At 38.1% G+C, this 72,089-nt stretch overlaps 1 protein-coding gene and 1 long non-coding RNA gene across 2 annotated transcripts in view; one reads left to right on the top strand and one right to left on the bottom strand.

Moving 5' to 3' along the window:
- LOC148855663 (uncharacterized) overlaps positions 1 to 11,951 on the bottom strand; it is a 15,432-nt gene extending 3,481 nt beyond the window's left edge. Inside the window, exon 1 of the long non-coding RNA XR_016094945.1 lies at positions 10,936 to 11,951. This is a non-coding gene — a long non-coding RNA (uncharacterized LOC148855663). The remainder of the gene's footprint in view (positions 1 to 10,935) is intronic.
- A 5,442-nt stretch (positions 11,952 to 17,393) lies between these two features.
- Positions 17,394 to 56,140, top strand: NTMC2T5.2 (Calcium-dependent lipid-binding (CaLB domain) family protein). The gene is made up of 9 exons (XM_088986292.1): positions 17,394 to 19,090; positions 33,984 to 34,225; positions 42,893 to 42,911; positions 46,533 to 46,738; positions 47,283 to 47,392; positions 47,539 to 47,637; positions 53,384 to 53,837; positions 53,944 to 54,088; positions 55,826 to 56,140. The coding sequence occupies exons 1-8, from the start codon at positions 18,249 to 18,251 to the stop codon at positions 54,030 to 54,032; spliced, it is 2,061 nt and encodes a 686-aa protein (XP_088842418.1). The 5' UTR covers positions 17,394 to 18,248; the 3' UTR covers positions 54,033 to 54,088; positions 55,826 to 56,140.
- The last annotated feature ends 15,949 nt before the right edge of the window (positions 56,141 to 72,089 follow it).

Here is a 72,089-nt window from a genome sequence, read left to right as displayed (position 1 = left end):
CAACATGGAGCAGTCAGATCGCGCAACATCAATTGACACTATCTGTGGGAAGACGATCAAAAAGCCTTCCTCACAATTAGAATGCGATGTTGGATAATTTTATTGAACAGAAAAGTGCCTTATATAGGCAGTACATCTAACAACTTAGCAAATAGCTAGGTATTACAATTGGACTATTAACGTCTATGTAGACCAAGTAAAACAAATGTAGAATAAACAAACTAATAACCACTTCCTAAATATTAGGACAGAGAAAACGATAAACTTGACAACAAATAGACTTGGCCTAATGAAGACCACGTGACTCAACAATCCCTCCCTTAGAATGAAAGTTGTAAACTATCAGTTTAATGATGCAACTTATAACTTTAAGCAGGATTCTCCAAAGTGGAAACACCAAGTAATTTCCTTAGCTTCACAAATGTAACCGTCTTGAGAGATTTGGTTAGAATATCAGCAACTTGATTTTCACTTTTGCAGTAAATAAGATCAATGACCCCTTCCTTTGTGAGCTCCCTTAAGTAGTGATACTTCACATCTATATGTTTGCTTCTACCATGAAGAACATGATTTCTAGAGAGTTTGATAGCAGAGGTGCTATCACAATAGATCATTGCAGGTCCTTGTTGCTTGAAGCTGAGCTCTTCAAGTATTTTCTTCAACCAGATGGCTTGACAGGCACATGTAGTGGCAGCTACAAATTCAGCTTTGGTAGTTGATAAAGTAACAATTGACTGCTTGTTTGATGACCATGAAACAGCCCCTGATCCCAATATAAAAACATAACCAGAAGTGCTCTTCTGATCATCTAAATCTCTAGCATAATCACTTCTAGTGAACCCGATCAAATCTGACTTTTCTCCCCTTTTGTAGAACAACCCAAAATCAACAGTACCCTTTAAATATCGAACGATCCTCTTGCCAGCTAGGAGATGTAGTTCTTTTGGATTTTCCATGTATCTGCTAATAAGGCTCACAGCATGCATGATATCTGGCCTTGTTGTTGTCAAATACATCAAACTTCCTACAGTTTGTTTGTAGAAAGTTCCATCAATCTTCTTTCATTCAGGATTTTTCATAAGCTTCAACCCAACTTATGATGGTGTGGTAATAGGATTGCAATTGCCCATTTGAAACATGTTTAAAATGTCTCGCACATATTTCTGTTGACAAATAAATATTCCATCAATAGATTGCACTATTTCTAAGCCAAAGAAATAATGCATCAGTCCAAGATCAGTCATAGCAAATTCCAACATCATGGACTTCTTAAAATTTCAACCATGGCTTTATCATTTCCTGTATAAATCAAATCATCTACATATAAACATGCAATAAGCAATTTTTCCTCGTCTTCCTTTTTTGTGTAAAGAGTATGCTCATATGGAAATTTTTGGAAGCCTTCTTTATGGAAATAAGCATCTATACGACTATACCAAGCTCTAGGTGCTTGTTTTAGTCCATATAGAGCATTTTTTAATCTATAAACTTTATGTTCACTTACCAACTTTTACATAACCAAGGGGTTGTTCAATAAATACCTGCTCTTGCAAATCTCCATGTAAGAATGCCAATTTCACATCTAGTTGGTAGATTGGCCATGAGTTTTGAGCAACCAATGCAATCACTAATCTGATTGTATCATGTCTGGCAACCGGAGCAAAAACTTCTTTGTAATCCACACCAAACTCTTGTTTGTAGCCCTTGACCACCAATCGTGCCTCGTACTTGTCAATTTCACCATTATCTTTCAACTTCGTCTTATAAACCCACTTGACACCGGTTGTTTTTTACCCTTTTGGAAGAGTTGATAACTCCCAAGTGTTGTTTCTTTTTATGGATGCAATTTCATCATCCATTGCCTTTTGCCACTTTTCTTCTTTGACTGCTTCTTCAAAAATTACAAGATCACAATCTGAAAATAGAGCAAAGTGTGTAAGTGGGTCCTTGGATTGATCAATTCCAGCTACTTCATAATCAGTCATCCATGTAGGTTTTCTTCGTACACGTTGAGGCCTTTGACCTTCATCTACTTCATCTGTTGTTGCAGGTGGACTATGAACATCTAGTGGAACATTTTGATTGGTTGTTGGTTGTTGCACATTTTCAATAGACTGCTGCCTTTTCTCATCTTCACCATCAAAATCTGCTGGAATTTGTTGTGTTGAGTTGTCACTCCATAGCCAAAACTTTGCTTCATCAAAAACAACATCTCGACTGATAATGATCTTCTTAGTGTTAGGATTATACAGCTTGTAAGCCTTTGACTGATCACTAACACCAAGAAAGATGCATTTTTCTCCCTTGTCATCTAGCTTTATCCTCTTTTCATCTGGAATATGAGCACATGCAATATACCAAAAAATTCTGAAATAATCAACTGTTGGTTTTTGTCCACTCCACGCTTCCTCCGATGTCATATTTTGAACAACAAGTGTGGGGCTTCTGTTCGAAATATGAATGCTCTGATTGACTGCTTCGGGCCCAAAATTCTTTGGAATACCGCTCCTCAACAAAAGACTTCGCTCCATATTCAAAATAGTGCGATTTTTCCTCTCGCAAACTCCATTTTGTTGAGGCGTGTATGCTGCTGTAAGTTGCCTCTTGATTCCATAGATCTCACAAAAATTTTCAAATTGATGTGAGTTGTATTCCCCACCACGATTAGTGCAAAGTATTTATAGGCTACCAAAGCTTCAGATTTTTCCTGTAAAAAATGCACCCATGTTTTTCGACTAAAATCATCAATAAAGGTGATTAGGTATTTTTTACATCCATTAAACTGTGGATTTATTGGTCCGCAAAGGTCAGAATGGACCAGCTCCAAAGCTTTCTTTGCTCTCCATGATTTTCCTTGCCGAAATTGATTTCAGTGTTGTTTGCTAACAAAACATTCTTCACAAACTTGTTAAGGGCATTCAATATGAGGAAGCCGGGTGACCATATTTTTCTGTTGCAATGTCTTGAGTCCACCAAAGTTTAGATGCCCATAACGAAAATGCCATAGCCATGCCACATCTATCAATCTTGCAGATAAGCATGAATGAGCAGTATTGTGGAGATACAATGGGAACATTCGATTCACGGTCATGTTGACTTGAGCAATTAAGCCCAACTTTTCATCTCTAATTTGACAAACTCCACCTTTAATAGACACCTCATATCCTTTTTCTTGCAATTGACCGATACTTAGCAGGTTGGTTTTCAAATTTGGAACAAAAAGAACATTGGAAATTGTTTGAGTAGCACCTCCTTTGGTTTGAATAGTTACCTGTCCTTTGCCCATGACCGAGACTTTAGAGTTGTTTCCAAACTTCACATTATCTCGAAAGGATTCATCTAAGGTAGAGAATGCAGACTTGTCTCTACACATATGATTGTTGCAGCCTGTGTCTAGGTACCACAAATTCTTATTGGTCTCTTCCTTTGCATGACAAACCATCAACAATGATACTTTTCTTCCTTTTCTGCGAAGTTAGAGTTCTCACCATGTCCATAGGACAAATTAGTTCGGCATTCTGACTGATAATGCCCATATTTATGACATTTATAGCACTCAACATTAGACTTATCTGCGGATTTTGGCTTATAAGTAGTTGAATGATGGCCTCCTCTTCTTCTACTCCTTCCTTGAGGTTGATTATCCTGGTGTTGGTACTATTATTGATTTCCTTGGATCATGGTTTCCTCTACCTCTGCCTCTACCACATCCTCTATCAGCTCTACTTGGTGTAGAATGATTTTCGGTTGAGGCCTTCTATGCTTGCTCCTCTTTTTCTTGTTGATTAACTTTCTGCTCATGTACCAACAAAGATCCTTGCAGTTCATCAATTGAAAAATTATCAAGATCTTTTGATTCTTCAATTGAACAAACCACATAATTGAATTTTGGTGCCATTGAGCGTAGTATTTTCTCTACAACAGTTACGTCCTCAATCTTTTCACCATTGACACGTATCTTGTTGATAATCGTCATTGTTCTTGAGAAAAAATCAGACATGGACTCTCCTGACTTCATTTGAAGCATTTCGAACTTTGGGCAAAGTGCTTGAAGCTGTTGCCTTTTTGCCTTCATTGATCCCTGAAATTTTTTCTTCATAGAATCCCAAATCTGCTTGGACGTTTCTTTGTTGAGAATAGTCTCCAAGATTGAACGATCAATTGCTTGAAAGAGGTAGCTCTTTGCCTTCAAAACTTTAAGCTTCAATCCTTCTAGCTCTGTTTTTTGGGCATCTGTGAGTGCTCGGCCATCTTCAGGTGCTGCTACACCAGACTCTACTACATTCCAATACTCATTAGACCTCAAGAAATTTTCCATCAACATGCTCCAATGGTCATAGTGACCATCAAAACGTGGAACGACAGGTTGCACGAAACTATCGGAAGCCATCTGATACTACACAAAGGAACAGGTGAAATAGAAACAAAGCTACTGCTGTACGCACTCCTATCTCACCTACACTCTTTCCTTTTTTTTTTTACTCTTCCTCACTTTTGTCAGGTGAGGTTTTACTTTCAAAAATGGCTCCCAAAAAAAAACTCACTATTTTACTGACCAAGCTCTGATACCATTGACAAAATTGGAATGCTTGATGCTTGATAATTTTATTGAACAGAAAAGTGCCTTATATAGGCAATACATCTAACAACTTAGCAAATAGCTAGGGATTACACCTGGACTATTAACGTCTACGTAGACCAAGTAAAACAAATGTAGAATAAACAAACTAATAGCCACTTCCTAAATACTAGGACAGAGAAAACGATAAACTTGACAACAAATAGACTTGGTCTAATGATGACCACATGACTCAACAGGAGGTGGGGGTCCCTTGTACAAGGACCCCTTTCACCGACTTCGTTAGATGTTGGCCTTCATAACAAACCACAACATCAACCACGAGGGATGGCGGAGATGAATGGAAGCAAAGAGTCAGCAAGTGAACAGAGACCAGATCTGTTCCTCGCACCTAGCGCCTCACAGTCATCTCACACGCACATCCTATCATGTATTGGGAACATCTCCCGCACCTATTGGGTATTATTCACGGGAGATGTTCCCAATGCATGGTGGATGTGGCTATGAGGCGCCCATTTGTGAGAGGAGATCCCGTCACAAGTGAACAATATTGGAGGTATTTTTGGGTTAATTAGGATTTAAGAGAAATTTGTAGGAAAAAGAAAATAAAGAAAGTTTACTGGGGTATTTTGGTTTTAATGCTTTCTCCACGGGGATCGGGGTCAAAGATAAGAATTAATGTAAAACTCATGATTGGGATAGGGAGTGTGATCCCTGCTCTGAACCCACCCACTGCCAAACCCATAAATATAGTTCCAACAATTATGGTAATTATAAATGTAGTATGAAATACTTATGAAAACCCCCCCTACTGCTCTCTGCTTAATTCTCCCTCCCCCCCCTTCCCACCTCTCCCAAACTACCAAGTCATCAATCTTTAAAATTTCCTTATTTAAAACATTCATAAAATCTCTCGCTTTATCCCCTCTCTCCCTTTTTAACCTAACTTTCCAATTATTTAAGAAAAACCATCTCCTAATTCCTAAAACCTCCCCTCATTCTTTAAATATTGCTCATAATTAACTTTTTTTATACTCCTAATTATTCCCTACTTCCCCACATCTAAGACATGATTCCCTCCCTCCCTCCCTCACTCACTCTCTCTCTCTCTCTCTCCACTACTCAATCGGGTATGGTTTAGTTTTCATTAATCCAACCCGATTACGACTCGTTTACTTTGAATGGTATATTAAAATTTGTTTATAATTAATAAATTCATTTTATTTTATTATAACTCATACCAAAATTAATTAATTATTTTTTGGTTAATTAAAAATTCCCAAATAATATTACTATTTCTAATAATTAATAATTTTTATTTTATTAACATTTTTAGGACTAATTACTAATATTTTTGACAATTTACTAATAGTTTACCAACATTATTTTAACTAGTTTTAGGATTAATTACAAAATACCAAAATTAACTTAATATCTATTTTTATATCCATGCTTTATTAAGAATTACCAAAACATATTACTTTTTTTAGTAGTGATTAGACTTGTTCATGGGTCGGGCCGTGCTTTGACTCTTTATTAACAGAAAATGTTAGGCCCGAGCCCGAGCCCGAGCCCGAGCCCGGCCCGACCAACGGGCCTACAACTTGGGCCCGAGCCCGACCCTGATAAAAAGCCTGAAGCCTGACCTAATAAAAGAAATTCGAATTTTTTCCTATTCAAATAGACATTATCTATTTTAATTCAGATGTTTTTTTCCCCTATTTAAATGAACAATGGGCCTACAAGTGAATCAACAACCTTCTCAAATCAAAAAAAAATATTCAAATGGACATCACATAGCGTTTTTACTTAGGTTTAACTATAGGTCGGGTCGGGTTTACTTAGGTTTAACTATAGGTCAGGCCGGGCCAGGCTATTTTGGCAAAGCCCAAGCTCGGCTTGAATTTTATGCGGGCCGGGCTTTTTGGCCCGAGGTTAAGCCCGCGGGCCAAAAAACCTGTTCAAGCCCGTCTAGGGGTCGAGCCGGGCCGGGCCGGCCCGTCGAGCTACCCGGCCCATGAACAGGTCTAGTAGTGATATATTACCAAAATTAATTAAATACCAATAATAATTAATTGTTTTATTAATATTAAATTTTAAAAAGTAATAATTGTTTTCATGAATAATTAAATTAATTATTTTTATTACTATTTTAATATTGGGATTAATTAAAAAACTCCCAAGATTCAATTAAAAGACTATTGTTTATATGTTCATCATTAATTCAGAATTACCAAAGCGTAATACCAAAATATATTATTGTTTTTAATAATTAATGTTAGTGACATATTACCAATAAATTAATTAATTGCCAATAATAATTAATTATTTAATTAAAATTTAAATTTAAATTTAAATTTATTTTATATGAATAATTAAATTAATTATTTTATTACTTTTTTAATAATTCACAATATTAGTTTTATTAATTGATAATATTACCGAATATTACTATTAACAACAATAATATTTTTATAAAATAAGAATTATAAGATTTATTAATTCATAATTAAGAATTATTAACGATAATTATAGATTTATTCATAGTTTTTTTAAGGGACCTAGAAACTCCCTAAACCTTAACCTTAGAAGACCTTTAAGGGACCTAGAGATTTTTGAACTAACTGCTCTTTATCAGACCTTGAAGGAAGCCTACATCTCCCCCTCCCCCTTTGATACCCGAGTCTGGACTCTCCATCAAAATGGCATTTTTTCTTCTAAGTCTTTGTTCAATAGCTCAAGGCTCTGATTGCAGGTTAACTTAACTCCTCCTTCCCCTTTAAAAAGATTTGGTGTAGCCCCATGTCCCAACTAGAGTCTTTTTTTTGTATGGGAAGCTTGCCTTCAGAGATTAAATATTATTGATCTCTTGTAGAAGAAAGATTTGGGAAGACTCTCTACCTCACCTCATGTCTGCATCTTATGTCTGAATGATGGTGAATCAGCACATCACATCTTGCTTCACCACAAATTTACCCAAAACATTTGGCTTCATTTCTTGAGAGTGACAGGTTACAATTGGGTTATATTAAAGCACATTCAAGACTTCTTGCAACAATGGCGAGGAATAGCACATCCAAAACATCTTGCAACAATGCAATTTGTTTTTCATGCAGTGATGTGGGGAGTTTGGGAAAGAATCTTAAACAATGATCTCAACAGAGAGGTTCACTCTTTTCTCTTTCTTTCTCACTCTCATCATACAATCTCAAAACAAATGGTTGTTCTCAGTGATGGAAAGAAGACCCTTAACTTTGATGGAAGTGATCTTGGTAGTCTTGTTTTAACTGGCATCAAGGTTTTAAAAACCGACCCGGAAACGAAACTGTTCTGGCCATTGGTTTCTAGGTCAGCGGTTCGACCGTTCGAGACAAATGGTTTGAACGGTTTAAATATTTTAATAGGTGATATGTCATCTTACCCGTTAGATTGGAATATTAGTGTAAGATGCATATAGATATAAGAGAAATAATGTTTGACCCTTTGAGAATGAGAGAGATTTGATAAGTTATCGACGACTGAGAGAGTTTAAAAGAGAAAGAAGAGAGAGAGAAAAAAAAAAGAAGAAGAAAAAGAAGAATAAGGAGGAGGAGGTCACTTGTAGGCTGCAGTGATGACAACGGTAACAACGACGGCAATGGCGAACTACAACAACAACAGCGGTAGATATGGTGGTGAACTGTCAATGAAAGTAGATATGAGGTTTCTTTCTATCTCATATCTCACTCACTCTCTCTTTCTCGCAGATCTGTCATCTATAATGCTCTTCTATATCTCTAAATGTGAGATCTCTCAGATCTCTTTGACTATATCACACATCTCTCTCTCTCTCTCTCGCAGTAGATATCAGATCTGAGAGATCTTCTCTCTCTTTTCTTGTTCTAACTTGTTAGAAGTAATAAACTGCAAACCATTCTCTGGGTTGAACAGTTCAGTGGGCAAACCATATGGGTCAATGGTTTTTGACCAGGGACCAGGTTTGGGGTAAAATGGAACCGGTCGCCTAAACAGTTTCTGGTCTGAACGGTCCGATTGCCTGGGTCAACGACGGTTTGAAAACATTAGCTGGCATTGGAGCACAATAAGGGATGAAAGGGGCAACATATGCTGGACTTTCAGTGGTCAAATTAGATTGGATGACTCCACAAAGGCTCAGGTGATGGCTGCTCTCACTGGAATCAGAATAATAAAAATTTTGGGAATTTATAACTTAATCATTGCAGGTGACTTAGAAAATACCAGAACTTAACTATTTGGCAGAGGCTAAGGACTATCTAGATTGTTTAAATACTAGTATACTACTTTAGTTTGGATTCCAAGAGAACAAAATCAAATAGCAGATGCCTTAGCCAAGTCTGGGGTGTTTTTGGATCACTTGTGTAGTGACAAGCTTCCTCCTCTGTAATCTCTTGGGGATCCTCCCCTTTTCTTTTGAACATCTTCTCATGTACTTGTTCTTTCATTAATGAAATCTGGTTTTCTTTCAAATTCATAATTTTTTTAAATATTAATTATAAAATTTAAAAATCTTTTTAACTATTTTTGCAAATAATTAAAAATACCTTAAAATGTTATTGATTCTAGTAATTAATAATATTATTAATAACTATAAATTAAAAATAGTGCTATTAATTACTTGTAGGGACCCATGAGATGCATGAGTTTTGTTAATAGAATTTGAAGCAAAAGGAGCTAGGGTTGTAGCTTGGGTTGGGTGGGCCTAACCCAAGCCCAACCCAGCTCAACCAAAGCTTTTGCACAAGTTGGGCTTGAGTTTTTGAACTTTAAGCTGGGTTTAGGCCAAAAAAAAACTCATGGCTAACCTAAAATAAGGTTGGGCTTGGGTTGAGACCTCAGTAGTCCAAGCTTGACCCAACCCATTTGAGCTCATGCCAACATTTTATGATAAACTGGGCTATATAGCTCAATACGCCCAAGTCTAGTTCAAGATGTTAGGTTAAGCTCAAGTTAGGCCTAAGTTGGTCAGCACGGGCTTAACCTTGGGTTGTTAAACTCAGGCTTGGGTTAGTAAATTACCAGTAATTATTGTCATTCTATTTTTGTTATGTATTAGTAAACTATTAGTAAATATTGAAAATTACCAATAATTTTTCTCTTACCAACATAGTCTTAACTTGAGCTTTAACCTTACATCTTGGGTTGGACTTAGGATTGGATGTGTTGAGCTTTGTGGCCCAATTTCTAGGTGTGAGCGTCAAAAAATGGCTCACTTGCCACTTGGGCTGAAAAATGGAGTCGCCACCCATCAGATTAGGAAATGGAGGTGATGAGACCAACGAAAATAGTATCAAAATTGTTTTGGTTCAATAGTGACTCTAGTAGCCCAATGCACCACTTAAACCAGTCTGGGTAGGTCTCGAATGAGAGAGGGAAGAGGTTAGGCACCCGTCTCTTGGATCCAATAGGTGGAGCCCACATGGGATTTTGAAAATAAATATATACAAACCAAAGAGGTAAAAAAACTAACAGTTCTAAATTAATTAAAGACCTAAGTTCTATTACTAAACGAAAATAAACCTAAAGAGAAACACCAGCTGATGATCATCACCATAGAGAGAGCCTACAACTTAACCATTACTCCACATGCTGAACATATTAGAAGCAATTCCTTTAACTGGATCTGAGATAATGTAAAGAACAACAAGACAATATAGTATCAAAATAAAAATAAAAACAAAAATAAAAAGAAATATAAAAAGGAAAATAAAAGAAAAAGAAACGAAAAGATAACCTGTATTAAGACGAGAAAATAAAACAGTCATACTAATGATTTGCTATTCGTCAACTACTTCTTTGCATGAACTAAAAGATGTCTGAAGAAATGCAGAATTAAGAGCTATTTGATAAAGTGTATGGGAAACCAACTGAACTTGCTATTCGGTAGTTTGGAAATGCTAATACAGTTTGGTAAAATGCATCAGAGAAGAAGTGGTAAAATTCACTAGAGAAGAAATGGTAAAAATGCAAAGAAGAAGAAATACTAAATGTGGTTTGGCAAAATGCATCAGAGAAGATTAAAAAAAAAAAAAAAAAAAGAAGAAGAAGAGACCAACATAGAAACATAGAAATAGATTTAAACAAAGACAACACAGAGACATATTTAAAAAGTTGAATGAAGGAAATACTAATGTGGTTTGGAAAAAGTTCAACGAAGACAAGAAATGAAACACAAAAAAAAATTTAAAACTAAGATAACACACGACAGGATTAGGAAGGGTACGGGAGCTTACAATGAATCGGCTCTTCCCCTTTCTCATCCTTCGATCACAAATAGATAGAAAAAGACAAAATAAATAAACGAGAGGAAGTAAGAGAATTAATCGAGGAAGGGTAACCTGATCACGCTTATTCCTAAAACGTTGTCAAAGAATAAAAGAACTGGTTGAACTTCGGTGGGAGGGGCAATGGCTCGCTTCTGAACTTCAGAGAAACCCAAATTGTTTAGCGAAGTCAACACCAACGTTTGCACAGGTGTTCTGTCCAAACAGGAGCTTGCTCTGCAACTCCTCTTTCACTGCTTTGCCACTGGTTCGCGCGGAGAAGAGAATGAACAATGCTTCCTCTCGTAACATCATCTGGGTTTGATCTAAAGTATGTCGGCATAAGATGGATCGATGCAGTAAACGGGTGAGCTTAACGCACTTCGTAGGTGGAAATCAGAGGGGTTGAATGAGTCCCTCCTGGTGTGAACGTGTTTTAACGATTGCTGAGGCGGGCTGGACTCGTATGAAGTTCGCGGAACAGGGGAGGTCTCAGTCAGCTGTAGAAAGCTAAAAAAAAGGAGATGATGCAGACGAAGTAGGATAGACGTGATGGCGTTGGAGATGGGCTCTTCACAACTCTTGTGGAAGCTGAGATTGATTGTTGGGAAAAGGAAAGAAAAATGTCTCGCAGCTGTTCAACAGAGATGACAATGAACAGTTGCGGGAAACTTCAAGTTTAGGGAAGAAGAAGGAGAACTAGAGAGAAATGGAAAAAGAGAGAAAATCGAGAGGGAGTTCTAATTTATGAGAGAAAAAAAAGCAGCCGCCGCCTCTGGTGGTTCGAATAGGTGAAGACGATGAACAGTGGAAGAAAAATCTCTCCTCCCTCTGCTTTCTTAGGTTCGGTGGTGAGATGAGGAACAACGACCTTTCGATTAATTTATATTGAGGGGGAGAAAGGCAATAGGAAAGAGAGATTGAGAGTGAGAAAATGGCGGAAAGGGAGAGGTTTCAAATGAAGCACCGCCGCTGCTGAGAGTTGCAGCGGCGGTGGTAGGACACGGGGACAATGCCAGAAGAAAAAGAACGAAAAAGAGAAACTGGGAGAGAGAAACTGAGTCGAGAAAATCAGTCATCGCCGCTCCCCTCGTCTGATTAAATTGTAGGGCACAGGGGGTAGATTTTTGGGAATTCCAGGGGTATTTTGTAGTTTTACGATTTTGGACCTAAAATAGTTAAGGGGTGGTTGGACCGGGATTTTTGGTTCAAAGATGGGGTTTGGATCATGTCACAGAGGGTTAAAGTGGGTCTGACCGCAGAGAATGGGTTTGTGTGTGGACTAACATGATTGACCAAAATAGAATATTTTTGGATGGAAGGATTAATGAGCGTATTTTTGGCTGAAATTTTGTAAGATGGGGTTTTCCGACATTATGAGTTGATTGGAAGGGTCAGATTGACTCGAATGTGCCCGGATTGGGTAGATTTGTAAAGTGTTTGATTTAGTTAATTTGGGGGTTCGAAATAGAATCTTTGTGTGATGAAGGGGCAAATAAAAGTAGTTTTGGGTGAAACTTAATAGGATAAGGTTTTTAGACAATCTAAGTTGATTGGTAGGGTTAGATTGAGACAATTGGGCTCAGACCGAGTAGATTTGTAATCTGGTTAATCTAGAACATTGAAATGGAATCTTGGTATGATTGAGAGTAAATGAAGGTTTTTTGGGCTGAAATTTCATAAGTAGAGGTTTTTTGGTATTTTAGAGAGATTGGCATGGTTCTATTGGTTTATATGTATTTGGATCAAGTGGATATGTGTTGTGGGTGTGATAAGGGTTAAAATGGAATTTTTGTTTGATGAACGAGTGAATGGAAGAATCTTGAGTTCAAATTTCATAGGTAAGTGCTTTGGGAGGTCCTGGGTCTTATGGTTGTGTCTGATCTAATGGTTGAGGTGTAAGCAAGGGTTGATCGGGCCATCAGTTAGGTATCGGGTAAATTTAATAGTGGATCTGAGGGTTCTCAGGGTGAAATTTGGGTTTTTGTGTGTTATCAGAGAGGTTAGATGAATTTGATTGGGTGTTTGGGGAAATTGGTGGTTTTACGTGGCAAATCGAGCAAAAATCGAGTGTTGACACCAGGTAGAATATATTACTAATATATCGATATGTTTGTTGAGTTGGGTCAGGCTTGGATTAGGCCTACTCAATCTACACCTTAACTCCTTTTGCTTTAAGTTATTTTAACAAAGCCTGTGCGTTGCATGGGTCCCCACCAGTACTAATATAAAATTATGCACATGAGCTAATTTCAAAGAATGTATTAATAGGAATACTTTGGCTTAAAAAATAATAAAAGAATAGAAATTATCAAAAAAAGGCCATTACCCATTATTGATCCCAGCTATCTAGGGTGTGAGCTCAAGATTTTACCACTACAAGCAATGGCCCCATGAATAGGAATTATCTAGATCCCTTCTATATCAAATGTTCTTAAAATAACTTGTTTTATGGAGCAAAATTGGAAAGAGGCTGTATAATGAGCTTGCCATTGTTGTTTAAGTCTAATAGAGGTTGTTTCCAATATATGTTACCCATTTGATTAATGTTTATTTCCATAATTTTTTTTTTTATTAATACCGTTCTATATAAGGTTCAAAGTATCGGGCGGAAAGGGGTTGTGTTGGTGTTTTGTATCACTCTTTTTTGTTTTATTTTAAAAAATAGGGCAGAGGGATAGGTCTTAGGCCTGCCTATCCCCCGAAATAGGTAAAACTCCCAAAAGATGCATATTTGGCGTATCTACATTTTAAACCTTGATTCTATGGTTATTTTGAAGCTTTCTCACACCTATTTTCTCTGTTGCAGACTAAAAGTATATTCAACCTTCTATATATCTTAGAACCTTCTATGAATATCCAAAGAACTTTCTCACACCTTAATTATGTATATCTTAGAACCCAATGGAGCCAATGAATTTCACAGCTCAAAGTATATTCATAGAAGCTTATCTCATATTAAAATAGATAGTTCTTTGGATTTTTTTGTTTGAGATTTTATCAAGATTTTTCTTTTGAGGTATAAGTTTAAACATCATTGAAGGTTTAGATAGATTTGCGTATTATAAATTGAAAATTGTAAGAATTAATGTGATCATATGGAGTCACAAATTGGGAAAGTTCTTGCATGTTATGGTCAAGCCTAAATGCCCCCCTCCCCAAACAAAATAAATGCTTTGTAGATGATTGCATGAAGGTTTGAAGTAAGAATCTTCCAATATAATGGTGGCCACAGAGAATTTTATCACACTAAGAGGATGCAGGGGTATAGTCCAAATCTTAGACTTCATGAGGTTGAGTGTTTCTGAAAGCACATGGAGTTAGTCTGGACCCATGTTGCACCATTGGCCTTGTTTCTGACTGCCTGTTGTTAGATTTAAACATTTTGATCTACCTACTTAACAATCCAAAAAGATTTAGTGAAAACTTTTTTTTTCTTTAATACCCAAGTCCTATTGTCCTAGGCTAACATGCTTATATTTCACCTAGGACCCATTTGGTTTGTGGGAATATTAGGGGTTTGGAATTGGAATTGGAATGGGTCCTACTGTTTTGGTTGAGTGGAACCAAAGTCCCATCCCATTCTTGGTGCCCTGGTGAAATGCTATTCCAATTCTCATTATGATTCTTGCTTGAATCAATCAAACTATAAACCATTTTGATTCTGATTGCAAAGGATTTCAATTCTGATTCTGACTGCAAACTAAATGGACTTTTAGGGTTTGTTTGGTTCGTAGTCGGAATTGGAATCGGAATAGTCCATTCCCATAGTATGTTTGTTCAGACAAGAATGGGAATGGAAATTGAAATCAGTAGTAATAGGATTTCATTCCCAAGGGAGAGGCAAGGAATGACCATTCCCTCATATGGGGACATGTCATTCCAGTAGGAATGGGAATGGGGCTCTGATTCCACCCAACCAAAAGGTTGGAATCAAATAGCCCATTCTGATTCCAATTTCAGACCCCTATTCCTGTGAACCAAACATGGCCTTATATCCGCTACCAACATGATTATATGCCCCTTTTTCAGATTTTATAGTAATGTTGCAAAGAGACGCTTTGCAAACGAAGCCATATTTCTCATAATTTCTCATATTTTCTCCTATATATTTCAAGCAATGAAAACTCCTAAGGCTGCGTTTGGTTGCAGTGCAAATTTATTTGCACTAGTATAAATGCATGGGGGTGCAAATGTAAAAAAAATGCAAAATTTTGTTGAATTTTATTTTGGATTTTACTTTATTTTGATTCATGTCTTAATTTACTTTAATTGCACCGCAATCAAACAAAATAAGCTAAAATTTGAAACAAAGATAGATCAAAATTTACACTCAAATTATTTGCACTGCCATTGTTTTACATCAATGCGAATTTCAGCTATGCAACATCTTTTTGAAGGCATCAGCAATGCAACATTTACATCTTGCAGTTAAGTGACATTCTCATTTAGTCTCTACAACGGAAGATGGTGGGAAGTATGCTGGACATTGGTTATCGGAGACATTCAATGTATGGCTAAAGGCATTATTGAAATTTTCAATCCGTTAGGTTTTATTTGAAAATTTACAGTCAAGGTCGATGGATAATTTTGACTGCAAAATGGTATTTTTGAAATTTAGGGAGTGTTTGGATGGAGTACAAATACTAGAGTGCAAGACCTTGTATTTTGTATTATTTTGCATATATTTGTATTGTATATGTTTGTATTTGTACTCCTTCCAAACTGAGACTTAGAAAAATTATATAAATCACTCGGCACCACATGCCAACAGAATTTAATATCACACTAACGATGGGAGAGGATTTTGTCAATTGTCATAAAACTTTGAGATAATTTGAGAGAATATTTAAATAGTAGTATAAATTTTAATCCATTTCCTAAAACCTAAAATATTCTGATACCAATATTTATACCACAATAAGTTTAATATAGCCCTAGTAAGTCTTAAAGCTCAATTTGGAAAGAGTACAAGCACAAATTTGTAGAGTACAAAACCTTGTATTTCGTGAAAATATCAAATGAGTTATTAGTGTTCTAGGTGCCAATGATCTATGTATTTGTACTGTATATATTTTTATTTATACTCCTTCCAAACTGAGCCTTGGTAATTGAAATACCTTCAATAATGCTCTCACTACATAGATCATTGGCACATTTGTGAACACTAATCACTCATTTGATATTCTCATGAATTGTAGTAGAAATTTGCTTTTAATCTTTGGAAGGGTGGACCGGGTATTAATGGGACAGATGTCAAAAAATTCATGGAGTACTTAGGTAGTGTGCTCAACGTGTGTGTGTGCCATCACGATTGAATCTATTCCCAACACATAATCCTAATAGTCTATTTTAGTACAATGTTTTAAATACCAATCCAAAACTACTTTGCCACCGGTTTTTAGGTAAATGGTTTGACTGCTGGGTCAAAATGAATGATTCATTATAATTTTAAAAAATAATTAGGATAAAATAAAAAAAACTCCCTTAAAGTTTTTGATAATCATAAAAGCTCCCTCTTATAATTTAATTTTAATAAATATCTCCCCTGAACTTTTGAAAAATTTGACAAAAACCTCCCTTCTATCATCTTTCTAAAACCATTAGATTGATACACAAGTCTTTTTTTTTTTCAAATATCCATTATATCCTATTATAAATTATTTTATATACAAAATTATTGAAAATAGCCATGTTTTGACTCAACAAAATTGTTAGAAGATGACTGTTAAAGGGGGTTTTTGTTAAGTTAAAAACAGTTATTTTAGTAATTTTGTATGTAAAATAATTTATAAAATGGTAGAATGTGTGTTTGGAAATAAAATTGGTGTATCAGTCTAACATTTTCCGTTGGAAAGGTGATAGAAAGCAGATTTTTGTTGAATTTCTCAAAAGTTCAGGAAAGGTATTTGCCAAAATGAAACTATAGGAGAAGTTTTTATAATTGTTAGAAACTTAAAGGGAGGTTTTTGTATTTTATCCAAATAATTAAAACAAAAATTGGTCGAAAAATGATGTTCAAGTCACTGAATTGATGATTCAACTACTCGGACTCTTTGGCTCATCAATGCTGTGTTTGGTTTTCATGGAAATTTATTGAGAAAACACCATCACATCAGTAGCACATAAGCGCTGGCATTTATTGCATATGAAGCAAAATAAAACAAATTTCATCATTTATCAAATAAATGGTAAAAAATTGAAGCACTTTGTTTTTTATGCATAGAGCAATTGGAGAAAATGTCAAATTCTTGTTTCTCCCACTCGTAGAGTGTTTCTCGAAACCAAACACTGATATGGTACACTTTAATGTGTATTAATATGAAACAAAGAGTAAAAAACGTTTAAAACGAAGTCAAACGAAACAATAAACAACAGGAAATGTTTGAAGTGAAAAAATACGAATAAATGATCCATCCATAAATGCCCACGAAACCAAACACATACCAATCAAATCTAAGCCAAGCGATTCAACCGTCCGCATCAATCATGTTTCGAAAACCATGATTTGATACATCGGAGCATCTCCCTTTGTGTTTTCATAGCGAAATGTTCGGCTGCCACACTTTGTATGGACCGTGTTGTTGGTAACAGATCGGGACTCACAAAGATGGTGTGCATTCAACGACAACGGAATTCACGAAAAAGCCACGTGGGATTCGTTATTCATGTGGACTTGTAGTCGTGGAGTGAGATGGAGTGCCGACCGCCGAGCAAGAGGCAAGAGCAACCGCGTCGGCGAGTCGATTGACCCAGCGGCGGCCAGAGTCATCCACGCCACGCCCACGTCCACGTTCACGTTCTTCCAAAGAAACTTTTATCCACTTCATTTCCCATTTGAGGCTTGTAAAACGAGATGTGATCGCGTCATGGATGAATGGGACCTTCTCTCTCTGCTTCCCTCCACTCTCACCGAATCTTTTTCAGTTCACTCGCGTCTCAACGCTTAATTCTCACCTCTCTCACCCCCACCCCTTCTTTTCTATCTCCTCCATTTTCTCCCCGACTCGATTCCAAACCCCGAAAGAAAATTCAGTGGTCGCAAGAAAGAAAATCCTTTCGCTTTCAGTTCCATTTTAGAGCCGACTTTTTGGTTAAAAAGTTCGAAATCTGTTCTTTTTGACCTGCAATCTGTAAACTGGTCTCGGCTTTCCTTTTTATATGGAGATTTCAACGGTTCCCGAGTTTAATCTGGGGTGCCTTAACCCGAAGCTATCCAGATTGCGTTAGTGGCGGCTTGGGATTCTAGGTTTGTTAGCTTCTGTTGCTTCTTGGGTTCGGGAGATTACTTGCCAGTCAATCTGGCTTTGGATTCATGTTTACCTGTATACTTCGTATGATTTGCAGAGCCCCTTTTGGATTTGGGTCTCTGAGTTTCAACGGTTTAAATGATCTTGCAATCTGCTTCTGCGAGCTGGGTTGTCTCGCATCTTGTTTGGGTCTCGCCTTCCGTTTATCCTCGTAAGATTGATAGAATTGGGGTTACGAGTGGAGGTGGAAATGTAAGGAATTCCTGGTTAATTGGGTGCTGTGGGAAAAAATTATTTCTTGGAATTGTCTCCAGTAAGGTTTCTCGAAGAAGATGGATTTGTAGAGCATGTATGCTTCCTTCGACCGATGGTCGAAATCCGAATCTGAGTATTGAGTTTTGCAATTCAGCAAGGCGGGGCGCAAAAGTCTTGGTTGCTAAGCGATTTGTAGATGAATTGGACCATGGAGAACTTGCTCCGGAGCATATTCAAATGGCGTCGAGTTTTACTAGCTTCCAGGAAGATCCTATGGTCGATAAACTCAGGACTCAGCTAGGAGTAATCCACCCCATTCCCTCTCCTCCAATCAACAGGAATGTGGTGGGTCTTTTTGTCTTCTTTTTCTTTGTTGGGGTTGTCTTTGATAAGCTGTGGACATCAAGGAAGAGAAATAAACAGAGCCCTGATGCTCGGACTGGTATTTGGCCACAGGTGCCTACAAGCTTTTCTTTGTTCCTCGAGAAGGATTTACAAAGAAAAGAGTCTGTGGAATGGGTGAACATGGTTCTCGGAAAACTGTGGAAGGTGTACAGATCTGGTATTGAGAATTGGATCATTGGGTTGCTTCAGCCGGTCATTGATAATCTGAAGAAACCTGATTATGTGGAGAGGGTTGAAATAAAACAATTCTCGCTCGGGGAAGAGCCACTCTCTGTCAGGAATGTTGAGCGCAGAACGTCTCGTCGGGTTAATGATTTGCAGTAAGTTTTCTAAAGACCATCATTCAATTATGGATTTTTTCATTCTCTATTTTCTTCTTCTCTCTTCCTTTTCTTTGTTTTGTGCTTCTTCTATAACATTGTTAAGTTGAGATGCCTTCCATGTTATCTGGTTCTGAGCTACATAGATTTTCTTTATTGCTTAATGGTTTTTTCATGGGAAAATATTCTTAGTCTATATAACTAGAAGCAAGATACTACAAACTTTGGGCTCAGAAATCATGTTTTATTTTCCATCTCCTTTGGCTTATCTCTCTATTGTTCTTTATGGACATACTCACATTCATCTTGAGTTTGTCTAGAATAGTCTATTACGGCTTCAGACTTTCTCATGAGAAGGCGGGCCTCAGTTTGAGGAAAAACAAGTTATTTGAGACGTTATCTAATTGAAATGGGAGAGTTCTGCTCCTTTATTCTTTGCTCTAGGGATCTGTTTCATATTTCCCTCTTATCATTTTTGTGCACTTGTGAATTAGATCTAAGTCTGGTTGTAAGTTTTGTGAAGAGTAAGAGAAAAATTTATGAAGGGGCAAAACCTGTTGGATGTCATCCTCTCATTAACATTTATACTAATACAAGTAAATTACACATAAGCCCTCAACTAGTATAATGATTAAAGAATAAAGTAACTGATTGGCCCATTACGTGGTGGCTCTTAACACTCTCTTTCAAGCTAGGTGCAAATGTTACAAATGCCTAACTTGCACAAATTTTCTTCTAACTTGGACTGATGGTCTCCTTTTGTTATGCAATTGGCCAACTAGACATTGTTGGCAATGTTTATTGCTGCCTGATTATTACAAAATAGCTTGATAGGTAGGGCTGCAAATGGTATCTGATGTCCAAATTTGTATTTGAATTCGATCCCATTAAGGTTGATCTGAATTCTTTGGTAATAATAAGAGAAGGTTGATCTGATTGATCCATTGATAATTTAATTGAACATGGATCCACCCCTATACGCTATATACTTAAATTTTTTATGACGTATTAGTAAAATTGATTTGAATGTTGTGTTTTTACTGAATTTCATAGGTACCAGTTTCATTAAGTAATTATCAATTAATTTTGTTCATAAAATATAATATCAAAGTCATGTTTAATTAATTTTATGGATACAGTATATTATTTTGATTATTTTTAGTTTAATTTATTTATACTATTCAATATCCAATTGAAATCTGAATTTGATCCCAATCCAACATAAATCCATTGAATAAGATCCGATTTGAATTTGAGTACAAATGAATCAAATTTGGATCTACCCATATCTGATCCAATTGGATATGTTTGCACCCCTATCCATAGGGCTTTCAAATCTGATACCATAACTTTATTAGAAGAATTCTTAACCAGAGCAACTTTGAGACTCCATGTGCCACAACTCTATACTTCAACACTTGACCAAGTCACAACAGTATGGTGGAGGCAAAGAGTTATAGAAAACAAAATTAGAAAATGGGTACAGAACACTACTAGAGGACTGAATACATTATCTTTTACCTTTGCACAAAGCAATGGAATGATCAAGGTCAATGTTAGACAGTGAATCATCTGAAGAGCAAGGAGCATGGCTAGTAGAATTACCTAAACCTGAGGAGTCAGATTGTTTGGAAGTTCAATTTCTGTAGTCACCTTTTGTTTGGTGTATGCCTACAACTCTTGTCTTGACAAATTAATGGGGGAACTTAAAAGGCTTAGGGACACTAGGAGATGGAGAAGATTCAAGGATAGTAGTAGATGGAGGCTCATAAGCAAGAGAAGTGTCAGAAGTAGGAACAGGTACGGGAATAAGCAAAGGAAAGTGGCTTTGTTTCTCTTCATAGATAGTCTCTTCTTGAGGAGAGACACATAAATGAAAGAAAGGTTGGGACACAAAGAGGGTACATCCTTGGAACTTGGATACCACTTGCCAAAGGCAAGATCAAGATAGGTATACCCCTTTTGAGTGCTAAAGTATCAAGAAAAAATGCACTTTATTGCTTTGCTATGAAATTTGACTCTAGAAGGATTCACATAATGAACAAAGCACGTGCAACCAAAGACACGTAAAGGAAGACTAAAGATAGACTCATCACCATACAATAGTTGATGTGAGGACTTGAACTGGAGCACCCCGGAAGGCAGTTTTTGGATCAAATAGATTATAGTAAGAAGACATCTCCCTAAAACCAAATGGGGACATCTAAAACAGTAGCCCTTTGGAAACCTTAACACATATGTCTACTCTTTCTTTTTGTTGCACCATTTTATTGTGGTTTACACACATGAGCTCTAGTGAATTGCTCCCTTTTCTTCCAAAAATAATGTCAAAGTTGCTTTCAAAAAATTCCTTAGCATGGTTAGATCTAAATATCTTTATTTTCTTTTCAAATGAATCTCCACTAGGTGATAAAAATTATTACTAGTGATCAATGCAGAATGTTTCAGACTTCAAGTGCATGAGTATTCACCATGGAAAATCTCTGACTCCCCTCCCAAACAAGAAAATAAGTAAAGGCCAAGAGCATCATTGCTCAGAATATGCTGCCTTGTGAAGTTAAAGTTAGAGCTAATCATAGCAGAAATCTCAGAAGCTTCATTGCTTCTCTATATGTACCTTGTACTGCTCATCATCAAGTGGAATAGTGGGTTTATCCACTCAAGATCTTCTAGCTGGTCTATTTCTTCTCCACAAAGCCTAAAAGGAAGAAAAATATATCACTGCAGGCTACTCCCCCAGTCTAATATTGCCTACTTCTACACAATTGGTACACTATGGTTCTTGACCCATGAATATGTGTCAGTCATCCTATCTCATATGTCATTGGCTAGGGGTTATGGCCTAGGCCTGGGCCGGGCCTGGCATGGACCCTAGGCCTGGGCTAGGTCAGGCCCATGGTATCTAATTAAAAAAATTTAATTATTTAGAAAACTTTAAACTAAATAATGTATAATACATGAAAATAATATACACAACCCCAAGTTAGGCTGGGCTTGGCTAGGCTTTGGGTCTATGGCACAAAGAATAAGGCATGGGCCTTATTTAATCCATTGACTTGGCTTGCCTATCATTTTATAGATGAAGGCCTTCATTCCCTTTCCCAAGCAATGTGCGACCTGGAACAACACTCAGTAGTGAGTGTAGTGTGTGTCAAACTCACTACTGAGTGTTGTTCTGAGTCCCACATTGCTTGGGAAAGGAAATGGGGGCCTTCATCTATAAAAGGCGCTGCCTATGAGAACAATTCTCATATTTGAGTTGACTTGTGTATTGTCATGTGTCATATGTATATAATAAATTTTTTATATTTTATAAGTATATATAATATAATATATCCTCGTATAAAATATTATGTATAATATATATGATAATAAATATTATATTATATTGTGGGCTGGGCTGAACTAAGAATGACCACCCCTATCATTGGCCATAGATAGGAACATATAGTTCTTTCAATATGAGGTTGCATAGAGCAAACTAACTATGACTTTACTATCAAATTCTCTTACTCCTACTAGGTTAAGAGGGATCATCAGATTGGGGTTTCTTCTCTTTTTCTGTCTAAGTGAGCTCATCTCCCTACAGCCTCCAACAAGCAATTTCGTGAACTGTGACCATTCAAAGAAGTTAGTATCATCATGTTTCTTGGTAGCAGCTTGGATATTTAGGCTATCATTAACACTTAAATAATATCCAAGACTCTGCTCTTGATCACCCGCCATCTAGAATCACAAATTTTCTAGTTAATCATAATACTAATACAAGTACATAAATGTAAGCCTTCCCTCACTATGAAGAATAGAATGACTAATCTGCCCATGAAATGACACCTCTTAACATGTGCATCATTGCATTGGGAATTCTAAGCTTCTTAGTTTTATTTTGTTTCTAGAACACTAAATGTTTCCCTTACTAAACTTTTAGTTAGGGCCCTCATTTGGACATATGCAAACTTGGTCTTTGCTCATTATGTTTGACAAATTTCCTGTTTTTTTTTTTCATCAAAGAAGGCTTGCAGTTCTGATGCTGTTCCTTTTTTTTATCCCCTCAAATAAATTGACCTTTTCTAGTAATTTCACTCAAAGATATTGACATGGTAAAAGTTTTTGGACTCTTATGCATTTTTTTGATAAGTAAATATTAAATAAGAAATTTTATTAAAGAAACAAAAATAGATTACATATAAGGGTGGCAAATTGTCATCCGATTACACAGACCAACTTAAGAGTGATGAACAAATTCCACTTTACATATTTGAAAACCCAGGACCTCCCCTAATCTATTTCCGAGGTCCATCTTTTCTAGCTGTCTAAATATCTCGTAGGATCAGCACCCAGTCTGTCACAGAGCTGCCCACAGCCATATTACTTTTTTTACTCATCTCATCATCATCCAAGCCTTGTCCCAACTATATGGCGTTGGCTACATAAATCCCGTTTCACCATTCCATTCTATTAAGTGCCATATCCTTTGTGAGTAGATTCTACTTTACCATTTTAATCTTGATATTTATTGTATCATCTTTTATACTCCATATTTTTATTGTACGAAATGGTTTCTTAATGTACTGAAATATTAAATGGGAAAGTTTGTGAGAAATGGAGTGAATCTTGTCCTAGCTATTCCTTCCCTCCTGTTGTATCCTCCTTTTTATTCTTTCTATTAAAAAAAGTTTCTGTTATCTATCCAAAAAAATCTTGTCCTAGCTATTTCTAGATTATTGAACAAATATTTTGTTGGTACTTTCAAAATTTTGTTGCTTTAATTTTCATTTATCCATCTAACTGTGAATATGACTTTAAGTAGAATGGATTGGTTAAACAAGATTCATGTAGCGAACTCCATATAGTTGGGATAAGGAATGGATGATGATGGTGGTAGATTTTCATTTATCCATCTGAGTAGAAACATAGGGATAAAATGAATAGAACAAGTGCACATGATAACAGTATCAATCTAGAGTTTCTAAAGACACAAAATAAGCTCCTAGGCTTAAATAACCCTAAGGTTTATCAACTCTATTTTTGAGTTGACCAAGAATGGAAAACAGTTGGTTGACATGGATTTATCAATATTCTGATTAGTAACATAATTGAATTATTGGGTGTTATTTGGAGAACCTTGGTCCCTTCAATAATTTTTCTGATTGAAACCAACTTTGCCTATGGTTTATGATTCTGTAATGGGGCAAAGTGTTGGTTGACATAGATTCAATCATTTTTATTTCCTGATTAGTACCATGATTAAATTAGGGGCCATTACTTGGTGTAATGGTAAAATCTTGGGTTGGCAAATGCAAATGTGGGTTTAAGTCAGAGGGTGGTCAATGTGTGTGTAAAAAATGCCAAAGGTCAGGACCATACTCAGTCTACCCCTCCCAATACCCCCGGATAGCTGGGACGAACATTGGGGGTATGGCCTTTTTAGTAACATGGTTGAATTAAAGTCAAATTTAAGGGGTGTTATTTGGGGAACTTGGGCCCTTTTAGTGTGCATGGCGTAGGGGGGGTTATATTGGGACCAATGATGCCCAAATATGGATTATAGATACAGATATGGATATGGGAAACGTGGATATGACTCTCCATTTCTTAAAATGCTGGATATGAATACATGCATGAGTATACCATGTAATATTCTTATATCATGTGTTTGCATTTAGTTTTGGAAGCTAAATGTCATTTCTCAAGACTTATGTGTTACCAAATTTAATTGTGTATAATATGTGCAGATTTTTTTTAGTAAAATTTTTAAAACATACCATTTTAAAAGTGTTAATGTTATAGAATATATCTAGAAATCTCCATGCAATATCTGTATGATATCAGACTTAGGTATGCTAGGTATATATAGGCATCTAGGTATCATAGATTGGGACAATGGGGATTTCATTCAGGATGAGATGAGATCCCTATGTAATTTCTAATTAAAGGGATTATTGGCAATAAAATTATAAACCAAGAGACCAAGGACTTATAACTAGATAAAACTACTAACTAATTCGTAATTGCAGTAGCAAGAAAAAAATTTGATAGGCAGTACATGTTAGACAATTATGCCCTTAGCTCCAATCGGATTGATGTATCTTTTGACATTTATTGTAAATGAATAAAGTACATAATTGATTCATGTCATTGTGGTATGTTTTTGTGTAATACCCTTAAACTGGAAACTTATGAGAGTCGTGTTAGTTTAAAATCTTCACAGCCGTTGGATAGATCTAGGGAGATATATCCTGCCAAGGCTGCAATTGATGTGCTGCCAAGTTGGTTGGGGTGGCTTGTCTCAACTGCCATTGTGAGACCTGAGGTACATGCAGTGTGGGTTTTCATGAAACCTTGAATTAGACCAAAATTCCAGTATTGCCTTAGACCTTGGAGATAGATGGACAAAATTGGAATGTTACACCTGACCCCTAGGCTCGATTATGGTATTGCACTAAGTGTTGGATTGGGTTGTCTTTGATATGCCAATTAATGAAATCCTTAGAGGGGGTGGCTTGTCTTAACTGCCATTGTGAGACCTGAGGTACATGTAGTGTGGGTTTTCTTGAAACCCTGAACCAGACCAAAAATCCAGTATTGCCTTGGACCTTGGAGATAGATGGACAAAATTGGAATGTTACACCTGACCCCTAGACTCGATTATGGTATTGCACTAGGTGTCGGATCGAGCTGTCTTTGATATGCCAATTAGTGAGATCCTTAGAGGGGATTAAAATTTGGGTATGTTGGGGCGGTGATCATAGTGATAGGATCAACCCCTTTGTCGGACAAAGTGAATGATCTAAGATGCACTCTCTCTGATGGAAACCTAAACCGCCGGTAATTGATTTCAACCGTTGAAATTTGTTTTTGCAAAATATATTTATATAGAGATATACATATATATATATATATGTATTATGGTTTCAAAATGTTTGCAAAATGTTTTAATTCTCGGGATCCATGTGAATAGACAGTGCAACACTATTCCTTGCAGCCGAGGGAGAGGTCCTTTCTTGTCAGGCAGTGTTTGATCATTATGGCTGAAAGGTTAAGTGTAAGACCATTAAGGGTAATACCTGATGAGCTAATCTTGCATCTGCCCATAGTCCTTGGTTTTCATAAGGTGGCTGAACCCAATGACCATTTAGTGTAAATGTTGGGCCCATTAAGAGTCCATGGTGATGGACTCGGCCAGGCTTTGTAACATGTCTGCGCACTTGCTGATTTATTCTATTCATTCTTGGTCTATAATTAATTTAATTAATTAATTTTTTTTTAATTTTAGACGAAATGTATAGGGATTCGAATATGATGTAATATTAATAGAAAAGTTAGGTTTTCTATTTTTATTTCATTTGAAGATAGAAGCTGAAAGCGCAAAGGAGAGAATTTCGTAGATTCGGGTTCAACGATCTGCGATTTGCAGTTTTGGAAACTACATACTACGAACTGATCTTTGTTTTGCAGGGTAACAACCTTACGAACAACTCTCTTACTGATTCTTGATTGTCATGTATCAGTTTCTTTATTTTCAGATCATGATTCTTGAATTGGATCTTGAATTAAACATCAAACCCTAGACCCATTCGAACCAGATTGGATCAAACTGGTTGGACCGAATTTGTGGTTCGATGGGGGTATTCTCAACCCTAAAATTTCCTTCATGGGCCAAGGGATTGATGGTTAATTGCAAGATGCAATTCGGCCCACATCTTTTAAACCCAGTTTTAATTTGTTAAAACTGCTTTAGCCCAATTCAGCATAAATGCTATATGGGTCAAACTGCTTTTTGTAGTTCAGCCCATATACCTAGATAATATTAATTGGTAATGTTATGGAATTAAATGGGCTTTATGTATGGGCTTTATAGTTATTTAATTGATTAAATCAATTATGAATTCCATGCATGTGATGTGATGTGCTATGTACATGGGCTATAAGTGCTTGGCCCATGTTAATTCGATAGTGGCTCTTTCGAACACCATGGTTGAATGCACATCATTGCCATGGTGCCCTTAAGATCATTGGATGATCTCCCTTTCTCAGTGGGGCCCATTTCAGTTTCTCCCCAAGAGGAACACCTCGAAACCCTAGCCATTTGGTCCCACTTTGAATTTGGCTTTATGAAAGCCAGTGGGAGCCACTTTGGTTTGACCCAAATCAGATCTAGGGGGTTTCGTTCCCTCCATTAAATATAAGTGCATGTGATAGGGAATTTCATATGATGAATTCTCTGAAGGCCTTCCATCATTAGTATGAAGATTGACTGTATTGGTGGGTGGATATGCACCATAAAATTGGGCTATCCATCTGCTAATGCAATTGGCCGGATTGCTTCATGAGATGATAGGGGCATCATAGACTGATGTGGGAGGGGCCTATCATAAAATGGAAGACTCTCTCATGGTACCTTGGCGTTCACAAACATGATGGGTGAGCACTTACTGGATAGAAAGGTTTAACCTAAAATGGCTATGAACCTTGTCTGACAGATGCCAAAGGGAAAACTCATAAGATGAGTGGATGAGATCCTTCACAGTAGGTGGTGGGGTTTTGCAGATGAAACAGTTGACTCCATGCACCCCATGTGGTTTCCCACATTTCCAGAGACACAACTGTTTCCGTCACTAAGATTGGAGGGAATCTCAGAGATGCCCAAAATGGAAATGGAACATAGTTAAAAGCTCTTTCTATGTGATGACATGAATCAATTAGGTTGTGGACTTATAAATTTGCTTTGCCTTTACCAGAAATGGCAAACAAAAACTTCACCAAGTTGTTGGATGATAACAAACTCAAGGGCCCTAATTATGTTGACTGGTTCCGAAACCTTATGCTGGTTCTAACATTCGAGAAGTTGGACAAAATTGCTAAGAACCCTGCTCCGGATCGTCTGGGTGACAAGGCTTTTGAGGCCCGAAGAAGAGAGTATCAAGAATGGGAAGAGAAAAACTCTCTTGCCCGGTTTTATGTTCTAGCCTCTTTAGACAATTCGATACAACGACAATTCGATAAGATTGAAGTGTCCAAGGATATATTGGATAGTCTGAAGACTATGTATGAAGAGCAGAACCATTATACTCGACAAAAGGTCTTAAAATTATTTATGACTGCATAGATGACCGAGAACTAACAGGTTCATGACCATTGTCTAAAGATGATGGGTTATATCAATGAACCGGAGGCTCTCGGATCAGGGCTAGATCATGACACAAAAATTGGTGCTATCCTCAATTCCTTACCTTCGTCCTTCAATCAGTTTATCATGAATTACGACATGAATAAGCTAAACATTAGCCTTCAGGAACTTGGCAATATATTGCGAAGGGCTGGAGAACTGATTAAGAGGGATAAGCCGATATCCGTGCTTATTGAAGGTGGAAAATCGAGCAAGAAAAAGCGGAAGGCTAAAAGGAAGGCTCAGAAGAAGGGTAGCAAAACTAAAAAGCAGAAGAAAGATAAGGCATAAGATGCTTGTTACTTCTGCAAACAGACCGACCACTGGAAGAGGAATTGTCCTCAATATCTGGAGACTAAGAAGCAAGGTAATTTTGAATCTTTTATCATAGAGACCAATTTGTTGGTCTCTTCTACTTCTTAGTGTATTGACTCCGGGGCTTCAACTCATGCGTGTAACTCACTGCAGAGGTTCAAGATAAGTAGAAGACTGAGTGACTTAGAAGTGACGCTCTACTTGGGGACTTCTGCAACAGTTGCAGCTACAACCATAGGAACTGTAGAACTAGTTTTTAGAGAAGGAACAATTGTACTTAAAAATTGTCTTTTCATACATAATTTAAGAAGAAATTTGATTTCTGTCTCAAAATTGTGCATGGATGGTTGTTCTATCTTATTCAGTAATGTGATTACTATTAAACGGAATAACAAATTCCTCGCATACGGAGAACTTGAGAATAGTCTCTATGTTCTCCATCATTCTCTAGAAATAGACATTACCGAAACTACTTTGGAAATAATCCCCAAGAAGAGAACTCGTGATACAGTTAACCCCACGTGCCTGTGGCATTACCGACTTGGCCACATCAACATAGATCGTATCACAAGGTTGGTAAATGATGGTCCTTTGGATTTTCTAACTGTAGAAGATCTTCCAACTTGTGAACCTTGCCTTCAGGGTAAGATGACGAAGAGGCCATTTACCGGTAAGCCTGAAAGATCTACATGCACACTTGACCTGATACATACTGATGTATGTGGTCCCCTGAATGCTAGGACACGAAACCAACACATTTATTTTATTACATTTACTGATGATTACTCTCGGTATCGTTATGTTTACCCAATGAGACATAAGTCCAAATCCTTTGAAAAGTTAAAAGAATTCAGACAAGAAGTCGAGAAACAGTTAGGGAGAGAAATTAAAACCTTTCGATCAGATCGAGGCGGCGAATATCTCTCTGACGAATTCAGGGACTATTTAAAGGCAAATGGGATTGTATCACAAGTAGCTCCTCTTGCTACACCACAATTAAACGGTGTGTTAGAGAGGAGAAATCGGACTCTATTAGATATGGTTCGATCACTTCTCGTCCACTCAGAGTTACCTACATCCTTTTGGGGTTTTGCATTAGAGATTGCGATTTACGTGTTGAATCGGGTTCCAACTAAATCCGTTCCTAAGACTCCATATGAGTTATGGATCGGTAAGAAACCAAGTGTAAGACACTTGAAGATTTGGGGGTATCCAGCACATGTTAAAAGAACTAGTGCTAACAAATTGGAATCCAAGACTAGCTGTTGCCTATTTGTAGGTTACCCCAAAGGCTTTGTAGGTTACTTGTTCTATGATCCAAAAGAGCAAAATGTGTTTTGCAGTCGAAATGCCCACTTCCTAGAGGAAGATTACATCTTGGATAATCATCATCAGGAAGTTGTTATTGATAAGGAGAGCCCAGGGTTACTGGGAGATGTCCCACCAGCTCCTGAAAATATCCAACCTAGAAGATCTACCCGGTTTTCTAGGCCTCTAGTTTGTTACGACTATCACCAAGAAAGTTACTTGGTGGAAGCCACGACCAGTGAGGAGGGTCCCGTGATTTATTCAGAAGCTATATTGAACATAGATTCCTTGAAGTGGGTAGATGCCATGAGAGCTGAGATGGACTCAATGGAGACCAATGGAGTTTGGACTCTAGTAGATCCACCCCCTAGGTAAAGGCAATTGGTTGCAAATGATGTATAAGGGGAAGAAGGGCCCCGATGGTAAAGTTGAGACCTACAAGGCTTGTCTTGTGGTGTAAGGGTATACTCAGAAAGAGGGAATCGATTATAAGGAAACCTTTTTCGCCTGTGGCCATGCTTAAATCCATTAGGATCCTACTAGCTGTAGCAGCGTACCATGACTACGAGATTTGGCAAATGGATATCACAACCGCTCTCCTGAATGGAGATCTTATTGAAGATATCTATATGCAGCAACCACAATGTTTCATAGTTGTAGGTCAGGAACACATGTTATGTAAACTCAATTGATCCATATATGGACTTAAGCAAGCTTCTAGGAGTTGGAACATCTGGTTTGACTCTTCCGTCAAACAGTTTGACTTTGAGCAAAATTCGAATGAACCTTGTGTTTACAGGAAGACTAGTGGGGATAAGGTTATGTTCTTGGTTCTGTATGTAGATGACGTTCTACTCATTGGGAATGATGTAGGAATGCTAAATACGGTGAAAGTGTGGCTTTCACAGCAATTCTCCATGAAAGATCTTGGAGAAGCCTCCTATATATTGGGTCTTTCGACTCTATAGAGATAAGTTGAAGAGGATAATAGGATTATCTTAGTCTGTTTACATTGACAAGATTGTCAAAAGATATAGTATGGAGAGCTCCAAGAAAGAAAATGTTTCCTTCAGACATGGGGTCACTCTCTCCAAGGGTATGCCTCCCAAGACTCTCGAAGAGATTGAGGGCATGAAAGAGATTCCCTATGCTTTAGCCGTAGGGAGTATCATGTATGCCATTTTGTGCACTCGTCCTGACATTTCTTAGGTAGTGAGTGTGGTAAGCAGATACCAATCTAACCCGGGGTAGGAGCATTGGATTGCTGTGAAAAACATACTAAAATACATTCGAAGGACAAAAGAGTTTTGTCTGGTATTTGATGGTAGTTCATTATAGATCCAGGGGTATACTGATGCCGATTTCCAATCAGATCTAGATGATAGAAAGTCTACATCTAGTTATATCTTCACGATAGGATTGTGTGCTGTTAGCTGGAAAACCAGCAAACAAGGGTCCACCGTAGATTCCACAACCGAGGTCGAGTATATTGCCGCAAGTGAAGCTGCCAAGGAAGCCGTTTGAATGAAGAAGTTTATTCAGGAATTAGGAGTAGTTCCATCCAGCACATCACCCATTCCATTGTTGTGTGACAACACTAGAGCCATTGCTCAGGCTAAGGAGCCACGAGCCCACTCGAAGTCGAAGCACTCGAGAGGAAGTACCATGTACTGTGGGAGATAGTTGAAAGAGGGGATGTCCTGATTCAGAAGGTAGCATCAACGGAAAATGTAGCAGACCCATTAACTAAGCCACTAACACAGAAAGTGTTTGAGAAACACATGGAAAGTATGGGACTTCGGCTTGTACCCGATTGGACCTAAGTACAAGTGCGAGCTGTTAGACAGTTATGCCCTTTGCTCCAAAAAGATTGATGTATCTTTTTACATTTATTGTAAATGAATAAAGTACATAATTGATTCATGTCATTGTGTTATGATTCTGTGTAATACCCTTAAACTGGACACTTGTGAGAGTCATGTTAGTTTAAAATCTTCACAGCCGTTGGATAGATTTGGGGAGATATATCCTGCCATGGCTGACATTGATGTGCCGCCAAGTTGGTTTGGGGTGACATGTCTCAACTGCCAGGGTGAGACCTGAAGTACATGCAATGTGGGTTTTTTTGAAACCCTGAACCAGACCAAAATTCTAGTATTGCCTTGGACCTTGGAGATAGATGGGCAAAACTGGAATGTTACACTTGACCCCTAGACTCGATTATGGTACTGCACTAGGTGTCGGATTGGGCTGTCTTTGATATGCCAATCAGTGAGATCCTTAGAGGGGGGTCAAAACTTGGGTATGTTGGAGCAGTTTGAGAATTCATCTGAGTGGGTGATCATAGTGATAGAGTTAGCCCCTTTGTCGGACAAAGTGAATGATCGGGGATGCACTCTCTCTAATGGAAACCTAAACTACCGGTAGTTGATTTCAACCGTTGAAATTTGTTTTTGCAAAATATATTTATATAGAGATATACATATATATATATATATATATATATATATGTATATATATATATATTATGGTTTCAAAATGTTTGCAAAATGTTTTAATTCTGGGATCCATGTGAGTAGAGAGTGCAACACTGTTCCTTGTAGCCGAGGGAGAGGTCCTCTCTTGTTGGACAGTGTTTGATCATTATGGGCTGAGAGGTTAAGTGTAAGACTATTGAGGGTAATACCTGATGAGCTAATCTTGCATCTGCCCATAGTCCTTGGGTTTTCATAAGGTGGCTGGACCCAAGGACCATTTAGTGTAAATGTTGGGCCCATTAAGAGTCCATAGTGATGGACTTAGGGGTTCATTGTCTCTACAGTGAATTCGGCCTGGCCTTGTAACAGAGGCTGGGCGGAACCCATGTGGTTGATGTGTAGATCAACGTTTAGGTCCCACGCCATACAAAGAGAGCCAACTGGGTAGCAGGTTAAGAGGTTAAGTGAGCACATAAACTTAATGGGCCTAAAGCCCAATTCGAACTAAGCTTAAGTCAGTTAATTAAAAGGAGGCAAGATAGGATCTATAATCTGATTAGGATTAGTTAAAGGATAAAGGATAAGATAAGTCTTATCCATTCAAGAGTCCAGATCCAAATATCAGATTTGGATTAAGGAACTCTTTCCTAATTGGATTAGGAGGCTGATCCTGAGACGACTATAAATAAAGGGGTCGAATTCCTCTGTGAGACAACACAACAATTTGTAGAGTTCTTCCCTGTTCTTGCCGCCCTTACCTAGTTTGATCTCCACTTGAGGGAGTGATCAAGAAATTTTCTTGATATTGCTTTTTGGTAGAAGGGGCAATTTGAAGTTGTGCTCACCAGCCCTCTACTCCATTATTGCTGAAGAGCCGTCCTGCTGATCCTATTTCACCACACACTGTGTCATTTTCACTAGAAGCGGGTTTTGATTATCTCCTTGTGCGTGAACACCTTCATTGGGAGTTACTGTTACTTCGTATCAAATATATCACTCTCCTCCCTTTTGGTTTCAGATCTGGTCCGGTTTGGTTCAAAATTGGTCATTGAAAATGCAGTTTTCTAAAATAGGGAATGCGATTCCTAGATGGGAGAGAGAGAAAATTTTGAAAATTTCCCCAACCTTCCTGTAGGGTTCGACCATGCATATGATGGATCTCTCAGTACATGCTACTCTAATTATTAATTCAGTTGCTTTTTGGATTATCATTTGCAGAACTACATGCCTTTCTTAGGAGGCTGCACATATTTGGTACTTGTCCTAAAACCTATATGCATCGTAGGCTGGAGAGTGAACCATCTCCATTTGGTTTTTTATTTAGCTTGGGGATTCTTAAAGATAGAAACTTAGAAGTATCTTATGAATTCAATTGTGGCCTTATATTTTTTATTTGTGACAAAATGATGATCGCTAGTTTACACTATTTTAGTACATTATGTGATGGTTGATCTTCAAGTTGATTTGTTTCTATTTTCTGTTTAAACATTAGCATTTGTAAAGTACTGAATGCTGAAATGGATGTTGCATTTTGTATGGGATTTAATATTTTTTCTGGCACTTTTGGAACTGTTTTTTAAATCCATATTCGTTTACCTGATTTTCCCCTCCCAACATTTTCTAGGTACCAAATAGGCCTCCGTTACACTGGTGGTGCTAGAGTGCTATTGATGCTGTCATTAAAGTTTGGCATCATTCCTATAATTGTACCTGTTGGTGTTCGAGATTTTGACATTGATGGGGAACTATGGGTCAAATTGCGGTTAATACCATCAGAGCCTTGGGTTGGAGCTGTTTCATGGGCATTTGTTTCCCTTCCAAAGATAAAGTTTGAGTTGTCACCATTTCGTTTGTTCAATCTCATGGGTATGTTAGTTTCAATAATTTAACTTTTTTTGGCTCCATAGTTTCATTAGTTTAATTAGTTTGTTCCTTTAAATCTTCTTTATCTCTTTTTTTCTCTAGATATATTTGAATCTTCTTATTGTTTGATTTGAAATACTTGGAACTCAAAGAGTTACTTACATAGGCCTCTTATAGACTTCAAGGTTATATTTTATATAGTTTTTCTTTCTTTCTTTTTTTTCTTTGCACAAAGAAGTGGACCAGAAATCCTCAAGATACGATGATGACTATATGAAACTACAATTGCTTGATTTTCTCTGAACCAGTATGCAGTCCAAAATCAGCTAGCTAATATCTTTGCAAATTTGATTAATAGGTCCTGATCATTGTTTAAAGTTTCTTCTATTTCACTCCTTCCATATCCCCAATAGATTGTAAAACAAGTAATCCTCCACAATCTTTGATCTTTTGTTTCAAAAGAAATATTGGATTGATGATGTATAAAATTGACTGTGCTTGAAATGTGCAAGGAGATGGGGTTTAATAGGAAGGGGAGGTAAAAAATTGTGGTTTATATAACCTGGTCCTTCCACTTTACAAGGAAGATTGGGTGATTGTTTAAAGTTTCTTCTATTTCACTCCTTCCATATCTCCAATAGATTTTAAAGCAAGTAATCCTCCACAATATTTAATCTTTTGTTTCAAAAGAAATATTGGATTGATGATGGATAAAATTGACTGTGCTTGAAATGTGCAAGGAGATGGGGTTTAATAGGAAGGGGAGGTAAAAAATTGTGGTTTATATAACCTGGTCCTTCCACTTTACAAGGAAGACTGGGTGATTATATCCTTCACTGTTGTTTTTCCTAATGTCTGTTCATAGCACATACAGTTTGAGCTTGTGGAAAGGCATACCGCAAATTAGGGATTGGTTCTCTAAACCCGTTAGGTTCAAGCAGGGCATTGGAGATCACATCAAATTCTGGAAGGATGTGTGGTGTGGTGAGGCCACTGAAATCTGTATGTCCAGCCTTTCTGAACATTGCACAAAACCAGGAGGCAATTGTCTTTCCTATTGAAGTGGATTATATGGCTCATGTTCCTTCCAACATATCTTTTGTTATGTGGACAGCTGTTCTAGACAAGGTGCTAACTATTGACTATCTTATCAGCAAAAGCATGACAATGGTAAGTAGGGGTAGCCTGTGTGGTGATAGTGAGGAATCAATTTAAGACTTAATAGTTAATTGATACTTATAAATTGCCAGTAGGTGCTCTCTGATGAATTATCCATTTGTATATCATCATGGAAGTTGACTTGTTTCAGTGTTAAGTGGGGAAATTTTATGGAATTTGCTTCAGTTTGCATAATGGATAAGTCTAACTTTTTTAGACAACCAAAGATAAAAGGGAAGAATTCTTCTGACAGTGCAGTTTTATGGGTGGTTTGGGAAGAAAGAAACAACAAGATTTTTAAAGGAAAGAAAAGTCAAAGGAGGAATTGATTGACAGCATTACCATCAAGGTAGCACATTGGGTGAAAGTAATGGATTTATCAAGGGTTCTTAGTTGATGATATATCAAGGGTGTGGAGTGCAGTAGCGACTTCTTCAAGATCTAAACCTATAGCTCAGGAGAGTAGGGCACCTTCTACACTTCAAAGAACTAAGCTGAATTTTGATGGGAGTTCACTTGGCAATCCAGGGCCTTCAGGAGATGGAAGATTATTAGCCCTATTCTTGGGGCCAATTGGGGTGGGAGATTCACTAAGATCTGAGGTGTTGGCCCTCCTACATGGGTTGAGATTTGGCTAAACAATTGGGTCTCCATTGGATTGGAGTAGAAGAGGACTCAAGATTGCTAATAGGATGACTCAAGATTGCTAACAGAATGGATGTAGGAAGGAAATTTGGGGCTATGAGAGAAATTTTGTGGCTGACAAGGGAAATTCATGTAAATTTTAATTGGGTTTGAAGGTTAGTCAATACCTCGGCTGATGGTTTAGCTAAACAAGGGTCAACCAGGGCTGACTTCTTTTGGGCAGCATTGTAATAGTGGACTGTCATGTGGGGTTCAACATTCCTTTTGAGGTAAACTACTACTCATAATTTGACTCAGAGAAATCTCAGTAAATCCTAATCTACTCAAGTAATGACTGATTAAACTCATTAAACTACTACTGTACAAATTGAACTCTAAGGCTGGACCTTATAAACAATATGTAAAATGATCAAAATACTTTGCTGTCTAAAATGCAAATATGCTAAGATGGATGAGTGGAATAACTAGAAAAGATAGGGTCAGAATAAGTCATTCGAAGGAACCTAGGAGTAGCTCCAATAGGTGAAAAATGATAGAAAGTAGACTAAGATGGTTTGGTTACATGCATAGAAGACAATCTACAGCAACTGTAAGAAGCATAGTTTAAAATATCTGTATATTTCCTAATCTTTCCATGGTTGTTGGCATGAAATATTACTGGAATCAACATATTCTCCAATGGAAGCTACTAGTGCTATGTGGAATAAAAAGATAGTATTATACCATAAATTGGCGACAACATTTTAGAAATGTGGAATAGCAATGTTATTTTCCTCCTAATGAACATGATTACCACTTTGAGCCAGCTTGAAATTCGTCTCAAACATGATGTTAAATCTTAGGTCTTATTGAATAATAAATTATTTGGTTGATCTATCAGAATTATTTGCACTTTCTGAGTTTAAATTTTACTTGAACTCAATGCATATGTGGTTTTGATGATTTGGAGCAAGTAATAATTTAAAAGGGCCTACCTATGCATCCTTATCATTATATATTATAGCGTTCTATATTTTTGCATATTTCATAATGTTTTCACCATGTCTGTAATTTTTACCTTATTTCCGTACAATGTTTCCAAGATTTCCGACATGTCCTATATTAGGATGATTGATATTTCCATCGACATCCACATTTTAAACCTTGGTAAGAGGAAGCAATCTTTTGCAAGTTGAAGGGGCTAGAATGGCTAGGGGCAGACCAAAAAAGGACATGGGTTAAATAGTAAGAAACAATTTAAGTGCTCATAATTTAACAATGGACATGACACTAAACCAAATGGAATGATGAAACAGGATTTATGTAGCTGACCCCATATTAGCTGGACATGGATTAGATGATGATGATGACATAAAAATTCAATGATTTCCTTATTTGTTTACTTGGCTCGTGTCCCAAGATAACTAGATTTTTTTTTTGATAAAGAAAAATAACTAGAATTTAAAATTGCACATCTAGAGAAATTTAATATAGATTTGCAGCTTTTTCTACTCTTATAGGTCTCTTACTGCACTCAAGGGGAACTAACTAAAGGGGTTAATCAAGTGTCTTATGCCTAGTGGCTCGGTATATGGGGTTTTCTGACAATTCTGGTTTATTTCTTCTCTGTTGTGTTATAGTTTCAATCTGTAGGACCTGATTAGGATGATAGACAAGTGCTTCATTGTTGGGTAGCTACCCAACTCAGATTCTCTTCGAGGGAGGATAACCTCCAGAATAGGGGAAAGTGAGAGTGAAGAGAGAAAGATATCAAATCTTCTTTTGTGAATTCCGGTAATGTTGCACATTGGTTTGTGGATTGACAGCTTTTTGGAGGACGGAGACATGGAAAACTAGGTCTACTTTGGAGTCTCCTGGCAGTTCCAGCCTGTAGGCTAATGATCCTATGTGCCGTAGAATTTTGAATGGTCCATAGAACCTAGGTGCAAGCTTGTTGTAGGGGCGGGAGGCCACTGAGGCCTGTCTATATGGTTTGAGTTTTAGGTAGACAAACTTTCCTTCTTTTCTAACTCAACAAGCCTGTGCTTTGCATCTTAATAGTGCTTCATCAGTTCTTGAGCCTGTGTCATGTGAGACTTCAGTTCACGAATGATTTCATCTCGGGATGAAAGACACTCATCAACTGCTGCATTAGCTGAAGACCCCTTTTTATAGGGTAGAACTGATGGTGGATCTCTGCCGTATAATACTTTAAATGGTGTCATACCTGCTTAGACATGGAATGAGGAGTTGTACCAAAACTCTGCCCAAAGCAGCCATTATATCCATTGTTTTGGTCTGTCCCCCACAAAGCATCGTAAATATGTCCTGATGCATCTGTTGACAACTTCGGTCTGCCCATCCGTCTGAGGATGATAGCTAGTAGAGGTGTTGTGTGAAGTGCCTCGTAACTTGAAATATTCTCTCCAAAAACTGCTGAAGAAGGTTGGGTCTTTGTTGGAGACGATTGCCTTTGGTGTCCCATGTAATCTGGTGATTTCTGTAACAAATGCTTCTGCCACTGTAGCTTCTGTGTAAGGGTGTGTTAGAGGTATAAAGTGGGTGTACTTTTATAGCCGGTCAACCACCACAAGCAGAACTGATTTGCCTTTTGAAACAGGTAGGCCCACGATAAAATCCATTGAGATTTCATCCCATGCTTGATCTGGGATGCTAAAGGGTTGTAGGAGGCCGGCTGGTTGTTGGGATTCATACTTTTGTCTTTGGCAGACATCACAAGAGGTGACGTAACTCCTTACTGTTTTCTTCATGCCGCTTCAATAATAATGTGCTGCCAAACGCTTGTAGGTTTTGAATATGCCTGAATGACCCCCAATAGCTGAATCATGAAAGAGTTGTATCAATTCTGCTACGTGTGCTGATTTGAACGAGATAACCAATCGACCCTTGTAATAGAGTGTTGAGTCACACACTGAATAACCTGGGGTCAAGGCTGGATTATAGGCCCATTTGGCCCTTAATTGGGCCAGTTCTGCATCTTGAAAGACTTCAGCTTTGAACTGCTCAAGTAATAGATAACTGGGCCTGGAGACAATAGGCTGTGCCAACTCAGGTAGCCTGGATAGAGCATCGTCTACTCGATTAGTTATACCAGGTTTATATTCTATAATGTAGTCATAGCCCATGAGTTTGTAGGCCCACTGCTGCCGTTCAGGTGTGTGGAATTTCTGATCAAGCAGGAATTTCAGACTCTTGTGGTCTGTCTTGATGACGAATCAGTGGTCCAGTAGGTAAGCCTGCCACTTCTGGACTGCAAGTACAACGGCCATGACCCCCCCTTTCAACTAGTGCTATGCATCTTTATTCTTCTTAATATAAATTTTTTTTATTAAAAATAAAGAAAAATGAGATCCCCCCTTCCTCTTCTTCGTTCTTCCTCCTGACCCCCTCCTCTTAAGGAGGCTTATGCCTCCTTGTGTTCGGGAAGCTTATGTCTCTTACGTTCTGAACTACTCCTCATGCCTCTAGGTAGTGGAATGCCTCGTGTCACGTCACGCCTCCACGTTTTAAAACATTGGACCAGAATAGAGAGCAATAATCTTTCCTTCCTCGTCTCTCAATACTCCACCTATACCTGATCTTACTGGGTTTCGCATACTACTACCATCAAAGTTAAGTTTGATATAGCCTCTTTCTGGTGGATACCATTGATAACTGGAACCAGTCTTGGGAGATGAAGATTCAGCCACTTTCCAGTTTCTGAACAAATCGTCCTTGTTTGAGAAGTTGTTTCCTTATTAGAAATTTGTAGGAAACTTGCATTTGGTCAAAAAGTGAAAGTTCTAAATTTTTTGGGGGGTTTAGCAGTTTTGAAGTTATTCTAACTATAAGGTTTGAATTGCAGAGAAGGATTAGGAGTCTTTAGATTCTACATAAGGTTCATAATATTCTGTAAAGGGGAATGACAAGATTGAGAATAAAATTATGCCTTTTTGTTTATTTCGGATCTGCTAAAGTTTTTTTCTTCTTTAGTTGGATTCTGTTGAATGCCTTGTATTAAGTTTGAAGTGATTCTATATTTGATTAGGGAAGAGAGGTTGACTCCAATCTTCTGCTTTTGATTCTCTATTTTTTCATTATTAATGTGATCATCCTAAGGCCATGTTACACTACGTAGTATCAGAGCTTATAGCCTGTTACTAATTATATTGTTACAAAATTACTGATGTTATGGGGTAGACTTATTGGTGAATTTGGAGAAGAGTTGGATGGCCCTATTGTTTGTCTAATCAAAGTTATTACAGAAGCACCTCAAGAGGAGTTAAAAGAGGATTGGTGTCATACACCAGCTTTCACACTAAGTCAATACTTATAAAAAGTACAATGAGATTGGTTATTCATGGAGGCAGTAGTGCAAACCTGCATTCTCAACTTATAGTGGATTGTTTCCAGCTTATCGCACAATGTCTTTGTCCCATGGATTGACAGAACTATGATTGTGGTAACTCAATACCATTATCATCATCATCATCCAAGCCATATATCCCAATCATATGGGGTCAGCTACATGAATCCTATTCGCCATTCAATTCTGTTTAATGCTACTCGAGTAACTCAATGTGCTTTAGGAAATTTCTCTTATGGTACTTGTGATTCTCTTTGGAAGAAAATCATGGAATCTCTCCTGCTTCTTAGCAGAGGTTTGTCCCCAAAGGTGGGTAATGGTCTTAGGCTGGGTTTCTGCAAGGACGACTGGTGCAGTAGCAGGCCCTTAGCAGATTTATTCCTCCAGCTGTTTCAAATTGCTGAGAATCAGAATGGGTTAGTGGCTGATTGTTATGAAGTAAGGGATGACACCATCTCCTGCAGCCCTTCCTTTAGAAGACCCTTTCATGATTGGGAAGTTGATTGAGTTTCAGAGCTGTTGGAGTTGCTGTCTAGGCAATCCCTAGATCTGTTGGCAGATGACACTTGGATCTGGAGCTGCAGTGCCAATGGGCTGTTTTCTGTTAAGTCCTTTGCTAGGATTTTAGCAGAAGGAAATCAATTGGAAGTTCCTGCTGCTCAAATTTGGAATCCAATACCCCCTTCCAAAGTAAATGCCTTGGTCTGGGCAGCAGCTCTGTATTGGTGCCTAACCAAAAAGAGCTTGATAAGAAGAGGAGTACAGATTCAAGACCTGCTGTGTGTGATGTGTGGCCAAGTTCAAGAGGATAGCAATCACCTATTCATCCACTGCACTGTTACCTCTGCTATTTGGGGACATTTTTTATCTGCCTTGGGATTACCTTGGGTCATTCAGAATTCTGTTTTGGATCTGCTATGGAGTTGGGAGCTCCAAGGTTATTCCAACCTGGCTAAAAGTGTTTGGTTGGCTATTCCTGCAGCAGTGATTAGTACTATCTGGACAGAAAGAAAAAAGAAGGATCTTCCAGAATAGTGCTAAAGAATCAGATTGCCTAATCTCCTTCACTTTTGGTAAGCTGGTCTCTTGGATTGTGGCTGCTAAAGGTCTTTAGACCTTGGTTCTTGGAGCTCAGCTGAGGACTAGAAGTCTGTTAGATTTGTAATGTGATTTAGAGCTTTGTTCTTGAGTGTTCACTCCTTTTGTGGGGCTGCTGTTGTACCCTTTCTCAAAAAAATAAAAAAAAAGAAAATATATCTGGTATAGCTATCTTCTTGGCTCTAGTGTTGAGAGAGACAGAAAAAATTAACAGAAAGAAAGAAAGAAAGGCAAAAAGAGAAAATTTTGGTGAAAATTAGGGGAATAGGTTATACACACTTATTCCTATTTATTTTATTCAAACTTACTAGGTTCTTACAATAATGTTTTCTGAAGAAAAATAAAAAAGAATGTCCATTGAATAGAGAAAACAGAATACATCACCTGGTGATTAGACCTGTTCATGGGCCAGGCTTTAGGCTTGAGTTTACACTATTTTGGGCTCAGGCTTCAGGCAGGCCCATTCAAATTTTGGAAAAAGACAAGCCCAAGCCCAGCCCATGAACAGGTCTACCAGCGATGAGAGATCACCCCCAAAAGTAAAACAGCAAACTAACCAAACATCCAAAACACCTTACGAACACCCATAAATCCTAACGGAGAAACAAAATTAAATCCCACTACTACCCAATCCATCAAAACATTGAATTTCTAACCAAATGTCAAACCACCCATCTCAAAAAAGGGAAGCAACCCGATTTCCTTCTTAATCTCTTCAGCCTTCAAGTTCACTAGCCTTATCTTTCCCTCCCTTCTCCAAGTTCATGGATGCTTTTCATGCAAATTCTTCTCCACCCAAGAAGAGACTCATTATTTTACTTTGGGAGTTCCTACCACTTCTTCCAGCCCAATTTTCTTCTTAACTTCTCTTACCTGATCCAGTTTTATTATGGTCTGGATCTGAAACCTCAGGAAGTACTTCATTAGCAACTGAAGTCCTCAACAATACCCTTGATATTGTGTCTCATGCTCCTACCTCTAGGCCCTCAACCCCTAACCTTGGACCTAACCCTTACCGTCGTTATTCATTTTTAAGTTTCCCTCGAATTTGTTACTAGCCAAGCATTGGATCACATCAATCCTGCATTAAATTGGTATCTGAGCATGTGATCCTACACCAGAATCACTAATAACCATCCTGTTAAGCTTACAACCCCATCTAACGTTCATCTTTTTTAACATTCTCTCTCTCCTCTCTTTTTTATCATTGAGTTGGTTAGAGTTCTTCTGATGCATAGGACCTTTAAATGTGCTCACCCCCTTCTTTTTTATCTATATAATTAAATTGCTATTGTTCAAGTTGAACCAGCTGAATATTTTATCTTCTTTTCAAACCATGTGACACATTTTTTTTACCTGATGCTATGATGGTTTACTGATATAAATGTGTCTTCTCTTTGTGCATGCAATGGGTAATTCTCCAGCAATCCCAGTCCTCTCAATGTAAGTGCACGCCTCTTTTTGTTTTTATTTTTGTAATTTGTTGTCTGCTTCAGTTAAGCTGCACAAACACTGTTCTACTTCATTTTCATGGCTTGGTTTTGGAAAACCATTTATTTTGCTTAATAATTAATTTTCCTGTATACGCTTTTGCTTATCCAAATGATTTCATTTTTTCTAGAAACATAAAATAAGATAATGTTAATTGTGTTTTAAAAATGCTAAAATATTCATGCAAATTAAGCTGGTGAATGGATATATTTAATCCTTCTGTTTTTATTAATAATATGATCAAGGAGTTCTTGTTGATAAATCAACATAAGAAGTACAAAAGAATCAGTCCCATAGATATGATGTTAAAGAAAGAAAAACATACCCTGCTCCTGAGTAGAAGATGTAGGTAGGACAAGCTCAGTTCTAGTCCTTAGAGTATGTTGAATGGTCTTCTTTCATCAAAATTTTATGGCTGCTGATGGCTGTAATGGCTTCTTGAAGGAATAAGAGAGAAAATAGGGAGAGAAAGAAGAGAAAATACCTGGAATCACTCACAGGGTGCCTAGAATCACTCTAGGGCATGGGAATCACTCACCATATGCTGAAGAAAACTCAATAGATTTCATTGCTCTTTGTGTAAAACGTCCATACATATTTATAGACCCTAAACTCATAATAAACCTAGGAGCCAAACTTTTAGACTCATAATAGTCCTAGAAGTCAAATTGTTAGACTCAATAATCCTAGTAGAACTCAAACTAAGCTGTCATCCTATTTCAATTCAAAGAAGACTCAATAACTCTATTCCTACTTATGTAATGACTCTGAGATTTTAAAAATAAACAAACTATAAATAGACAATCAAACCCTATTATTGGACCCTATAAAAAAATTGTAAAATTGGCGTGTAGTGGAAGAGGCTATGAAGCCTAGGATGCAGGAGAGATAGGGCAATACTTTTGATGTTGAGCTTTTTTTATTTAAATAATTTTATCAAGTATAAAAAAACAAAGACGGAGGTCGTTAACCTCTGTCTTATGCACGTTGGTTGATGGGGGTTGTGTGAAAGCACAGGTGTCTCTCTCTGAAAGGGAGGACATTGAGATGGGAAGGGTGGAAATAAAGAGAATCCTGTCGCCCTTGTGGTAAGCACTTAGCACCTGTTCCTTCTGTCAGTGTTGTGACCCCCCTCTTTTTTCTTAATTTTTAGTCATCCAAATTCCAATTATAGGAAGCCTCTAGCAAAGAAATAAATAAAAAGAGTTAGCAAAATCCGTTACCATAACTTGCATTGGGACTTGGTCAGTCAGAAAAAGTTGTTACCATAACCCCTAGGAAAGAAAGAATTTACAGGGGTAAACTTTGGAAAAGAAAAGTTCCATCATTGATGAAGGGCAAAGAGCGTGAAACTGTCTCTTTTATTACAGGTATATGGAGATTACATAATTTTCCATGACTCCTGTTGTTTGTATAGTTTGGTGTCTTGGGGGCATATTGATCCTTTTACCTGAAGTTATGTTCATCCTAATATAAAACAAGAGGGGCTTCCACCCAAATTTTTTAGCTCCAATATTCTTCTTTTCTCTTCTCCCAAGGTTCTACCTCAGAAAACATGGTATTAGAGTGGGTACCTTGATTGGATCAAACCTTCTTGCATCCTTTTCTCTCATCTTCTTTCTTAGATCGACAAGAAGTACAAAAAAGGAATTTTTTATCTTCTTGTGCTGAACAGAAGTAGGGTTCTTCCTTTCTCCTTGGAAAGCGAAATCAAGGGGTTTCTATTGATGTGAACATAGTTGAGTGATGTGAAGGAGTTTTTTTTTTTTGGTAATGTTCCTGGGTATCCTCTTCAACTGTGGGTGTGTACCTTCAGAGTCTTTGTGATCCTCAAGTGTTTGAGAACTTGTATGTGCTCAGTTGATGTGGAGTAGAATGGGAAAGTTCTGGTTGCTCTTCATTGAGGTTGGATGTTTGCATGTTGGAGTTATAGGAGGTCTTGTGTATTGGTAGATATCTGCTGATTCAGTTGTAGCTTCCTGGATGAATCAGATTGGGTCTCTGCTGATTCAGTTATAGGAGGTAGGATGTTTATGGAGTTCAACAGGAAGATCCAAATCTTTAACAAGAGAGTGATCTGCAATCTATGCAAGTTGGGATTCTCAATGTTACAAATCTTCTCACCAGGTCTATTTTCTTTAGAAGTCACTTCTCCAGATACTGATGACAATTTTGGATTCCTAACAATCAGATTTTCTGATAACAAATAAAGTACTTGAGCTGTGGGGGGATGAAAGAGAGTGGGCCTTGGCACAAGCTCCATTGCGACCTGGGTGACTAGGGTTCAAATCTTGGAAACAGCTCTCTGTATGTGCAGGGGTAAGACTGTACATCTGTCCCTCCCCTGACCCCGCATTGGCAGGAGCCTTGTGCACTGGGCTGCAGAGATAGCATTCATGGGGTGGAAAATAATGGCTGGGATGCAAAGCTATATCCTCAGTTACTTCAACCTCTCCTTGGAAATCAAGTTTTGAGGTATACCCAACTTTTCTAAATGTAATAATTGGTTATATTTTAATATAATCCCATATTCTCTAATTGATAAAAAAAACATCTAATGGCTTCAATTCTGGGTTTCTTTGACCATTGGAAAATTGCTGACCAGTACCCTGCTGATATCATCTGTACGGTTGGCTGATACAAATGAGTGTGTAGGATAAAAAACTTTGATTTTAAGAATTCTGGTACCAGGTTCTAAGATCCAAAGAGAGAAATGAGTAGAAATAGCAAGGAGGTGGATAAGGGGAAGAAGAGAGGAGGATCATGAGTCTGGAGGAAGAAGAATTTAGGTATCCTGGCTTATTCACTTAAAATTTATACTCATTTCAAATAAATGGTAAAATTACAGAAATATGACCAGAGAGCATCTCATTCAGATAGATCCTGAGGTCCATTACCTCGTTTGCTGGTTGTCTTCCTAGGAGTAAGGTATGGAGGAGTAAGCTTTATTGGTGTATTTGCTTCCTGAGGTAGCAATTTTATCTACAACAATTTTGTTTTTGGGCATCTAGTAAGTCTGCTCCTCTCTCTTGCATAGAATGCTCGGTTTTAGAAATATGCTCTTATTAGTCCAAAAAAAAAAAAAGAACCTACCAGATTCTGAATTCTTCCCTCGAAACCCATGGATTCAAATGAATCCTTGGTCTCTCTTGTCTTATAACCCTCAACAAGAATTAACAAAAATCAGGTGAAGGAATAAATACACACCATTGTCGAGAACTAAGGTAGTGATGTCACTGCAAACAGTATTTTCTTGTGAGGAGCTTTGTGGGAATATGGCAATACCCAAATCCTGATTTTTCACAGTCCACTTCATTCTTGTGCAACTTGCTCCCACAATTTTCTTCTGCATGGGATTTCTTCAATAAAATTCCATATCTTGGAAAGTTGGAATATGTTGGGTATTCTTTCAACTCACTATGCTGCCTGCATTGTATAGAAGGAGATATAATTCTTGATGGTCTATGCTGTTGTTGTTGATTAAAAGTTAAATAGCCTTCATTTCTTTACTTCCATGTTTTATGCCGAATTCATTTGTATTCATTTTTTAAGAATCTTGCTGTTTGTTCTTAGGTTCTTGACTAAGCTTCTCACTGAGGACCTCCCTCGTCTCTTTGTACGGCCAAAGAAGATTGTCTTAGATTTTCAAAAGGGAAAAGCAGTCGGTCCTGTTTCAAGTGATTTCAAAACTGGGGAAATTCAAGAAGGAAACAAGGATTTTGTTGGAGAACTGTCAGTGACTCTAGTAGATGCCCGAAAGCTTGCCTATGTTTTCTATGGTATTTATTTTCATCAACAGATTAGCATTACTTTCGCTTTCATAGTGTTACTAGGATGCTTCCATTTTCCTTTTTTTCTTTTTTTTTTTTACGTTTGTTAAATAAAATTCTGTTTCAAGTGATTTCAAAACTGGGGAAATTCAAGAAGGAAAGGAGGATTTTGTTGAGCTTAGTATATGCTTGAAGCTTGCCTATGTTTTCTATGGCACCTGTTCTTCATCAAGATACTAGCATTTCTAATTATTACCTTTGTGATGTTACCAGGATGCTCCCATTTTCCTTGGCTTTCTTTTATTTTCTTAGGTTTAGTCATAAACTGTATGATAAACAAGATCTTGTTGACTTGTTTTGGCTTTATATGTACAAGTTGTTACAAGTTAAGGAGTGGTTGCACAATGTTTTGTGTCAGATCCTCTACATTTTCAATTTGTGGACTTTTTGTCCTTTTTTGCCATAATGGACATTTTTAATTTTATACAACCATTTTTTTTAGATTTCATCCTTCCATGTGATACCAACTGGTTTGTACTCTGCATTTTGTCAGGAAAAACAGATCCATATGTTGTCCTTACCCTGGGTGATCAAGTAATTCGTAGTAAAAAGAACAGTCAGACCACTGTTATTGGGCTTCCTGGTGAGCCAATATGGAATCAGGTGAACTTTGCTATTCTTTTTCGCCTTTTCTGTTGAATTTAATGTCCTGAAATCTGAAGTGAATTTCTCAATAATCTGCATTCAAATATATTTATCTTATATACTAAAACTTCTTTGAGTAATAATATCTTCTTGCTTGGTAACAGGATTTTCATATGCTTGTTGCAAACCCTAGAAAACAGAAACTAAGCATCCAAGTGAGGGATTCCCTTGGCTTCACAGACTTCACCATAGGTACAGGAGAGGTAAATGATCTCAATTTTGACATTGTCTCATCCTTTGTAGGACAGTTGAAAATTTTGTCAAGGTTATCTATTTTTGATTGAGATTGTAACTAGGATGGCATTCCCTCTGCAACCAGCTCAACATGAGGTTGTTCTTTTTCTCTTGGATTTTTTTTTCTATGTTGTGAGAGATATGGTTGTTTGTGAGAAACTTTAGTGTTAATATTCTCTGTTTAAGAACTGATATAATGGGAATATTTCATTACCCAAATAGGTTATTTGCTTGTCCATACAATAAAGGTCCCATGATCTTATTTGTACTGAGCCAACAATATAGTGGGGGATCTACACGAGTACATGACATTGAACGTGTATCTTGACTGGGGCATTAGAGTCATTTTATGCTTAATTTAAAATGTCTACATATTTCCTAATATTTCTGTGACATATTTCCACTGGGTACTGATATGAAATATTATTCAAATATATCTTATCATATTAACCAAATCATTTGTTTTAATATGATTGTGTTCTCTTCAAACATATTATCTTTTCAAGTTTATCATTATAGATGACTCTTTTCTTCTTATATTCTTTATGAAAAACTTTCATCTTATTTTATTTTGTGAAATATATATATATATATACATATAATATATATAATTTAATAAAATATAGTTGATGTTTTAATATTTTGAACTCTTATTTTGATAGATAACAGAAAGTATTTGATTAATATAAACAAGAATATACAGAGGATTACAACCGGGGTATGAATACCCCTATAAACAATATAATAGCATATGACTTATGTCGTGTAATGTAAACATTTATGCCACAAGGGTACTATTATCTTTTTATTTTTATTGATTTCTCTTTATAAATAATAATAGAGTGGTTGGACACCACTTTACTTGTGGCCTCATCTAACAGTTATCTTTTTTCTGCTCTTGTTCTCTTCTCCCCAACTGTCGTACTGCTGGAAAAATAGTACCAGAGCTTAAACTGTAGTGGATCTTCCCTTTTCTTTTCTCAAACCTCTTTCCTTTTCTTTCCTACTTAAGAAGACCTAACTTCTTCCTATCTAATTGATCTAAGTAGAACTGCTGTTGATCTCTTTTACCTTGGTTGCAAGACCAAGTCTGATTTGTTTTTTGCATTCCTGGACACTCGGCTGCATGGTTCGTGGGGTTGCTATCAAACCTACTATACATATTTGTGTAGAATTGTTTTATTTGTTGAAGAGAACTTTTGGTGATCATCATCATCATCATCCTCATCCTCAAAGCCTTGTCCCAACTATATGGTGATGGTTACATGATTCCTGTTTCACCATTCAGTTTTGTTCAGTGCCATATCCATAGTTAAATTATGAACAGTCAAATCATTTCTTACTACTTCAATCTATGTCCTTTCCAGTCTGCCCCTAGCTCTTCTAGCCTCTTCAACTTGTAACAAGTCACTTATGGGTGCTGTAGTTGGTCTTCTTTGCATGTGATGAAACCTTCTTAGTCTACTTTATCTCATTTTATCACCTATTTGAGCTACTCTTAGGTTCCTACAAATGACTTCAATCTATGTCCTTTCACTCATCCATCTCAACATTTGCATTTCTGCTACAATTTTTTTTTGGACATGTTTTACGACTTCCCAACACTTCCCCATACAGTATTGCTGGACTTAAAATTTTTTAATAGAAGTGATATTTGCCTATCATGTAATGATTCCAAATATAGCCTTACATTTTGTCCTTGCTCTAATTTTATGGGCAACATTGTCAGCCTCTCTTAGTCTCTTGTTATGAATTATTGGACCATGTTAGTGGAAGAGGTTTCATTGAGTTATTTCTTATTCTCCAATCCTCAGTTTACTCAGTTTTGCACTTCTATATTATTACATTGATATTTTATATATTCTGTTGTAGTAATACTTAATCTTTTGTTTCATCAATTAATACTATGTGATCAGCAAACAACAAGAATCTTGGGACCTCCTCCTAACTCCTAAATATGTTTAGTCAATTTATCCATGAATGGCACAAATAAATAAGGATGGAGTGATAAAGACCCGCCATAACTGTAAAATCTAATGTCTTTACCTTGGGTGTTCTAGTATTGGTTGTCATACGCTAATACACATCCTTAATTTGGATTACATACCTATTTGATGTTTTTTCCCCCAAAACTCGCCATATCGTCATCTCTCTAGGGACTATCATATGTTTTTCTAAATCAATGAATACCATATGAAGACTTCTCTTTGTTTCTTAAACTCTTCTACCAATTGTTTCAATAGAAAGGTGACTTCCATGGTTTATCTCCCTAGCACAAATCCAAATTGGTTTTCTAATACACTTCTTTCATTTTGTAACTTTTGCTCAATTGTTTTCTACTGAAGTTTAATAGTCTGGTTCAAGTTTAATCCTACAATAATTATTACCAATGCTAAGAAAACAAGATTGGAGGTAGAACAGTTTTCCCTCCAGGTCACGATTCATTGGTTCAATAGGCAAGGTCAAACCAGTCAACCCGGATGCCGTCATATGATGTCATATATTATATAATAATTATATATGTTATTATATATAATATGTATATGTAATATGCATATAATTGTGCAATTATTATTATTTTGTAATTATATAATAATTATAAAAAAAGGCACAATTATATAATACATACATAATAATATTAATTATGTACATATATTCAAAATATAAGTATATTTTGTATATAACATATTTATTATTTGTTTTAGTGTTTTACACTAAAATTATAATTTGAGGCCAAAATGGGCATTTTTTCGACAAAAATAGTAGGGAAAAATGCCTTTGGCCCTTTGGAGCGTAGAGGTCGGAAATGTTACCCAAAATAAAAGAACACCCCAATTGGACAATTGAGTGCAAAGTTATGGCCTAAATACAAGTTAAAAAATTGAAAGAAAGCCAGCTAGTTTTATGAAATTGGGACTGGTCCATCAGTTGGATGAGCTACTTGACCTGTTTTGATTGGTTTTTTTAACACCCCCAGTTTTTGGGGTATGACTAAACCAAACAATAGATTAGTTCATGATTTTTCCAATCCAACCGATTGGTCTAGTTCCTGAATAATGATTATTACAACTTTGTACATGACCTTTGTTTTTAAATATAGGCAATAGATTGCTCTTACTTCCTTCTTTGGCACCTCTTTTTTTTTCAATCTTGTTAAAATAACTTAGTTAACCATATCAAGTCTCTTTGTCCTATACCTTCTCACACTTCTATTGGGATTGGTCCTAATGTCTTTCTCTTCTATTAGACAGTGTATGCCCTTAGCTCCAATCAGAATGATGTACATTATGACATTTAACTTAAATGAATAAAGTACATATTTGATTCATGTTATTATGGTGTGTTTCTGTGTAATACCCTTAAACTGGACACATATGAGACTCGTGTTAGTTTAGAATCTTCATAGTCGTTGGATAGATTTGGGGAGATTTATCCTGCCAAGGCTGACACTGATGTGCTGCCAAGTTGGTTGGGATGGCTTGTCTCAGCTGTCAGGGTGAGATATGAGGTACATGTAGTGTGGGTTTTCTTGAAACCCTGAACCGGACCAGAATTCTAGTATTGCCCTGGACCTTAGAGATAGATGGGCAAAACTGGAATGCTACACTTGACCCTTAGACTCGATTATGATACTACACTAGGTGTCGGATTGGGCTGTCTTTGATATGCCAATCACTGAGATCCTTAGAGGGGGTCAAAACCTGGGTATGTTGGGACAGTCCGAGAATTCATCTAAGTGGGTGATCATAGTGACAGGATCAACCCCTTTGTCGGACAAAGTGAATGATTGGGGAGTTGATTTCAACCGTTGAAATTTGTTTTCGCAAATTCAAAATGTTTGCAAAATGTTTTAATTCATGGGATCCATGTGAGTAGAGAGTGCAGCACTGTTCCTTGCAGCCGAGGGAGATGTCATCTCTTGTCGGGTAGTGTTTGATCATTATGGGTTGAGAGGTTAAGTGTAAGACCATTGAAGGTAATACCTGATGGGCTAATCTTGCATCTGCCCACAGTCCTTGGGTTTTTATAAGGTGGTTTGACCCAAGGACCATTTAGTGTAAATGTTGGGCGCATTAAGAGCCCATGGTGATGGACTCAGGGGTTCATTGTCTCTATAGTGAATTCGGCCAGGCCTTGTAACAGAGGTTGGGCTGAACCCATGTGGCTGATGTGTAGATCAATGTTTGGGTCCCACGCCATACAAGGATATCCAATTGGGTAACAATTTGGAGGGTAAGTGAGTAGATGGACTTAATGAGCCTAAAGACTAATTCGAACTGGCTTAATGAGATTAATTAAAAGAGGGCAGTTTTGGGATTTAGATCAACAGATAGGATAAGGGATTGTCCCTATCCATTCAGAGAGTTCAGATCCAAATAAAGATTTGGATAAGGAAAACTCATAATTAGATTAGGAGGGCTGATCTTTATCTGTAGATAAGATAAGGGATTATCCTTATCTCTTAAAGAGAGTCTAGATCCAAATACAAGATTTGGATTAGAAAACTCCTAGTGGGATTATGAGAACCTCTCTTTAAGGCTATAAATAGGAGAGCAGGGCGAACCCTCAACACACATCAGAAATCATCTGACTGACTGCTGAATTCCAAAGAGAGACAACACAGTTTGACTGCAGTGTCTCCTTCTCACCTACTCTTGTTGCCATACTAGTTCGATCTCCACCTGTGGGAGCGGTCAAGAAGAGTTCTTGAATTACCTTTTGGTAGAAAAGGTAATCTGAAGTTGTGCTCACTAGCCCTCCATCAGATTCTTGTTGAAGAACCATCCTGCTGATTCTGCTTTATCCTACACCGTGTCATCTTCGGTGGAAGCAGTCTTTGGATCTTTCCTTGGGCGTGAACACCTTGATTGGAGGTTATTACTACTTCGTATCAGGTATATCTCTCCACTCCCTTTTGGTTTTAGATCTGGTCTGGTTTAGGTTCAAGATTGATCATTGAAAATGCAGTTTTCTAAAATAGGGAATGTGATTCCCACATGGGAGAGAGTGAAATTTTTGAAATTTCACCCAACCTATCTGCAGGGTTCGGCCATCCATATGATAGATCTCTCATCCCTTAGGTAATTCTAATTGTAAAGAGGTAAATGCTATTTTTAGTACTATTAGACATCAATAGCTCATCCATTAGCACCCTCTACATAGAGAGTAAGTGAAAGGGAAAAACAACAGGGGTGGAGCTGCTGTTTATTTAATATGAGACAATAGAAAAAATAAATAAAAATGAAATAAACTTCTTTGAATGGCCAAGGAAAACCCACTTTTATAGGTAAGTCTTACATTAAAATAAACTAATACCTTGAATGGTTTATATTAATAAAAATATCACCAATAAAAGGTCGGACATATGGCTGATATGAACATTGGGGTTGAACATGTGGGTAATCCAGTGGAGAGTCCAGATCTCCTGCCCACACAAATTCTGCCCACGGCTACCCACATAACATCGCAGCCACACATGGAGAACATCTCATCCTCCTATATAAAATTATGCAGGGGGGGATGTTCCCAATTCACGGGGATAGTGTGTTGTGGGTAGACGTGGGCAGGAGATCCAGAGTCTCCAGTGGATCCCCTAAGTGATGAACAGTCTAGGATGACCTTATCATCTCTTCACGGTTTCATGTATGTGTGTGTGTTTTGTGTTGTGTATATATGTTCTCACAGTAATGTATCCAATGTGGTTCATCTTTTCAGGTTGAGCTGGGATCTCTTCAAGATACTGTGCCAACGGATAGAATTGTGGTCTTGCAAGGTGGTTGGCGAATATTCAGAAAGAGATCCTCTGGAGAAATATTACTTCGGTTGACATATAAAGCATATGTTGAGGATGAAGAGGATGATGCAGTTGAGGCTGAATCTGTGGATACTGATGCTTCTGATGATGAGTTGTCAGAGATTGATGAAGTAGATTCCAAAGATGAAGAGCGTCTGAAAGACTCCCCTGATGGAATAGATAAAGAATCTTTTATGAATGTATTAGCAGCTTTGCTTGTAAGTGAAGAATTCCAAGGGATAGTATCCTCTGAAACAGGAAATACTAAACCCTCTGAAGACGCCAAAAATCTGGAATCAAATTTATCAAGATCCCGTACTCCTGCTAATTTTCTAACTACTAATTCAGAAAATGGTTCTGAAGGTCCCAGTAGTGGTATGAATCACAACTTGTTTTGGTTTTAAGATTATTTTTCTGAAGCTTTCCATCTTTGCTGAGTTGATTAGTTCTTTCTCTCATGCTATTTAACTGTCATCGGCAGGATCTGCATTATTTTGGTTTGCCGTGATTACAAGTATAGCAGTGCTGATTGCTCTCAATATTGGTGGTTCAAACATCTTCAATCCTTGATATGTCATGTCCCTTATGCAATTTTGATGAAGCAAGTGGATTTCTTATCGGATCAAGTATGCCTGCATAATCTCTTTCCACTACTCAACTTCTGCTGCCTTTGACCTTGTCCTTTTCTCTGGATTTCTGCGTCTGTCCTTGTTCAAGTTATAATCCTTCATAAAACTGTTCATACTTGAGTGCACTCATACTAGATCCTACTTTGATATGGTGGCCTACCTTAACTGGATATGGCTGCATATCGTATTGGATACAGAATTTACACTAAAGATTGAAGTATTTGACACTATATGGCACCCTTGGGTATCCGAGTATCATAGATTGTGATTGATTATAGATGATTCATAATATTGTATATTCATTTATTTTAGTTAGATAAGTTATAATTTTATCCCCATAACAAAAGCATAAAAAATCTATATAGAGTTTATAGATTGGGACTTAGGATTGAGAGTTGCACCATATTCATAACCATGTTTTGAAGTCAATGAACTTTACTATCAAAGCCTCAAATTATTTCAATCATAGTCCTTTTAAGTCTGATTATCTTGCTTATGATGAGTAGTATATCCTAGTCATTGAATTCATTCAATTCCTTATTATCTATCAAAATATCTATCTTTTGTAAATTGAATTGGATCCTTATCTACCACCACCACTTCTAAAAGTACTTGATGTAGGATGACAGGAAGGAGAAAGTCCTACTGGGGTTAGTTTGATGGGAAGATGAGAGAAAATAAAGGATATGAATTATAAGAGGAAGAGATTCAGATTTGAATAGAGAAGAAAAAGAAGAAAGATTGCACCTTTAGAAGAAAGATGAGAATATAAAACACTATAAACCTCAAACAAACTTTTCATTTAATTAAATCCATGCTTGAAATTCAGTTACAAGATTCTTATTTATATAGACTCGTGGGTCTTTTCTTTATAATTCCAACTTCAACCAAGAAATTAACCAAAAACAATTTCTAATCACTTTGAAAACCAGGGCGACCCAATTGTAACCTATAGGAACATTCAAATATACTTGTAAAACATTTCTAGTTACACTTTCTATCCAAGATACCAAAGATTACTGAAAATAGTACTGGCAATATGGGAATCACCATAAATAATATGCCCCAAAACTACCATAAATAGTAATTTATTGTAGGACAGCCAGATGAAGCCCAAAAATTACCATAAAAATAGTACTTTTCTCTCTCTCTCTCTCTCTCTCTCTCTCTCTCTCTTTCTTGGGGGTGGTGGGGGTGGAGGTAAGAGGTTGGGTTGTATTATATAAGAGAGACATTCTCCACTATCTATTAAGAACCAATGCATAATGGTTCATATCAATTGATACACATTGATACTGATATGGGTGAATACCACCAAAAATTAGCATTCCTCCAATATGTCGTGGAAATTCTGGAAAACTGGCATGCCTGATACTTTTAGATAGTTTAAACCTTGGTCTTTTAAAAACTTTGCTCCAAAGGGGGCAGAATAGAGTTTGCACCAAAGTTCTAAGTCAATTCACCAAGCTTTTCGAAGGTTTGATGTATTCTTCCTTTGTTCATTTGTAGTGGTTATCCTGAAATATGATTAAATACAAGGCCATTAATATATTTAAAACAATTGAGGAACAACTTTACATTCATTTTTTTTTTTTGTGTGTTGGATCTTGGATGTGCATGTAACATTGATTTCTATTCCTCTTTATAACATAGCTCTCATTTGTTGTATTTCTTTACACTAGAGTTTGATGGAAACAAGTCCATTCAAAGGATGAACTTTCTTCTTTTGTGCAGGTAGAGCCATGATCTTCCATTATGAGCCTAAAGAGTAAAGGGTCTCTCAAGTGAAAATTATTCCTGTTTGAATCTAAATATATTTTACTTCATGTAAATTTGTGGTTAGCTGAGAAATGTTCTATTGGCGGCAGGATTTTTTGTTTCTATACCTCCTGGGCCATAAACCCAGATGCCCTTGTAAGCTCATTCACTGTTCATATTACAAAAATTTCAAAAAGAAAAAAAAATTTTGGATAAGAATGGTACAAAGGACTATATCCAAGAGAGAGTTATAAAGCATGTTTAATGCAATTAACCTTTACTTTCTTTAAATAGTTTCCTTTAAATGTTTCCACTTTTGCCTCTTCATTTTGTTTTGGTAGGGCTTTTGCCTTTTCTATTTGATCCTTAGAACTTCTGTTCTAGAGAAAATGAATAATCCGTATATTGTTCATCTCTATAATCTTAGGGATGATAAATCTCTTGCAAATAGAGGAAAATCTTAAACGAGGGATAATATAAATATCAAGAGGAGACAATAATAGAAGATAGATGATGATACAGGAGATGCTTCTAAATCAAGTTGAGTGATAAATAAATAAATAAATAAATAAAAGGTTGAAAATATCACAATTACACATCTTACGATATATGTAATATCGATTTTCAAGGCTACTGATTCGAAGCATTCAGGTAGACAATAAAAGAGGTCATGTGATATCCACTAACAAATTGTCAAATCAAAATGATAAACAAAACAAAAAAAGTTTACATTGATGAAACTGTGGTACTTTGAACTTTGAAAAATATATACTCAAGTTTGACTGTTTGCATTCTTATATATTGAGCACATGATGTTATGTACACTTTAAAAGAAATTTAAAATCCCAAAACCACCCTTTCTTGGTCAAGCTGCAATCTCTCGTCTCCTCCTGTCACTGACCAGAGCTCTGATGAGACGTCATTCTCTCTCTTCCTCTTCACCACCGGACCAGAGCTGTGGCAAGATAAAAATGCCAGAGAATATAAGACTGGATTAATAATCCAAGGTTCAAAGTATCGGTCGGTACGTATCATATCGGAGCCTTCTCAATATGCCCCTACATAGAGTATTTTGGGTTGGTTCAGGGGTAGACCGGTCATTTGAATCAGATTAAAAATAAAATAAAAAAACAAACAAAAAAGAGTACTGATGCAGGTCAGTAGGTCCAATTAATAATCCAACAATGAGTAAGGCACAAAATCCGGTTAGTCTTTCCCTCTTTACATGTTCATTAATCTGCAAGGGAGAAAACTATCAATTAATTGCATTATCATTAATTGAAGCAAAAACCCATCGCCATTTGACTTTTTGAGTTTTTCTCCTTTCCCCTTCTTCGATACTTAAAGGCTAATACCAAAACTGAAAACCCTTGTTTTCCTCTTGTTCGTCTTCTTCCCCAATTCCCCTTGCTTTCCTCCAATGCCGGTCATCATCTTCTGTCATTCAATGTTGACGCCGGTCATCCTTCAATGGCTTCTCCCCCTCCCCTCTCTGCTACGGCCACGCTAGAAGGCCTAGAACTAAAGACTCTCTCTCTCTCTTGTCATCTCCTTCGCCGCTTTGTGCCAACCGCCAAGCGGCAACGCCAGTTGCTGGCATGCACCAAGCCACCAAAGCCAGGCGCTAGCTACTCCCTCTCCGGCAACACCTATCATCTCTATTACCTCTCACTTTAGGTTCAGGTGACAATAACCAGTTCGACACTGGCAAATCGGACACCAGTTCAGCGTTCATTGTCCAAGTTCAACTTCAGGCCTACTGCTAGTTTAAGTTTATTTATTTATTTATTTTTTATTTTTTTGTATTAATATTATTTATAGTGTTTTTTGACAGACCTTTTATCTTCATTAGTTCATCTAATATAGTTCAAATTCAACGCTGGAATTCATGTAGAAAGAATGCTTGAGATGATTTGGATTACAAGTGAACCCTTGAATGATTTTGCAGAAATAAAACTTTAACTTTTCAAAGCTTTAGTATGCCCCAATGCCTTTATTTATTCATGTTTTATGAGATGATTACAAAATGAGAACATTGATTTTTATGCCAAATCTGATGAGAGTTGTACAAGAATCAGGGATGACTGTCCTTTGTATATATAACTTATAATCTTCACTTTTTATATTAGAAGAATTGACAAATTACATAAACTATAAGTCTATAACCTATTGGAACATTCAATAAAATAAAAGTGAAAAAAAGTGTATAAATTTAAATTAATTTACTTTAATATGTAAATTGATTTTGATGGAGGGAAGGTATTTTTTCCTTTTTTTTTTTATTTTGAGTGAGATTACTGCACAAAAAAAGAACCTGAACTGCGGTCAACTGGTCCACCGGTTAACCGGTTGCTTGGTTTGGTTAAAAAAAACCACATGGTTAGGTTAATGAAATAAAATTAAAGTTAGAAACCCAGAAAACAAGCCTAGGGTGGGGTGGTGCAAGATACAATCCGGGTCTCCTGCTCACAAGACTCTAAATTCACATGGACGCCCAACACATCCCAACCCCAACCGTTTATTGGGAACACCTCCCAATGACTAATATGAGTTCAAACCGTCGTTGACCTAGATGGCTGAACCGTTTGGCCCAGGAACTGTTCAGGCAGCCGGTTTTGTTTTATCCCAACTCTGATCCCTAACCAAAAACTGTTGAATCGGTTAATGATCTATTGACCCCGGCAATCAAACTGTTGATCTATTCAACAGTTTTTGGCCATTTTTTATTTTAATTTTTTTATCAGAATGAGCCATCCATTCAAACCGGATGGTTGAACCGTCGATCAGAAAACCAGAGACTAGAAGGGTTCCGATTCCTGATCGTTTTTTAAAACATTGATTCTCAATGCACTGGATGTTGGACGTGCAACGTGGGGCGCCAAGGTGAACTCCATACACCTACCGAAATATTTTCAATGCACCGCTGTAATGTATTGTGGGCAAGAGATCCGGCAATAAGCTTATGGAGTTTCCTCCTTAGCCGTCTTATCTCAATCAAGTTTGACAACCCAATATCCATCCTTTGGTACCTCGTAATGTAAACCCTGTGAATGTGATGAAACCCTGGTTTCTGGTCCAATATGACAGACATTGGGAACGATCCAACACCAGCAGCTTCGGTCGGAAAATCACCACGTCCTTGCTCTGCAAACACAATAAAAAAATACTCAACCCCATTTAGGGGGAGGAAATTTCATAGATTGCCAAGTTTGTTCCTTTAAGAGGTCTTCGCACAGAAGCTCTCAGAGCAGAGCAGAGAGGACCTGCTGCAGTTGTTGGCAGAGATAACGGTGCTCTCCCACTGCCACCACCACCTCATCCTCCTTTCAAAGATTTTGAAAACCTCTCAAAAACAAAACCATTGTCAACAAAAGAGGATTGTTTTTTCTTTTTTCATATTTGTAAATTGGATTTTTATTTGGGGTTTTAAAGGATAACTGAAGGAATGCAAACAACATCATCGGTTCTGGTATTATCATTGAGAGATGTTCCCAATACAGATGGGGATGTGTTGTGGGGCGGAGATGTAAAATCAACGAGATACCCTTATTTGACAGTTTATGATCCAACTTCCAAGATGATATTGATTTTGTTGGGAATCATCTTCATCTTCTCCATATTTCATGCTTAGCAAGTTAGTATAAGTGTTTTCAATTCATCGTTGACTCGGTTGGTTGAACCGTTTCGAACCGTCACTTGACTAGGATTCTGGGTCCAGTTCTGTTAAAACCCATTATTCATTCAAAAACCGTTGACTTGGTAAAAAACTGACCGACCTGAGCGGTTCAACCTATGGATCCGGTCACTAAGTCATGGGTTGCACAATCAATGCATGCAAACTTTTATAGACCATAACTTCGGTGTTTTGTTTTTTTTTTTGTTTTTTTGTTTTAATTTTGGGTAAGTTTTTGAGATCTATGTATCCGAAGGAGTCATAGGCTTCTTTCTCTGCTATTTTGCGAAAGACACCCCTTTTTTTGGCCTTAAATCGTAGTTTTTTTTTTATATTTTTGATAAATAAAAAAATTAAAAACTTGATTAAAAATATAAATTAAATATAAAATAATACATATATCATATTTAAAACATAATTATTCATTATTTATTAATAAAATATATATTTGTACACACAGAGATGCTGATGTAACATGGTCTGACCCGTTGGACCCATGCCGATGTAAATTGGTTTGGCCTCCAGATTGTTTTTTAAAACATTGGTTAACTTATCAACGATTTTGCTACGATCAAAGGTAAAATACAGGTTGCAACCCTGTAATTTGGGAATAGTGACACTTATTCTCAGAACCAACCTCAACTTTCAGGTTCCATCACTTTGCACCTGACTTGGTTGATGGCCTGGAGGTAAGGTAAGATTACTAAAAGTCAATTCCAAGTTTGATGAACCAGGAGAGAAAGTATCAAAATAACGAAAATAGGCATGTTAAAATATGATATCTTGTATTGTATTTTTTGCAATGTTTTTTGTATTTTCTTTTTCTTTTTGCATTTTCTCTTTTATTATGTTATATTTTCTGTATTTTTTTTAACTTTTTCATATTCTGATATATTTTCCTATTTTCCTTCTTTTTTACCCCCACCCAAAAAAAAAAAGAAATTAAAAAAAAGAAAAAATTGAGGTTTTTTAAAATGTTCAAACATGTACATGATAGGTACATGAGAATTTTTATTTTCTGAATTTACATAATGCTAACACTAGGGCAAAGTGATAGAATAAAGTCCACGGTGCTAAGTGCCACTACCATAAAGGTAGTCTCTAATTTAACCAATAAGAAATTATATGATTTCGTTTTATAATTGATGAGGGGCGATTTGGACCTCCAGTAACATCATGCCATGTGGTAAGTCCGAACCATTTTCTGACACCTCGATGCCATAGGTGGCTGAACCTCATCCGACTAGGTTGGCTTAAACTAGCCTCTAAGAATTGGACCTCGACCAAGGAGAGACAAACCACTTGATGGCAGCCCGGAGCACGCCACCTCAAAGGTTTAAGTTGACGACTCAAACGATCGACTCGTCTCCCCAACCTAGGCAACTAACGACTTATGTGGTTAGCCAACCTCCGAGGTACTGACCTATGTGAAGTGTCCAACCTCATCCACTTGCTTCACCTATCGGTTTTGAAGCACACAACAACATGTCACTTACCTGGCAGTGATGAACCTGTTTTGTCCATTTTAGAAGGAACCGGATGAGGATCATCACAATGCTAATACAACATGCCCTAAAGATAACGAGCCAATAAGGCTTATCATTTTCGGACATCTTTCTTTGCTCTCTGCTCTTTAGCAACCTCACTTAACTTGGCTAACTTAAGCATCAAAATGCCCAACCTGGGTCAACCACCCTAGGTATTCTGATTGTTTCTTGTTTCGTAGATCTAGTCTTGATGGTGTGCGATCTGGTAGCTCCCTGTTGGAGGACAGCTCGGACACTAGACTAGATAGGTTGCTTGGTCGAGTTGTAATGAGAGAGAAAAGATCGGAGTACACGAGCTACTTTACCCGGTGTTGGCACTCCGATGCTCAAGTTAGCAAATTGGAGTTTTCTGAGAGCTAGAAAGTAAGAGAGAGCTAAATCGTGTGTACCTTTCTTAGTAAATGGGGGCGCTTTTATATAGGTGTCAATTGGTGTGAGCTTTACGCACCACGTCTAAGATCCTTGGGAGGACGTGATTTATCAGTCCGAAGTCCGTAGAGGTAGTTTCAACACAGACTAGGCTTCCATGCCTTATCGGTGTGGGAGATGATTTCTAGAGGACCCGGGAGTGACAAGACGCACGCAAAGGTGGTCGGCGAGTACGTCTTGTAGGTTGCCACCTGGACCTCAATTAGCTTGGTAAGTCCTTCTAGGGAGGTCGTTCCTCACGCTGACGTCCCCTGGACTGGTACTAACAAGGTACCACTAGTTAGCCCTAGATGAGGTATTGCTAATCGCTCTCTTGAGGTGCCGAGCTGTGTATGAGGTGCTTGGACTAGTTCTGGGGTACGTCTCCTTGACTTAGTGAGATCCGTATTTGTTCATGTGGCACTGAGGTATCATGCTGCAGCCCTATCGTGCCATATGTCACGATATCATTGGAGGGCCAAATCACCCTTCATCAATTGTCCCCACTCCTGATGCGAGGTGGGTTTGGCAAAGGGAATAGCTCATTGTGGGTCCTTGGCCCGGAAAGACTAGTTTGATAAGTTTGTAGGCATCGGTCTAGTTTGCTCCGCAAATCGAAAGAGCCTAAGGGTTAAAAGTGGCATTACGTAGGACTTCGCCATCTTGATTGTCGGGGCATAGGAGTGCACTCATATGCTCGAGGGGAGGTGGAGCAGGCACTCTGAGGACATCTATCATACCAGGGATGTAACTGTCAAGGAGTTTTGTAATTCAGCCAAATACCTTAGGATCAAAGTTCATCATGTTGTCCACAAGAGGGGATTCAAATTGTGCGGCTACCTCCTCAGGTTGCTCCACTTATGCAGGCCTCAATGCAATGTCCCTCAAGCCAGTCATTGGAGGAGTAGACAACAAGGTCGATGCGGAGCATAAAATCAAGGTGGAGGAAGACTGTAAAGAAGTTGGCCAAGTTTGCATGTCTGCCAAGGTGCCTCAAGCGAACTGGTCTTCCTTTGAACCGAAGTACACTTAGGCCGTGGTGCTAAAAAGCGGATTGGCTAATTAGAGTACCGGAAAAATCAAAACGCTGTCAAGCTAGTTAGATGGGGGTCGACCTACATAGATCGATAGATGTGTCTCAAGGTCGGCTTGAGGGGGCCTTAAAGTGAAAGTGGCTTAGCTTCCCCTTTTAATCTTTCTAGCTGAGGTCCTTATGGTGTAGGTTGGCTTTATCCTAGTCACCAAAGTGGGTGGTCATGGTTTGCGTTTTACGTAGGTTGAGGCTACACTTGAGCCTTAGACATAGTATCTTCGCAGATTGGCAATGTTCCATGCATGAGGTACCTGCTTTCCCTCTAAGGTTTCGAGCTCGTACATGCTTTTGCCGATAACCCTTAAGACTCTATAGGGTCCTTCCCAGTTCAGACCCAAATTTCCCGTACCGGACTCAAGTGCCACAACTTTCTTGAGTACTAGGTCTCTAACTCAAAAATTGGCATGTCTTAACTTGGGTGTTATAGTACCAAGCTACCCGCTATTGGTATGATGTGGTCCGGATGTAGGCCAAGTTGTGAACTTCCTCCATTAAGTTGAGGTTAGTCTGCAACTTGTCCTCGTTGGCCTCTTTGTCAGTTGACACTTCGATCTCGGTCGGGATGAAGTCCTTCATCCCATACGTCAAGTTGAAGGGAGTCTCACTAGTTGCTGTCTTGATCGTAGTTCGATAGGCCCACAGAACACTAGGCAGCTCGTCCATTCATAGACCCTTAGCTTGAGAGAGTTGAGCTTTGAGGCCTTGCAAGATGGCTCTATTGGTCACTTCGGCTTTCCTGTTGGCTTGACGGTGAGCTATCGAGGTGAAATTTTGCTAAATCTCCATCTTAATGCAACAATTTTGGAACTTGATGCCTTTGAACTGATTTCCGTTGTCTGAGGTTAGCATGTGTGGTAGTCTGAAGCGGCATACGATGTTTCTCTAGAAGAAGTTTTGCACGTTCTGAGCTATGATAGAAACTAGCGGCTTGGCCTCTACCCACTTGGTGAAATAGTTTACCACAATGACCAAGAACCTTCTCTGCCCGGTTTTTGGCAGAAAGGGACCAAGTATGTCAATTCCCTACTACACAAACAACCACAGGCTGGTCAGGTACCTCAAGTCGGTAATGGGATGTCAGGGTATGTTGGCATGTCGATGACACCTATCACATTTCTGCATGAACTAGGTGACGTCTGCCTTCAGCGTCAGCCAGTAATATCCTTGTTGTAGCACTGTGCCCTCCTAGGTATCATCTATAGAGACCTTCGTGGATCTCACTAGGGGAGCATTACCAAATTGTGATACAGTTACTCGCCTATGATTATGATCTTCAGGGAGGGTCCTGTGGCACAGATAGCTGATGGGCATATCTATCTATCTCGGCTTTGCAGCCATGACTGGAATGACCTCATTTGGTACTCTTTCGATGCTTGGCCATGGCAGGTCCTCGATGTAGACAATTCTCTTTGTGATGTCCGTTGCACCGATCAACTTCGAGTGCGCATTAGCCTCAGTGTCCTCGGACCTCAAGATCTGTTGGATGTACCAAGAGTGGAAGTTGGGTAGGAGCTCTCAAACCTTGGCTAAGTAGGCCAACATGACAGGCTCCCGGGCCTCATATTGCTCATTCACTTGGTTGATGATCAGTTGTGAGTCGCTACAAATGACTAGGTGTTTTGTGCTGACCTCCTTTGCTAGGGATAGCCCAACTATAAGCGCCTTATACTTAGCTTCATTATTCAAGGCTCAGAACGCGAATTAGATAGCATACTCCAAATTTACTTTGCCAAGTCCGTAGAGGATCAGCCCAGCTCTGCTTCTGTACTAGTTGGATGAGACGTCCACGTAGAAAATCTAGGGCTCATTGTTGCAAGCCGGGTCGGGTGCCTCACTAGTTGAAGCCTCCGAGGTGGTTACGGGCTTGGCAACTTTAGGGGTTGGCATGTTGAATGTGCATTCGACGACGAAGTCAGCTAGGACCTATGCCTTGATCACTGGCCATGGCTCAAACCGAATGTTGTACACACTAAGCTCGATTGCCCATTTTATTAGCCTTCCTGAGACCTTGGACTTTTGATGAACTTGCCTTAGAGGTCGATCGGTTAAGACTACCATGGTATGGGCCTAAAAGTAAGGGCACAACTTCTGAGCTGCCAATACTAAGGCGAAGGCCAACTTTTCTATGTTGAGATATCTAGTCTCGGCGATGTGCAGGACTTTAAATACATAGTAGACAGGTCGTTGCACTCTGTCCACCTCACAAATTAGGACTAATCTGACTATCTCATCACTTGTAGAGAGGTAGAGTTTTAGCTCGTCTCTAGGTTCTAGCCTAGTTAGCAAGGGTGGTGAACTAAGGTACCTCTTGGATTCGTCAAATGCGAGCTAACACTCTTCAGTCCACTTGAAGTCTTGGTTCTTTTTATGGCTTGAAGAATGGATGACATCGCCCAACCGACTTAGACATAAACCGATTCAGGGCGGCTATCCAACCTATTAGTCTTTGTACCTCTTTTATTGTTCTAGGAGGTCACATATCTTGGATGACCTAAATTTTGTCTAGATTGGCCTCGATACCTCATTGGTTTACCTTGTAGCTGAGGAGTTTTCCCGATGTGACACCAAAGACACACTTATTTTGATTGAGCTTTAGATTAAATTTTCTAAGTATGTTGAAGACATCGGTCAAGTTGGCAATTAGAGTTTATGGGATTTTCTCTTTGTGACCATGTTGTATATGTACATTTCTACTTTGTCGCCAATCAAAGGGGTGAAAATTTTATTCACAAGGCGTTGATAGGTTGCCCCAGCATTCTTTAAGCCGAAGGGCATGACCTTGTAACAATAAAGATGGTCTCAGTCATAAAGGCCGTTTTCTCTTGATTGGTAAGATCCATTAGAATATGGTTATAATCTGTGTATGCGTCCATGAGGCTCAATAGCTCAAACCCCGATGTTGCATCTACTAGGCAGTCTATCTTGGGGAGTAGGAAGCTATCCTTTGGGCAGGCTTTGCTGAGGTTGGTATAGTCGATGAACAAGCGCCACTTCCCGTTGGCTTTCTTCATAAGAATTGGGTTGGCAATTCAGCTCGGATATTCAACCTCCCTCATGAAGTCCACCGTGAGGAGCACCCCGACCTCCTTATCTATTATTCTCCACCTCTCCAAGGCGAAGTTCATTTTCCTCTATTTTACTAGTCTGACTAAGAAGTTTACATTCTATTTATGAGTTATCACAGAGGGGTCTATGCTAGGCATGTCAGCGACCAACCAAGAAAAAACATCTAGATTATTAATTTAAAAGCTTACTATTTTGGAGGGATCAATACCTGAGATCGGTAGCAAGACAGTGTCTTCCATCAGGCAAGCTCTTTCCTTGTTGTTCTCCAGAGGCAGCTCTAGGTCAATATCGACCTGCTTCCCTTTATGCTTCAATGCTGCAATGTAACACTTCCACATTTCAAGCTGGTTGTTGTACATTACTCTTATCCCATGGTCGGTGGGGAACTTCATAGTGAGGTGGTATGTTGAAAACACTGCTTTGAGGGTGTGTAGTATTGGTCAGCCTAGAATGGCATTGTATGGTGATGCTGTTGCCAACACCAAAAAGTCATGCTAGAACCTTGTCCTATTTGACGTGGTTCTAGATGCTATGAACAAGTTGATCCGTCCAAGACCTCGGATCGCTCCACCACCGAAACTGACCAAGGGGCTCGGGTCAAGTCTTCCCTCCACAGTCCCATTTGCTTGACAACTCCAAGGAACAAGATGTTTGTCGAGTTGTCGGAATTGACAAGTACCCTTTTTACCTCATAATCGTGGATCGTGAGCTTGACTATATGGACATCATTATGAAGGTAACAAATCCCATGCGTATTGTCTTTGTTGAAATAGATCACCTCTTCTACTCCTTGTCATTTTGGTGGGTTCTCCCCTTCACTATCCAGCCTGCAAGCTAAGGCTCCACTAGTGGGGGCAATGGAACCTACTGCCTCCAACTCTCCAATGATCGTGTTAATCGCCGTGAGCTGGTGGGTTATCATATTGATGCATTTGCAAGTTGGTATCGTGGCTACGTTGCATCAACTCTCAGAGATGCTAGTCATCTACACCTACGAGAGCCATAGGGGGCTCAACCTGTGGGGGCAACTTCAGTATCTGTAGGTCACCAACTCGCATGGGAGCTTGAAGGCCTTGACCCGCGAGGTCGATTCCACAGTCCGTTGGTTGCCAACTCCCACGAGAGGCATAGAGGTTTTGAATTGTAGAGGCGACCTTGAGATCAAGGTTGATGAGGCTCGTCCGAGCAAGACTGTTGGAACTTGTCCACAATGATCATTCTGATTCTGCCCCCTTGCGGGGGTTCATTCTATCTAGCCGTTGTTGTTGTTGAATGAGGATGCCATTACTTGAGGCTTAGAGAACGGATGAGAACTTAGCTTTTGTGTAGCATGTTCCCACTTCCCACAGACAACACCAATTGACAGTGCATGATCTGGTAGCTCCATGCTGGAGGACAATTTGGACGCCGGACTAGATAGGTCGCTTGGTCGAACTATAAGGAAAGAGAGAAAAGATCAGAGTACCTGAGCTACTTTACTCGGTGTTGGCAATCCGATGCTTAAGTTAGTGAATTGGAGTTTTCTAAGAGCTAAAAAGCAATAGAGATCTAGAGAGCTTGAGTGCTAAATTGCACGTAGGAAATGTGGGCACATTTATATAGGCATTAGTTGGTGTGAGCTTTTCGCACTACATCCGAGATCCCTGGGAATAGACCTGTTCATGGGTCGAGTGGCCCAACAGGCCGGCCCCCGGACAGGCTTGAATATGTTTATAGGACCGTGGGCTTAAACTCGGGCCAAAAAGCCTGACCTGCAATAAATTCGAGTCGGGCTCGGGTTTTGTCAAAATAGCCTGGCCCGAGCCCGGCCCGACCCGACCTAAAATTAGAGTTAAAATGGGTTATGTGATTATGTCCATTTGAATAATTTTTTTGATTTAAGAATGTAAAACAGTGTTTTAAAATGTAAAAGTAAGGGAAAAAAGCCATCTTGTAGGCCGATTGTTCATTTAAATAGGAAAAAAAACCATATGAATTTTTAATTCTAATTTGAATAGGGAAAATTGTAATTTTTTTATTAGGTCGGGCTTTGGGCTCGGGCTCGGGCTTTGGGCTTTTTATCAGGGCTTTCGTGCCTTAATTGGTTGCCTCAGGAATGATCGGTGCAAGAGCTTACTTCTAGAGGGCCCTGGAGTGATAAGACACATGCAGAGGAGGTTGGTGAGCATGTCTCATAGGTTGCCACCTGGACCTAAGTCAGGTTGGTAAGTCCTTCCGGGGAGGTCGTTCCTCATGCTAAGGTCCCTTTGATCGATACTAACAAGGTACCACAGGTCATCCCTAGATGAAGTGCTGCTAGCCGCTCTCCCGAAGTGCCCGAACTATGTACCAGGTGCTTGGACTAGATCCGAGATGCACCTCCTTGACTTAATGAGATCCACAACTATTTATGTGGTGTTGAGATGCCATACAGTAATCCTATCATATCACGTGTCACGATATCATTAAAGGGCCAAATCACTGTTTATCAACTTTACCAACCATAACACCCTCTCACTCGAGTTGCCTCTTGAGTGACTTGGAGTGGGATCGTGCTACAACAATAACAAATAAGGTTCAAAATATCCAATCATATAATACCACTTTGTCCAACATGATATGCATCCGTTTCATGCGTCATCACAAGTTTTCTTTTTCTTTGTTTTTAGTATTAACTGAAGGGCACGTGCGAGGCGCGTGTATATAAGGTTCGAAATATATGGATATTGTATGCATTCCAGGTTTAAGCAACTTGTCATGTAAAAAAAATTAAATAAAATTATTTTATTCATAAAAGAAATGCGGAAAAGTAGATTACGTCAAGACCTGTAATTTTTAAGTAGTTAATTAATATAATAATATTAATCAGATAACAAAGAAAAAATAAATGACCCATAACAAATACTCCCCTTCAAAAGAGTTCATATCCCTTGCAAGGAAAATTGGTGCTGGAAACACTTGAACGAGTGTAGCTTGCATCATTAAGTATGTTCAACTAAAATAAATTAAATTCATGACTAAAACAATCACTCCCCCTGTCTTGTATTTGTCAAATATGATGTTCTTCCAATCAAGGGTGTCAATAAACCGGTTTTGGATTGAACCCTGTTCAGTTTAAAATCAATTTGGATGGATCAACAAGATATATTGGATTGGACCAAGTCGGTTCAAAATATTTATTAGATTGGATTGGACTTGGTCTGTTCATAACAAATTTATGTTGGATTAAGCCAATATCTGATCTATTGATATAAGATAAGAATATATGTGTCAATAGACCAAGTTTGAGTTGAGACCAATCTAAATCAAAATGAGGTTGAACAGAATGGACGGTCTAAAACATTCATTGGATTGGATTGGACCTGGTGGTCCATTTATAATGGACTCACATTGGATTGGATCGGCTTGGACCAATTCCAGTCCAATTAGCATCCCTACCTCCAACCTTCAACAGGATATTTGAGCTCTCTACAGTAGCTTGTAAATAAGACTGTCCTTGTAAACACTCCAAAGGCCATAGGAACTTTAATAATCCGAATTGTCCACTCTAGAATGGTCCAAGCAAACTAGAAATACTTGCAAACCACATCAGATTCCACCTTTTGGTGAAGTTTCAAGACTCATTTCTTGAGGCCACCTGACCTTTAATTTATTCTCTAAAAAGTCATTTAAAACTAAGGGTCCGTTTGGTTCATAGTTGGAATCGGAATCAAAATCCTCAGACAGGAATAAGAATGGAAATTAAAATCAGTATGAATGGGATTTTATTCCCAAAGGAGGGATAGAGAATGGTCATTCCCTCAAATGGGGGAATGTCATTCCAACAGGGATGGGAATGGGATTCCGATTCCGCCCAACCAAACAGTTGGAATCGGAATAGATTCTGATTCCAATTCTAGACCCCTATTCCCATGAACCAAACCGGGCCTAAAGTTCCATTATTCAGTAAACACGATAAAAACTAAAGCAGATCTCTATTTTTTCTTTGATTTTTGGTTAAATCTCTAGGACACAAGGTAGGCATAAAAAACTAACAAATTCTACTCCACAAATCTTCTAAAAAGAAAGCAATATGAAGATGACATATCATTACTATTTTTGGAAAACGAAATTATTGTTTATAGTAATTTACGAACTTGTCGAAACCAAAGGAACCACAAAAGGAGAAAATCTAAAATAATGAGATCAATCTAATAGGTCATGTTGTATCCAGTGGTGGTTAAGTGTTAGTGGGCCTATTTGACATTTTGTGTTTTATTCTGTTATGGGCCTTTAGTTATTGGGCCTAAACTGGTTTTATTATTATACTATTTATGTGTCCTATCATTAATAAGGGGCATTCTAGTCTTTTCATTTCTTCTCTCTGCTATCCTTTTTCTTTTCTTTGGCTATTATGAAGAAGCCCTATGTCTGATCCTAGGCTACAAAAAGGTCAGTGGAAACCCTACTTTTTTTGTTTTCAACAGCCAATAGCCATTCAGTTACTAAAGAGATTTGCATAGAACAGATCTAGGAGGAGGACTGAGTGGACAACCCTAGTTTCAGTCTCAGAGTAAGATTTGATTATAGAAGTTGCTCTTAGTCCAGATTTGATACAAGTGTTCTCATTCCAGATTCAAGCACAACAAGTGTTCTCAGTCCAGATGTAGGAATTTCAGTCAAGATTTGTTTACATGAGTTGCTTTCAGTTCAGTTGGAGTTTCTCGGCCTATGGATTTTTTTTTTCTTGTGGGAAGGATACTGGAGTTACATTCAATCGGTTCAGCAGGGTATCGACAGTTATCAGTAGTTCAGCCCCAGTTTTAGTAGGGTATTAAACCATTTTTTTTCCTTTTGAGAGAGCAATTGTGGGTTGTTGTGAAGATGTGTCCACTAAGGACAATAGGATTGTTGGGTGATCCTCAAACCTAGAAAATCCAAATCTACATAGTCTGCAAATCACCAATGTGAAGACCTATTCATGGGCCAGGTAGCGTAATGGGCCGGCCCGATCCAACCTGTTCTAAGTCAGGCTTGGTCATAATTTTAGGCCCACGGGCTCGGGCTTGGGCCTAAAACATTGGGCCCCCTTTTTTGGGTCGGGCTCAAGCTTTCTCAAAAAAGCTTGACCTGAACCTGAGCCCGACTTGATACTATATATTAAATAAAAAAATATATTTTGTTTAATAAATAATATATACACAATATTTTTTCTTTATTCCTCTTGTTTTTTTTCAAGTAATAGTGAGATGCTTTATTACTTTTGAGTTTTAAGGGTTTTTAATATAAATAAAATACTTTTTTATTAAATAAAAAAGAAAAAAAATGTTTTCAAATTTTTGGTCGGGCTCGAGCTCAGAACAGGGCCCAGGTTTCGGGCTTTGTATGAGGGTCAGGCTCAATCTCAAGACCTAGGCCCGATGGTCGGGCCAGGCTTAGCCTTGGGCTTGAATGTATTCTGTTGATATATAGACAAAGCCCAGCTCGTGAATAGGTTCTACTAGTGTGTTTGTTGGATGAATACAATTTAAAAAATGGTCTGTTTTAGCGAATCTTTTCATTACTTCCCAAGAGCTTATGGGTTATATAAATGGAAAGAAGGGACCTAAAGATGATGATATTGAATACTTAACTTGGTGCAAGGAGAATATTACTATTATGTCTTAAATATTTGCTTCAATGACTACAAAGGTAGCAAGGACTGTTAAGCACTTGCCTACAACCTTTAAGATTTGGGAAAAAGTGTTTAAAAGCTATAGACAACCAAAGAACAATGCAAGAATTTATCGATTAACACAAGTGATGTAACGCGATCCGGGCACTCCTAGCTGACTGCGGACTGGCTCCTTGTTGGCAATGAACGGCACCTGAGAAAATGAAAGGAAAGATTCCTGGGGATTTACCTGGTGGGAATACTCCAATGCTTAAGTTAGTACTGTGTATGAGAAGTAAAGGGAAAAACAAAGGCTAAGAGTGGAGGTCGCACTTTTTTCCTATACTCGAGAGATTGGAGGTCTCAAGAAAAACTTTCTCCTCTGCCCTGAGGGCTTTTATAGGGGCGCACTTTGTGAGATCGGGCATAACTGCCATTGGGCCCCCTGCCACAGCCGTTACCTGCCAGGGCTACGTAGGTGGCCATTGTGACGTACTCCTTACCCGGGCGAGTGACACGTCCCCAAAGTGACAGGCACGCCTTTGCCTACTGAGAGACGTGGGTGCAGACTGTCAAAAGGACATGGACTGTGCTGTCAGTAAGGGATATGGCGCAGTCTGATTGGTACGGCCTGTCAGATTAAAGCTTCCTGTGGAATGTTCGTGCCCACTCGCGAGCTACTTTGCAGCGAGCTTGAAATACTTCAGGAGTATCCTTAGTAGAATTAGTCATCGGGATGACTTGTTTGCTTGGGAGCTCGGGTGAGCTGGTTTTCTTAGCTTGTAAGCTGAAGTTGCCTCAGAATATCCCTTTGGGGGTAGCTCGGGGAACCCAGATCTTGC

The sequence above is a fragment of the Nelumbo lutea genome, chromosome 4 (assembly GCF_056320005.1).
Source record: "Nelumbo lutea isolate HS-2025 chromosome 4, American lotus-T2T, whole genome shotgun sequence".
Taxonomy (NCBI): domain Eukaryota; kingdom Viridiplantae; phylum Streptophyta; class Magnoliopsida; order Proteales; family Nelumbonaceae; genus Nelumbo; species Nelumbo lutea.
Note: the sequence above shows the minus strand (reverse complement) of the source record. Positions and strands in the feature narration are given on the sequence as shown.

Coding starts and splice junctions, on each gene's coding strand:
- NTMC2T5.2 (XM_088986292.1), top strand. CDS start 18,249: ATGATCTTGCAATCTGCTTCTGCGAGCTGGGTTGTCTCGCATCTTGTT. Junction 19,091..33,983: donor CGTCGGGTTAATGATTTGCA/GTAAGTTTTCTA, acceptor AACATTTTCTAG/GTACCAAATAGGCCTCCGTT. Junction 53,838..53,943: donor TTCTGAAGGTCCCAGTAGTG/GTATGAATCACA, acceptor TGTCATCGGCAG/GATCTGCATTATTTTGGTTT.